The following is a 72,089-nucleotide window of genomic DNA, read 5'->3' as shown; positions in this document are numbered from 1 at the left end:
CAGATGATGGGGAGGATGACTCTGAGGAGTCTGATGGAAAGGGTGATGATCACCCTGATCAAGGAGGTGAGAAAGTTGACACAAGCTCCAATGCTGAGACCCCTCAAGCTGAAATGACTTATATTCAAAGGGGCATAATTGAAATAAATGCAGGGGAAGTCCTAAAGAAGGTTGAGAAAAGAAAGAAAAACACTGAGCACTATAAAATCTTTTTGAAGGTTAGAGGGTATCCTGAAGCTGCTTTAGAAAGATACACTGTTGATCAAATTGAAGATCTGTACAAAAGTGAGAAAGAGATAGTGTCAGATGTTAAAAAGGATAACAGGGTTGAGCTGGAAGAATTAAAGAAAAAGTATGATGGAATGTGTGGTTATCTGATTGAGAAAGGGATAAAGCCTGAAGTTGTGAGAAACTTAAGGAAAGAGGCAGTATTTGACCAATATTCCAAATTGAAACAGAAAGAGATGAAAAGGGTCTATACTGAGAGCTCAATTATGAAAGAAACTGATGATGAGCCACCTGTGAAAAGAAGAAGAATCAGGACTGTGAGTGAGAAAGAGAAGGAACTAGAGAAAATTGCTGAAACTCCTATCCCTCAGACAGAACAGCCTGAGCCTGAGTCTGATGAAGAGAAGTTCTTGCCATGGGAAAATGAGGAAATGATAAACATCCTCAGGAACATAATGATACATCAAAGAGGCATGACTGAAGCTGATTTCAATGCCCTGGAAAAAGTTGATCTGAAAGACTTATTTTATATCCAGAAGGCAGAATGGGAAAAGGCCTTAAAGGAGGGTGAAAACCCTAGGTATTATGCATATGGCAGGTTTGTACCAGCAAGATCAACAAATACAGTGGGGATGGCAAAGATGTTAAATGAGCTTCACAAGCATGGGGTGAATGTGAGAGAGCTTGAAAATTTACCAACTGAAATGGTGGAGGCCACATACAGAAAATTCTTTAATTTGGGTCCTGAAAAGCCAAGAAAGTCAATTCCTATTAGACCTCCATTTCATCATAGATTCCCTAGAGGAAGAGGTCATGGTGGAAGAGGTGAGTCAAGTAGCTCTGCACAACAAAGATCATATGGACCACAGTCTGATGTGGATCTACCAAGAGAGCTTTACTATGACTCAGTTACTGATTCTTTGAAAGTCATAATGGAAAGTAGGCAGTTAAGGGAGATTGTTGTAAGAAGTGATTTCAGAGAATACAAAGAAGAACAACTAAGAAGAATGGAGTCACTTCACTTATATGATTTCAGGGACAGAGACAGATCAGCAGGAAGACAAATGAATGACTTATCTAAGTATCTGCAAGAACAGGCGGCTGATGGCTTCAAATTTTTAAAAGAAAAGAGAAGTTGGAGACTAATCCAACTTCACAAGTCAAGGAGGTCAGAAAAACTGAAGAAAATGGACAGGGCTGAGCTAAACTTCCAGATGAGAGTCCGAGATCAAAATCCTCTGTCCAACATGGAGACTTGTATATGCTTGGGAAGAAGGATGAGAAGGCCGAATTACACAGTGCAGAAAAATGGTGTCATTACAGAAGTTGAATACAGAGAAGACACTGGCCACTATGTGCTGAGGAATTCAGATGGGAAGGCCTTGGCAACAATTAAGAAGGATGCAGATCTGACATGCCTACATAATGATGATATTGCTGATATAAGAGACTTGGTGATACAAGAAGGACACATTCATTACCAAGTGCTCAATATATTCAGAGAAAGGGCAGCATCTGTGATCTAGCTGAGAAGACAAGCAGCCTACAATGAGAGGAAAAGACAAATGAGATAGAATAGGCTTTGCTTTGTAATGTCTTCGGACAAACCTTTGATTATGTAATTTTTTACTTATGTAATTCAATTACGAAATTTGATGTGTATTTTGCTAAGTGTAAGTCACCATAGAGTGTTTTGGGTCAGCTGAGGTGTTCCAATCTAGGGGAGATTGTTGGGTCAAAAGTTTGACCCAAATGAGAAGATTTGACCTAATTGAAGAATATTGAAGATTGGAATCTTCTCAACCTCTTCAGAAACTGCTAAGTATTGAATCCGGGTACACCTTGGACCTTCGAGTAAGCTTTTACTTAGTCGAGTACGAGATTTTGCCTTCCGGGCACGGTTTACTTCAAAGAATCTTCTTAAGTGGATATCCGAGCAAGTTATGCTTTTTGATGATTTCCGAGTAAAGTTCATCTATTTGGCATATCCGAGTAAGGTTCACTTTGTCAAGCAGGGTTGTTCTTCAAGACCAAGTATTTTACTCTTCCGAGTAAGGTATGGTCAACCAAGTCCAAGAAGCCAAGTAATTGGAAGACCGGGCAAGGTATTATTTAATAATTATGGTCCGAGTATACTTGATGAGTTGACGGAATATCTCTAAGTTATATCGAGTAAGGTTCTGCTCGAGTAAGGTATGTACTCCCGAGTACGCCTTTCAAATAAGTTATTCAACTAACAAAGAGCCGAACAGGATCATAGAAGAACAAGGTTGCTCGTGAGGATTTGTCGAGCAAAGTTTGATAAGTCCAAGAAGATTGAAGTCTACTCGGTGAATATTTTACTTGGTAAAATATTCTCTAAGTAAAGTCTACCCGTAAACTGATTCCGAGTACACTTCTATGTTTACCAAGTCTGAAGGAAGGCCGAGTACACTGCGTACTCGGAGACTGAAGTTTAATGAAAAGCTTACCCGGAAGACTTGTTTTACACTTAGTATATTTTTGAATATGTAAATTGAGTATGTACTATCGGATAGGGTTTCTAGAAGGAATGACAGCCTGTCTTAGGTTGGCAGGCCTATAAATAGAATAATTAGGGCACGCTGCAAATGAGACGAGACACGAGATAGACAGAATATACGAGTGGATAAGACCGACACATTAATTAAGTGAATATTGTGTGTGTGACGGATGTCCTAGGATTCCTCCTAAACCATAAATCGATTATCCTTTTGTATGATTAACGTTATATAAATGGAAATCTTTTGAGTGAATCCTTCGTGTGTCCTCGTATTTTGAATATTCATTGCAACCGTATGTTTGTTATTGATTCCGCCTTTAACAAACGGTCATTTTCTAAACTTAGTAACCCGTCATTAACTCTCTTGTCAACACGATTAATTTTGTGTGAGTTATGACATAATTGATTAAGATCCGATTCTAAGCGCGACCTGACAGAACCAAAACAACATCAAGGCTTAACCGTGTTCGTAGTTCGACTCGTTTAAGGTACATATATAATTAGCAATCGTTCATTTAGGTCCGGATTCATTTAGATAATCTTAGATCTGTATACATATGGTAAAAACGAACCAAACGTGAGGATCCTTGCTGAAAACCATTAACGATTGATAGGTTAATTGCTAACCTAAAGAACCTGTAACATATATGCCTAAATCTCACCCCATAAACATGAATATTTGGACGAACAAAAGGTTAGTGTTTGTAGGCGCTGTAAATTCGAATCCATTGATACCTAAATCGTGTTATTTAGTTAAGAAACGAAGCTTTAATTGCAGATCTAAGATATGTTAACTATATGGTGTTCTGGACGATTTTGACTTTGACCTCTGAGTCAAAGTCTGGATAAGATTGGTGTAATTCGTTAGGAGAAGGTAACGAATTAATTAACCCAATTCGTTATGGCAAGATAACGAATTAGTTCACCAATTCGTTATGTCCAAATAACGAATCAGTTTCCCCAGTTCGTTTTGATCAGATAACGAATAAAGTGATTCGTTACCCACCCAATTCGTTAGGATAACGAATTAGGCTAGCGAACTAGGATAACAAACCAGATAACGAATCAAGTGATTCGTCACGCACCAATTCGCTATGTTAAGATAACGAACGAGACTAACGAATCAGATCAAGAAAAGTAACGAATTAGTTAACGAATCAGGTTTAATTCGTTATAGCGAATGAGTTAACGAATTAAATAATAATTTAAAATCCTAATGGAAAGTGTGATAAGACAGTTAACGAAAATGTGTAAAGACAACTTAACCCCAGCCAAGGGCTCTGCCCCTTGGACCCCGCTAGGGGCTGCCGCCCCTACAACCCTGCTGCAAGGGGCGGTGCCCCCGGACCCCCGTTCGTTGAGGGTAATAATTTAACTAGAAAGACGACATGGTTAGTGATAGTAATTGATACGTGCAATTGTTATACAGTTAGGTGCTGTTTGTTTTTCAGAGGTAAAATGTCGGCAGTCTGCGGACCACATCTGCAGACATCTGTAGCAGAAGAGGTGGACCAAACCTCTACAATCTGCAACAAGAAGACTGTTTGATTTTTAACATCTGCAGACTGCTAAAATAAGCTGAAAACTACAAAAACCTTTAACAACTAGTTTTATACCTGTCCGGTGGCCGGAGAGTTTAATGTCATAATAAGAAAAGTATTTTGTTTCCCCTTGCATTCTAAATGAAAATAATATTTGTTTGAGATCAACGTACAACCTATTGAACGTTCCTATATTGACACGTATTTGTTGAAAATAAATGTAAATATACAATAATGCAACATATTAATAAGATAACATTATAAAGTAAAATTCTTTAATAAAGAATTGTTGAAAGCTAAATTGTCACATGCCAATACTAAAAAACCACCTGAGCACATCTTTGTAACTTTCCTACTATTATTAAAGAACAAATGCTAACATATATCCAAATCTTTAGTATCCAGTTATCCATGTATCCGGCCTACTTGAAGCTGTTACAACCTTTATTAGAAGCCCACAATTTGTCCGTTCCCTCTTATTCCTCCCATTTGCTCACCATATACATGTTATAAAGTTTAATCAGGCCTGCAAGACAGTTGACCACATTAGTTATTTTGGTTAAAAACAGGGACAAGTTGACCAGAAGTTAAAATTGATTAATATGTGCAAACTTCTTATAAGTAATTCGAATGTGTTATGCCACAACAATCTCTCTACCCATACCACTAGCTCTTAATTTTTTTTAATATGGCATCTTTGACTTTGTTAGTCAAAACTGGATTTAATAAATGCAATGTCACTTCATTGAGTCACATACTCTTCTTATAAAATGGCATTCATACAAGGAATGCACACTTGACCATTCATCTAAGCTACATTAAGCAGCTTCTTATATCCTTTTGCAATTAACAAAATAAAAAAAAATGTTAAAATACTTTCCAAGATTTTGAAGCAATAATGGGAAAGAAACATAGTATACCTCCACGCTCAGAGGACTGGTGGTGAGTAACAGTCAGTAACCTACTCGCATCATTCCTGCGAAAACCGAACTCTGTCTGACCTGAATCTGTTTAATTGTGCATTACATACCTGTGAACCGACCCTGTTGTAAGCATACATTGAGAACTACTTTTGCATACGAGATTTTCAAGTTCCATTCGGGCATGACTGGGCCCAACCCCGAACCGGTTTTTTGTATTCACAGGAACCTGGAACCGACCATATTGTTTTCTAAGCGGGTATGATCGGTTTAGGTCAGGTCTTACCCGGTTCATGCACACTGTTAAGCAAACTCCTGAACTTGTTCAATGAATCCAGATTCTTGGATGCCAATTTGGTTACATGGGAATGCAAGAATCTCAAAACATGTATAATCACAAACATATTTCAGACTTTGTGCCATTTGACAATACCAAAAACAAAGGGTTACAAGAAAGGCAAAACACAAACCTTGGTCCTTATACTTCCGGTACAAGATAATTATATTTATCTGAAACAAAAAAAAATAAATAAGACTTATCTGCCATTCTCAACATAAAATATTAATTAAGTCAATATACCTTCTCACTATATGATCTAAATTCATAAATAATACTCAAAGCTTAAGAAAAGATGCACCAAGCCCACAGTCACAGTCACTAATTCCACTCTCTGATAAGAAAAGCAAGAGTTTTTCGTTTAAAACTGGACGTTGGAGAGGAGAAAAAAATGGTTAGGGTTTGGACTTTGGAAAGTGTCTAATGAAGGAGAAAGGAGATGAAGGAAAAATAAAGAAGAGGGGGAGAAGTGGTGAGAGCAGTATTAACAACACTTCTAGGAGAAGAGGACGCGCAGAGGTTTTTTAATGAAACGTCTTCGGAAAAACAAACACACTGCAGACCACAACGTCTGTGCGTGGTCTGCGCGACGCAGGCAAAAGTGGTCAGGAAGAGGTTTTGAGGAAAAACAAACAGTCCCTTAGTCGTGCACAGCTCAAGAAGGGGATAACCATTAACGGTGAGCGTAACCGAGTTCAGATGAGTTTCTAGCCCCACTTCCTTGTTATGTTTTCGGGGCTGTGTGTATACTCGATGTGATTTGTTAATACACTTACCTTAAGTGGTAATTGTGTGTCTTATATGATTTATGTATGAATGAATGCTTGATGATGCATGAACGATCTTCAGATATTGCATGTATCGTCAAGGGATAGTTTAAGGATATAATATATAAATGATGTATGTACGTATGGGAGTTATAATTATGAATGTAGAGAAAGGTATGGAAGATATGGTTAGAAAGGGGACGGACCCTAATAATATCCGCGAATGAAGGGAACGGACCCTAATAATATCCGCGAATGCAGGGGACGGACCCTAATAATATCCGCAAATGTAGGGAACGTACCCTAATAATATCCGCGAATGTCGGGATATCTGCGAATGTTTTAGGACGAGGTATATGTATATATGTATGTATAAAAGAAAAGAAGGAAGGTATGATAGTATGAACGTACAAAGGAAGGTAAAGAACTATGTATGCCTATGTACCTTCGGGTGCGTATATATGAATGTCTATGGACGTATGGTATGTTACCTGATTAACTAGAACTCACTCAGCGTAGCTGACTTTTAGTATGCACGCAGGTGAGTAGAATGAGGCAGCTCGCTTGATGAGGACACATGGCATGGAATTGAAGATACTGGCATATCAAGGAAATGTTATGATGCTTTTAACGACTATGTTTTTTGTTTAAATAATGATGAATGTTTATTAAGAGGAGATTTGAAGGTTGTGTAATATATATTATGGTTGAAGTTTTATATTCCGCGAATGTTTTAATTAACTCTGATATTTAGACTGTGTTTATGAGTAAATCCAACGTACAATGTAGGGTACCGGTAACGGGGCCTTACGAGTATCTTTAGGCTTGTCCCTTGTTTCTTCGAGCTTATCCCCAACATATGACATAAAAGTGTTGGAAACTAAAAATAATTGACACTTATGTGTCGATCCTAATGAAGTTAACCTAAAAGCTTAGCTTTATTATTTCAAAAGTTGTTACTAAGGATCCCCAGGATCACCCTGTTGCAATAAGTAATCCTCAAAGGATATCATGCTAAAGTATTGATGCGGTGTGTGCGTTGCGGTTAAATATAAGAGATGGGATGTTTTGCTTTTGCACAAGATCGTGTTTTAAATTTATAAAAGTGATTTCTACAAAGACTAAACACACACAAAATAGGCAAGTGTACCTATCTTGTACGTAGAATAGTATTGGTAAGAACCAAGTATCGATCCGTGGACACAAATGTTTCTAATAATAAATCGTTGTTTTACTTTAATCGGAGATTTTAATAATTTTGGGGTTAATTTTTGAACTTTTTTATAAAATATAAATACTTATATATATAATATATAGGTGACCAAGACAAGAGATTCTAAACGAGTAGTTCAATTACGTGAAGGTTACCATCTAAGATCAAGATTCCACTCCATTTTAGCATTGATAATTAATATTCAAACATGTAGTAAACTTTCCGTAACAATATATGATAGATAGCTCCTTAAACCTTAAGTGAGCATCTTTGGCATATAGGAGGTAACATGCGCATTTTTAAGTCCATCATTTCCTAATGTCATGCTACCTCAAGAATGTCAATTTAAGTTGGCAAGTAGTTTCGTAAAGTAGAAAGATTAGGATTGACTTCGATTTCTCAAATACCAATTCTAACAACTTCGGCTGGTTGTAGTTTAGTCACACAACCTCCCCTTGGTTGATTTATGTAGGTTATAATTACACATTCCGTTAACATATGATTTCCTTAACTAGCATGATATCCTAAGCAAAGTCATTTTCGGATTACCAAGACTTAGAGAAATACATCATAACTTATATCTCATCATTTCTAAGTACAATATAAGGATACATGTTTCGATAATGTATCAGAGTATTTCTAACTTTCAAGAACATGAATCGATCATGAACAATTGCCAATGGAATTGACAATCACCAACTTTGAATTAGTAATTTAAGATGGTGAAACATTTCTCATCAAAAGATAATTGTAAAATAACCATGTACTTTACAAGACTACACCACATGTTTTATATAATTATGAAGTAAAACAAAGCTTCTTCATGGATATTAGATGGTAAATGGAGTTTTGCTCATAATGAGCATGGTGATTAACATTTGGATGGATATAATAACAAAAACATGATTAAACTAGAACAATGTAACCAAAAGTGGGTGAATCTTCCTTCTTAATGATGATGATGATGATGATGATGATGATGATGGTTGATGATGATAACCTCCAAGCCTTCAAACTATTCACTAGATCTTCAATGTGAGTGTTAGTGTGTGTTTTTATTAGGGAAAACCTGATAGAACTCTCTTCAAGGCACACCAAATGAGTGCAACATGAGCCATTATTTATAGGCAATCTGGAGTGTGAAGCACAGCCCCATGCTTACGTGGGCACACCCCCGTGCTTTTTTGTGACATGTGCTGAAATTCTTTTTGTCGTTTCTTGGTTGACGACCACGACCCCGTGGTCAAAAGCACGGTCTCGTGCTTTTGTTCCCAGTTTTTGTCTTTTCTTGTTGATTTTAGTCTTTTCTGGTATTCAGAAGCATGAGGGCGTGTTTCTTGAGGCATGGTGGCGTGTTTCTTGAGGTATGGGGGCGTGTTTCTTTTTTTTCTTGTGTTTTCTCTAGTTTTTCTTCGTCTTTTCCTTGTTTCTTCATTTGAGGCTTTTTTTTCCCGAAATTACATTTTATTATTTATAAGTAGCCTTTTGTGCTATGTTATTTGATAGAAATTACAATTTTTAGAGATAATTTGATGCCGAAAAGATGTATAATTTTATGTACATCAAGTATTTTTCAAAAACTATTTTCCTTAAATTTGTTTTCACCAAGATTTGAATGATAATATAACGATCCTATTTTCACAAGTGGTTTTTCATTTAAAACTCCAATTTTGGTTACTCAATATTTTTAATAAACCTGTTTACTCATGTAATTCTCATAAATTAAATTACAACAATTTTCTATGTATAAAATCAATAGATATTGATAAAGCGAAAGATAGTCATTTTATAAATCGATACCCTTGACTTTATCCTGAAAGCCAGGATCCCTCCATCAAGGATATCGAATGTTTTCCTAATGAGATAGGGAAGGCCAGACTTCGTCCTGAGACTCAGGATCCCTCCACCCTAGCCATTCATTATTTTAAAATAATTATTATTCTTTCATTATCGAAGTAGATAAAACAAACTTTTTGCATCCATGAATAAAAGGAGGCTCGGGCCTTTCCCCTTAATATCCATCAATCCCGGATACCATCACAGCTAGCTCCACTTTATCCTCCTCATCAGCATCACCTCCAGCTTTAGCCTCATAATGCCCAGAATTCTTGTTTTTCTTAGCCTCCAGCTCCACAGCCCTAACATGCCAACCTTCAAGATCCCAGGAGCTCTTCTCAAAACCGGCATTAAGGGCTTCATCTGCCATCTTGATTTTAGCTTGGAAAATAGAAGCGCAACATGGACCTTAAAATTATCTTTATAAGCCTTCATCTCCTTAACATGACTTGCTCTGAGACTTTCACACTCTTCTTTTACCCGACCAAGTTCCTTGCACAATTCATCCATAAGTTTGTTCCTGATGGCAACAAGTTATCATGAATCATCAATCCTCTTTTGAAGACCTTCAGCAATATTGCAATGAAGACCAGTAAGATGATCCAAAATGTGCATCAAAAGTATGAAAACAAATTATCATGCTATATTGGTATACAAAAACTTTCAGGATACTCACCTGAAGGAGGAATGGCTTGGCATTATGAAAGTCAGCCTCTCGAAGGAAGTATCAAAAGATCCTGATGTTTCTCTCTTTTGAAAAGAGGAAGATTTGGATTTAGGGACACTGATGGAAAGCTTCTAACTCTTAGCAACTGATTTACCCTTCTTCTCAATAAAACTCTCAAGATCACCTAACCCAAGATCAGCAGCTGTAAAGCAAGCAGTCGGTTAAAAATCAGAAAAAACTAGCAAATGATGCTGGTAACAAAAGGGTCTTTACCAGTCATATTCTTGAAACTTTGGCTAGTAACGGAAGACACAATGGCTCCCAAATGGAAAAGTTTGTTTAGCATTAGGAATCCTTAAAAAAGCCAAGATCCTATTAAGCGCTTCACCAATGGGAGGATCAGGCTTCTACAAGTTTGGAACCACAACAAACCAAGATAAGTATCAGCTAAAACTTTAGTCTAATAATTTATTTAATTTATGCACTTGTTAACCTACAACAAGGGAAGCCTTTCACCATTGGAGAAATCCCTCTTCCCGAACAAAAAATAACAGTTTCCATCATTATTATGTTTCATGTCTGGAGAAATTGACCAGTGATGAAAGAAGAAAAAGGATAAGAAAGACCAATCAAAAAAGTGTGACAACTAATGGAGAAGCAAGGAAATTTTAATTAAACGAACTCGCCCAAGGAATTCTCAATGAAAGAGGAAGCTGATCTTTTCATCTTTCTAAAAAAGCCCTAAGAGTGCAAGAAAAAAGTAGAATACCTTGACTCTTGCGCAAAGAATATTGAGAGCAAACAAGGATAGAGGACGAACAATTATAGGCAACCGTACCCTAGACTGAAGAAATGGCAACCAAAGCGTTTGGTTGCCCCACTATCCATTGGTTACATTGAAAGCATAAGAAATATAACCGTTGTAGCGTGGGCCACACCTGTTATATTTTAGGGACAATTGTTGTACGTAAAATCTCACTTAAGGATCCTGAGTCTCAATATCTTGCCAGTAGTATCCCAAATAGGTTCGGTATCCTGAACCTATTATTTTGTTTACTAACGGCTATAATTTTGCAAGTCGTCATTGAAGACTTAATTGACATTAAAATTTCATTAAATGCTTGGTCAAACCTCTGGAACAAGTCTTGTAACCGCCAACATTAATGATTGCATTGAAAGACATATTAAATGCTCGGGATCCTCATTGTCGGTTACGATTGTGAAGTTATCTCAGCTGAAACAACCCATTAAAGGCTACCAACGGCAAGTGTCTCGTTACTTGGTCAAACATGGCGTGGAGACATAGCATAGTTGGTCCGACGACACTCTTGAAGACGTAGTTAATAGCTTTTATTATTTAGATGATTTTTTTTACTATATAATGAGGCTATAATGAAAAACATAGGACACTTACATCTACTCACACTAGACTACCACTCTCTATACTCTAGACTTGTTCCTCACTAGTTCTTGAGTTGTATCTCCTTTTCTTATTAATAAATTGAGGCAGACGGATAGTTTTCCCCTCCCGAGGTTTTTGTCTGGAGATCCTACTAAGGTTCAAGGGTTTTTCCTCGCTAAATCGTTGAATCTGTTACCACTTTATACACACACTTGCAATATTATGAAGAAAACACTACCTCACTTACAAAGTTCGATAACTAAATTGCTAAGGTAATTTTTGACCAAAACACCCACCTTGGAAAGCTATACTCAAAAATGGCATCTTAATCAAAAGCTACATCTTCATCCATGTTGTCCGCAATTTCTGGAGCCGCTCAACCACTTCATCCTCCACCCGTTGTCCAGATGAAGACGACCAATGTCGGGGTTAACAATTCAGAGCCGGAGGATCAAGCAACATGCTTCCTCCTACAACAAGGCCTTTTTCCGGCATGCCAATCAAAAGATCTGGTTCTCCCAATATAAGACATGTCCTTTTGTCTAATGGTGATATTTTTGATGTTTTAATGCAGATGAAGCAGCACAAGCAGACTCAGAAGAAAACAAACAACTCTGTAACGAGGGAGCTCTGGGATATCCGGGTACAAGGAAAGAAGCCGGTGGAGGAACCCTTCACTCCATTGCTACCTAGGAACCAAAACTTTGAAGTGTTAGGATCCGAAGGGAATCGTTACGATGATTTCCTTCCCATGCAGTCCGCAAGCAAACAAGTGATCTTGTACCGGCCATCAGGGTCATTCCTACTCGAGAATTCGGTGTTGTCCAGGGATCCCCAGCTAGGATTCCTGATACTAGTAATATTAATAATGTTGTTATTCATGTGACTAACCCTAATGTTTTGCAGGATTTTGGTATTAGACCAATGGTTCAGAAGGAGTTGCAAAAACTGAAGGAGTTAATCTCCAGCGCACCTGGGATAGGCCAGCCAGTTCCGGAAGTAGCTCACAGCAGTCACATGATCTCGAGATTCACACCCCCATATGTGATGCCGAGATCCCGAGTGATTTCAGAATACAAGCATGATGCTATATGATGGAACCACGGATCCTATAAAACATGTTGCCCAATATCGAGAGAGAATGGAGATCAACCTCATGCCTCAAAATCTCAAGAAAGCTTGTTTGTGCAAAGACTTTGGTTCAACCCTGACCGGAGCTGCACTACAATGGCTCCTAAGTGTCCTTCCTTTCTCTATTAAATCTTTTGTTCATTTGATTAATCTCTTTGATAACCAATTTTCTTGCAGTAGAAGTTTTGAAAGCTTAACTAGTGACTTTTATCGAGTAACACAAGGTAAAGATGAATCCCTTAGGCATTATTTCAGCAAATTCAGCAAGGAAGCCCTAGAGATATCAAAACCTCGATGTTTCAACGGATATGCAAGCTTTCAAGATGGGTCTAAATAAATATACCTCTTTTTATGAGGATCTCGTAATGAATCCTTGCAGAAATCTGGAAGAAGTGAGGAACAGTGCCTTAAGGTCTGGAAGAAGATAGGATGATTCAGCGAAGGCTGAATGGTTCCAACAACTACAACCATCCGAACAGGAAGTTGGATTCCCCATCATCTAAACTGTATCGATCCAAACCATATTTAAGAAACTATATGGTCAATGTGGTGGACGATGATGAGGATAATGAATCTTATCCTAATTTACATGACTATTGTTCTTCAGTTGATATTCCTGGACTAACGTGTGCCATGCATAATCTAGGTGAAAAGGAAAGATGGCCGTGAAAAAACGAGAAAAATGTTGCGTGGATGGTCAAATCCAAGTGGTGTTCTTTCCATGAAGATTTCGGTCATGTGACGGAAGATTGCATTTCCTTAAGGAGGGAGATCAGTTACCTAGTTAGCAAGGGCCACTTACAGGAGTTGCTAGGAAAGAAAAGTAGGAACCGGGTTCACGAGCATGATCCCTAATGGGCGGATGTCTCTGCCTCCAGGCGCTCGAATTGTGAATGTTATCTCCAGAGGTTCAGATATATGCGGCACATCCTACTCAGCAGCTAAGAGGAATGCCATGGTATCTAAAGCAAAAAAGCCCGAGGGACCAACGAAGATGATGGCCTTGCCTAAAGAATACGGAGTCACATTCGATGATAAGGACAAGAACAACATTCATGATTCTAATCACGACATTTTGGTTATAACGTTGTATGTTGCTAATTGTTTTGTCTGTAGAATCCTAGTGGATAATGGTACTCGCTGAATATCATACAACTAGAGACACTAAAGAGGATGAACATTCTTGAATCCAAGATTGTATCAAAATCTTCAGTCTTGGTGGGATTCAGCGGAAAACCCACGAGTACAGTGGGAGATATCAAGCTTCCAGTTTATGTTGAGGGAGAAAACTCTATCCATAAATTTTGTGTTATTGATGCATTAACCACTTTCAATGTTATCTTAGGAAGACCATGGATCCACGATTTGAAAGCGGTCCCCTTGACCTGTCACCAATGCATCAAGATATCACCGCCTTGGGGGATCGTGAAGATTCAAGGTGATCAACAAGAAGCTAAAGACTGGTATGCCTCATAAATGAAACCAACTCATGCATAGCAATCAAAGAACAAAACACTTGATGTCTTGGAAGTAGCTGAACAAGAGGTCAAAGAAGCACAATTAGATGATCTGGATTCTAACATCAAAGTGCTGATAGAAACTGGGATGCCTGAAGAAATTGAAGATTAGTTGGTCAAGTTCCTCAAAAGCATAATTTTCACCTTTGCATGGAAACATGAGGACATGACAGTTATTTCTAAAAATATTATTACTCATAAATTGAGTTTGGACAAAAAGTTTCAGGCTAATCCAACAAAAGAGAAGGAAGTTCACCCATAAAGAAATGCCATTATACAAGAGGATGTTGATAGGTTGTTGAAAGATGGAATGATCAGGGAAGTCAAGTTCCCCAGATGGTTGGCCAACATGGTAGTAGTACAAAAGAAGAATGGCAAGTTGAGAGTTTGTGTAGACTACGTGGACTTCAACAAATCTTGTTCCAAAGATCCTCTCCCCTTACACATATAGACTTGATGGTGGCTGCAACTGTTGGGCATAAAATGTTAACCTTTATGGATGCCTCTTCTGGATTCCAATAGATCCAAATGGAACCCTAAGATCAAGAAGACACGACATTCATAACTTCGACATGTATATATATTGTTACATTGCAATGCCTTTTGGTTTGAAAAATGCAGGTGCCACCTATCAAAGATTGGTCAACATAATGTTCAAAAAGAAACTGGGGGACACCATGGAGGTCTATATCGATGACATGGTGGTGAAGTCAAAGAAATATCGGGATCAACTCCGGGATCTTAATGAATCCTTCGATATTCTTGACAAGTATAATATGAGGTTGATCCAAGTGCCACTTCGGAGTGGGGGCAGGTAAGTTTTAGGATACATGGTTACCAAAAAAAGGATAAAAGCAAGTCCAGAATAGATCAAAGCCATCGTAAACTTGAAAGTACCTGTCAACGTGAAGGATATTCATAAATTAACCGGCAGGGTCGTAAACCTGAATAGGTTTATCTCAAGATCCTCAGAAAGGTGAAAAGAGTTCTATGAGATACTGGAAAAGTACAAGAAGTTTGAGTGGGGACAAAAGCATGAGAAGGCGCTTGAATACTTTAAACAATATCTATCATCAACACCTTTACTCATGAATCCTAAAGATGGTGAGCCGTTATTCCTCTATCTTGAGGTTTCCAGAGACATTGTAAGTGCTTTACTTGTAAAGGATCACGAGGGGGAACAACATCCTATCTACTATGTAAGTAAAAGTCTGCTTGATGTTGAGACCAGGTAATCTCATTTAAAGTTGATTTTAGATTTAGTTATGGCATCTACCAAGTTAAGACATTATATTGAGACACATAGTATTTTTGTTAAAACTAATTATAATATTAAAATTGTGTTGAGAAAACCTTAAATGTCTGGTAGAATGGCTAAGTAGTCTGTTAAATTGAATGCTTATGATCTTGTCTAAGAGCCTAGGACATCAATTAAATCCCAAGCTCTAGCTGGCTTTGTGGCAGATTTCAGTAGTGATATCTAGAAAGAAGCTTACTAGGAAGTTCAACAACTAGACCAGGATAAGGGTAAATAGATATTATTTATTGATGGGGCCTCAAATTTCAAGGGGACATGCTTAGGAATCATCCTGTAATCACCACATGGGGGAAATAATACCCTAGGTAATCAGATGTGATTTCCAAGCCACCAATAATGAAGCCGAGTGTGAAGCTTTAGTTGTTGGCCTTCTGTTATCTAAGGATTTAGAAGTTCAAAATATTCATGTATTTATGGATTGCTTATTGCTTGCTAACCAATTTAATGACTCCTATGATGTTAGAAGTGAAAAACTAATAAAATATCATCAGATTGTTAAAAATCTGACAGGGAAATTCGATTATTTTATTATTGAACAGGTACCCAGGGATGAAAACGCTGAAGCAGATACTTTGGCAAATCTTGAATCTGCCTTCAGGATCCCGACGGAAATATAAATTCCAATAATATATATCCAGAATTCAACCACAGATTTGCCTTCACATGATGAAAAGAAAGTAATAAGAGAAGCTGATGAGCGAGATACCCAAGTCAATGAAGTAACGGATTGTGAAGATATTGCTGATCAGGATCCTCAAGCTACTCAAGAATCTTGGGTACAACCTATCAAGAAATATTTGCAGCACAACGAGATCCTTAAGGATGAGGATCCTAAAGTCTTTCGTTTAAAGATATCCCAGTTCATCATCTTAAATGACATTCTCTATAGAAAGTCTCTTGCGGGTCCATACTTGAGATGCCTAGAGGATCTTGAAGAACATGAAGTTCCAAAAGATATCCATGAAGGCGACTGTGGGAATCACAGTGGAGGTCGATCATTGTTTTCCAAAATCCTTAAGACGGGTTATTATTAGCCAAAAGTGTGATGATCTATGCTAAAAAGCGTGATGCCTGTCAAAGACATAGCAACATTCTCCACCAACCACCTGAAGCTATTCATCCAATAGTACCATTGTGGCCTAGGAGGAAAGGTTTTCATGTTGACAATGACATATTACTTGTAGGGCTAATATTCTATATTAGTATTAGGATTGTGTATGTCTTTTTATTTGCTATTAGTCGGTGTGTTACGTACCTCAGTACGTTTATTTTGTATCTATGCTATGTAAACTTTGAGAAAAGGGGGACCATATAAAAGGTCACTTTACCCCATTTCTCCACAACTCTACACACTTCCAAGGAAATAAAGTGAACATTCTCTCAACAAAAAAAAAATTCTAATCGAATGCTTGTAATCGAGTCTGACCGTTCACCGTTGACTTTTGAATATTTGATTCTGACCAAAAAAACTTCTCTAATCGGATGGGAGTTGACTGTTAACTTTGACCAAAAAATTCTTTTATAATCGAATGAAGTAATCGAGTTGACTGCTGACTTTGACCAGTTGACTTTTTGACTTTGACCAAAAAAAATTTATATTATTACTTAGTCCTTTGTTAAAAAAAACAATAAAAAAATGTCTTACAATTCTAAGCTGGAAAGAAGCCTGAATTTTAGGGAAAGCCAAAAGGACACTTTAAAAGGAGAATTCGACATGTTCATACATATTCAAGGAGAATCGGTTGCCTCTCTCATCAATAGATATGAATCACTCGTCACTAAAATGAGAAGTGCCGATATCATCCATGAGTTGTCTGAAATCAACATGAAGTTGTTGAATTCACTACCTTACGCATGGAACATCAGTGTGGTTACCATCAAGAGAACCACAAATTTGAATACAATAAAACTCTTATAGTTGACTTCTACCATCAAGTCTTTTGAATCAATGGATGCCAAGCTCCGAGAAACCACTCAGTCCAAAGAAAATAAAGCTAAGGCAAGTGTTGCGGGTGTAACCAGTCAAGCAAGTCCTATCATCCCTGAGTGTGCTACAGGTGGAAGCAGTCAAGCAAGTCTTATACTTCCCGAGGTACACACACACTTATGCTCTCAAACTTGTATAAATAAAATTAAGAACTATAGAACTCATAATGCTGCCTTGATAGATAAAAATCTTAGCCTTAAAGGTCAGAACAATGATTACAAGAAGGCTGAAAAGATTTTTACTACTAGAATTAAAACTCATAATAATGATATGGCTAAGCTTAATGAAAAAATTTTCCAAGATGAACATCATGAAAGACGTGTTGTTGAATTAAACACTAAATTTGAGAAGCTAGAATTAGATTTAGCTCAAAGAAAAATAGCCATTGAAAGATTTGAGTTAGCATCCGATAAATTGAATGGGATTATTGGGGCATAGATTGGGGTGAAACAAAAGATAGGTATAAGCTATGACCACACAGCTGTTCCACCTCCTTTCAATGAGAATTATACTAGCCTGCCTCATTTTGGTTTCAATACCCCACCAGAGGACAAAATGGTCTATGGAGTTAGTCATGTACCAAAACCAAAGATATTTGTTCCTCCTGTCTCCAAAACTGTTGATCTAATTCCTTCATCAGTTAGTTATAGTAGTGATTTATCTTGTTCAGCAGGTTGTGTAGAAGAACGTGGGTCAGTGGAAACGGAAATGAGTAGTGATTATGAAACTGTCTTTGATGATTTTTTTTGTTAAAAATTGAGTCAATGATAAAAAGCTTGTTGAGGTGAACATATAAAGTTGTTCATCATCAAGGTGTAAGACTGAGGATAATTCAAGTAAAAGCAAAGTGTTTGAAAATGATAATCAAACGAGTACTTTATGTACACATGTGCCACCAAATAAAAGATTATTTTTTCAAACAACTAATCAATCACAAAATCCTCAGTCATACAACTATTTTGATAATAACTACTATCGTCATTATCAACAAAATTATGTTGATCCATATTACACCAATGATTTTGATGATCGAGGTCACATATCAAATGGGTTTTATAATCATGTTCATTTCCGTGGATCACCATTCCCACCGCACCAACCATATTATAGTTATGATGAGTTCGATGGCTCTCCTAGGAGAAAATTTTGTTTTGTTTGTGGCCATTCTTCTCAACTTACAAGACATTGCAAGCACTGGTTCAAGTAACAAATTGATATTCAATGGTGGCTTAGTCAGTCCCCAAAAGGAGCTTTTAGTTGCCCTGATTCAAGGACTGATCAAGCTGATAGTGAAGCAAGTGAAGTGGATGTGAGATCCAAAGTCAATAAGGTAAAACGCAAGAGAAAACCGTTTTGGAAAACCAAAAAGGATAAAATCAAAAAGGATCCTAAGATTGAAAAGTCTAAGGATTAACCAAATATATTTTTAAAATCAAGAAAAAAAGGTTCAAAATTTCGAAAACAAAGGAACAAGTTTGTGTTTGGATTCCTAGGGACTATTCTATAAGCGATGAGTCGCCAAGAAATAAATTGGTTTTAGGAAATAAAATCAAGTTTGGTCTATTTACAGTCGACTTTCCTAAACAACTAAGTCTCGGGATGATCAATTTAATTACATAAATTGATCCGACCTTTGGAAAATGATAAGAAATTATCTCTAATGATCCTAGCATATGAAAAGAGTAGATCAAAAGCAAACAAGTTCATTGCTTGATGTGTAGATAGGCTTGATAAATGAGTAAGTGTCATAGTGATATAAACTTAAATCCTCTCCTATGCTAGTGGTTACAAATTCATGAAGCGGTTGCCAACTCCAACTTAAGCATATCGATGAAGGCAAAAATGTTATTAGTCAGTCATACATGAGCTCATTATTGATTTATCATCATGAATATTATTCTTCCTTTAACTAATAATTATTGAAAATCAAAATGATAAAGCAGAAAAACTGCAAAATGATTAAAAGAATTTAAAATCAACAATAAAATTTTTGATAAATTATCAAACAATAAGGGGTATATTAGAACCACGCAACATGGGGCAAACAAGTAAGTCATAAACACTTTATATGAAGGCATGTAAGTCCGTATGACAAGTAAGTCCATGGTTCAACCTTTATTGTTTGAAAGAAAATTTGCAAAAAGTTTAAATAAGGTCAAAATATTTTGATCAATCGTTAGGGGGTCGGAGTCAATCAGGGTGATACTAACAAACACAAACTATGCCCGAGGGATGATGGAGTTTGTAATTTGTTAGATTAAATGGGGACCACACAAGCAAAGTGCTTAATACATATCTTAACATATCACATTGACATCAAAATACTTGGTAAGTTTAAAGTGGACAAATTATATCTAGAATTGACTTTGGATTCTTGGCATAATAACATCCAAATAGAAGTGTGATCTAAGACGTTATCGATTAATGTGATTCCATGTTGTGATCTTTCTCGCCAAAATATTAAAGTCATTAAAAAATAATGTAAATATTATTGTTATATAATATTAATTTCATATTTACTCCTATCTTTTCATTTTTCTTGTTCTACTTTTTGTTTCAACTTCAAAACATTGTAAATATATTTGTAATATTATAAAATATGGAAATACCAAAAAGCTTTTTTGTTTTTATTGTGTTTGTACATATCTTATTAAACCTTTGTTTTATTCAAAATCATGCATTTTGTTTTCAAGGTCACTCATGCAAAGTCCGTTGAAAACCTGGGACTTAAACAAATCATTTACAAGTTGAGAGGGCATGTTTTTAAAAAGAAAACTCTTCTTTGATCCTCGAGAATGTCTATGAACGAATCTTATTCGTTTTTGAGTTTTGTGCATCTGTACATGGACAGGTAGATCATGATCAAGTCTCATGGGCTGCTGAGACCGAAGTTGCAGATGCTGGAGGGCTTAAAATAAAATGAGAACATGACAATTGGCGGTTGAATCTAAAAAGGAGTTGATCATGTCTGAAGATCAGTCGAAGGACAAAGCAAATAAACAAGTCGGCACAAGAAAGTCAACAAAAGAAAATTAGATGCTGACCCTCCCGCATCTGATGTGTCTAAAATTTGTTGTTTCCGGTCCTTCCCAAAAAATAAGATTGATGTTCAAGTCTTCAAGATTGGAAAATAAAGAGTTGTCCAAGATCCAATATCGTTCAAGCACTTGGATCAAGACAAGTACTAGATTTCAAGAAATAAAGACGAAGTAACGAACTTGATGAAGGTTCCTGGACATACTCAATCCTAGAGGGAGATTGTAGGGCTAATATTTTATATTAGTATTAGGATTGTGTATGTACGTCTTTCTATTTTCTATTAGTCGGTGTGTTATGTACCTCAGTACGTTTATTTTGTATCTATGTTATATAAACTTGGAGAAATGGGGGACCATATAAAAGGTGACTTTACCCCGTTTCTCCACAACTCTACACACTTCCTAGGAAATAAAGGGAACATTCTCTATTACCCACTTCACCTTTTCTATCTTTTGTTTCTTTTGTTCATATGATATAATGCTAAATATTTATATTTCCCATGTATAGTTTATTTAATATTTAATTTGTTTTTGTTCATTTTTAGTCAAGGTTTGTATACTATTAACATTTTTATGTTTTGTAGGTTTCGGGAGTTGATCGTGATAAAAAGGGCAAAAAAACAAGTTAAAACGAGCCAAAACGAAGATCCGGAACGCGCCAGGAAGGAACCAGAAGAAGAATCGGTCAGAACAGGCCGGTCAGACCAACCTACCCCTCCCCATGCGCCACGCCACGCGACCATGGGGGCACACCATGGCCGCTCAACGCCTACACTTATTATTTCCAGAAATTTTTGAGTTTTTATTTAGTGTTGGGCCTGTTTCAATATATAAACACCCCTAATCTTAACCTGAACAATACCCTGCTGCCACCAGACGAATTTGAAGTATACGAGAGTTATTATTCGAGTTTCTTGGTAGTTTTGAAGGCACGAGAGCATCCGGTGAAGATACATAGGTTAGAGAGTGCAGATCACATGTTTTATCACCTTCGATTTTTTGTTTCTCATATTTTCACCATGTTTTCCTATTTATTTACTTTGTTTGAATTTGAAGTGTAGATCACATGTTTTATTACCATGCTAGGCTAAACTTTATAAACTACCTAGGTCGTGATGAACCTTTTTTTGGTTTGATTTTTATTGGGATTTCGTTCGTTATGGATTTTATGCTTTAAGTAAATTGTTGAGTTTGATTTAATTGATGCATATGATTACTTGGTTTTATTTGCGTAGATTTATTGTTTCACATTACCCTTGTTGATTGTTTCATAGGATAGGGTTTTTGTAGGTCATTTACTGTGTGTTCTTGACTATTTTGTAAATGAATTTGAATAAGAACATAGACAAAATAAAACTAGTTAAATAAATAAAAGTGAGCTACTAGCCTAAAAAATTGTAAAGTGATAGGTTATTGATAGATCTTTGTTGGTCAGGATTGCTATATTTAGTTCTTCGTAAGGAGCCTGTCTAGGTTTGATCGTCAACTTAGTATATTAAGTCAATTGAGTCTGCTTAGCTATCTTTGATTTCCGAGTTGTAAGGTAGGATTTCACCATAAAGATACTTAGACATAAATAATTAAACAACCGTAAGGAAGTTTGATATTTAAAACTGGCGAGTCTTAAAACTTGTTAGAAACTCATAGGTGTCTTCTTGAAGGATCAAGGGTCTTTTTCGAGTTTTCTGTCAAGGGTTTATCTTAAGATCCCAGTTCCATAACTTAAGTTTCCTAGTTAATTGATTGCCATAACTTAGGGGATTCTAGCCTACATGGTTACTTTCATCATCTGCATTAATCTAAGCATTTTATTAGTTTGTTAATCATTTAATTAAATTAGGGTTTAAGTTTATTATTATAATAATTAATTAGGTTTAAGTAATTATTATACTTTATTATTATTTAATCAATTAGGGTTTAGATTTTAGTTTAATATTATTTAAAAACCCCTTAAACAATATTAATTAATAGTCGTGTCTTTTAGTCAAGTCTAATATGCTAGTTACGTAATTTAAAGAGTCTCGTAGGTTCGATATCCGGACTTATTTAGGTGTACTAGATTCGACCGGTACACTTTTCGGTTAATAGTTTAAGTTAAGTTTAAGAGTCTAGAGTATTACTTAGTGTCTAGTTTTTGTTGAACACCGAAATGATCCAATCAACACAGATTCATTGTATTGATTAGATATTGGATCTAGTTATTTGATATGCTATATATATAAGATAATTTTATAGTAATAGTAATAATATTAACGAATTAATTGATCGAGAAAGTATTTGGACAGAGGTTCGGTATTAAATTTAAATCGATACGTAAATTATGAGGGCAACATAGCCTTATATAGACGATCGATCCCATTTGTTACACGTCCCGTAACGAATGGGCTCCATTCGTTACCTTTACATAAGTTTAATGAAAGGTATAGCGAATGACGGATTCGCTATACCCCCATTCGTCAACATTCCATGACGAATGGGATACATACATAACGAACTAAGGTCCATTCGTTAAACATTGTTAACGAATGGACTGTACAAGATAACGAATTGGCTCATTTGTTAAACATCCTTAACGAATGAGCCTTACATAACGAACTCAATATATTTACATAAATACCCCTTAACATTATATAATAATAATAAATTACAAACGATAAGTTACAAAGACTCGAGACGACAAAACCGTGCACTAAGAAACACCCTCTCGTCTTGAGCTCTTTGTCTTTAATTACCTGAACCTTGAGGTCTTCCAATCACAGCAACTATGAATCCCAAACGCATGACAAACACGTACAACACGCTAGAATTGCATAGCTCGATCGTAATCTTCTTGACGCTCGATCAAAATCTTGTTTTCAAACAACATGTCATTGTCGGTTTCAGATAAGTTAACGAGCCACATCGGGTCGATAACTCTAATATAGTTGGTCTTCGAACCATTACCCAGACCAATGACGGCCTCGCCGGTACGATTATCGTAATACCATCGATTGAACGATAGGTGAAGACTTTGTGGAAACATATTCAGCGGTACACACTTCATCGTTTTCGGTGCTTTAACTTTAAGTACAAGTTTTCTCCAACCCGTACGAGGATCAATCTCGTCAATGCGCATAGTTTGGAACTTGTGGCTTAAAGAACTTAAATTCACGGTTAACCTCGAAGAGCAAATGTTGGTGAAACCATTCTGCTCGTCGATCTTTACCACGATTTATAAATAGCCGAGAGGCGAGTGTACGAACATCCCACCGGGGGAATGAGAGACTGTCAGTGATATTAACTACACGCTTTTTAGGAGATGCATAACCCAAGAAATAACCTTCAATTACTTTTTCTTCGAATTTTCCCGTATCTTTCTTCAACATAGTACAAGGACACCAAAATGGCTCCAAATACTTTAAATTAGGCTTTCTCTTGTTCAGAAGCTCGTAGCTTTTCTTTAGTAGCTTCTTCACTGTCAGAACACGATTAAGCGTATAGCAAGCAGTATTCACAGCCTCGTTCCAGAATTGAACAGGAAGCTTAGAATCTTCTAGCATTGTTCGTGCAACTTTAATCCGTGTTCGATTCTTTCTTTCTTCAACACCATTCTGTTGAAGTACATATGGAGCACTGTATTCTTGATGAATTCCCTTTTGAATACAAAAGAAATCTAATACATTTTTTTGAACTCCATACCATTATCAATTCGAATGTGTCTCACTTTGATTTTATATAGTGATTCGATCTTAGTTTTTAGATTCTAAACAAGAATAGGTGTTTGATATTTCGAACTCATAAATGTTTTGGTCAAAAATTAATTAAGGATAATGTAACCAAATTTGTAAGGTGAGGTTTAGTGCTTGTATGAGAATAACAGTTATGAAACGAATGTAAATGAGAATACAAAGTTTGTTGCGAGGAAAAGCCCTTAATCTTGGGCGAATCGCCGACACAATAACCCCGGGTGATGACAAATCGCCTATCACCAGTTTTATTAATCAAAAACGGTGTTACAAAGTTGGAGATTATGATAAATGAATACAAGATTTCTAAGGGTGTGATAACTGCTCTAGTTTGCTCTGTGTATGCTAATGAACGTGTAATGATAACCTAATTGATCATAAGCTCAATAAAATAGAAAAAAATAAACAATAACTAAATGTCATATCTTTGCGCCACTCTCCCAGTAGTTGGGTCCAAGTCTTTGACCACGTGCTGAATGAGTCCATTAGCGAATTAATAGTAGACCAGGTCTTCCAGCCGTTATACCTGTCAAACTTAAACCTACACTTAGAAAACAATCGTTAGTAATAACAAATACCGAGGATCTTTGGTCCTGACTTAATTTCAGAACTCTTATCCAGGATAACTGATCAAGACGCGTCTCAGGATAACATATCCTCAGTTTGGCAGTTGGTGATAAGATTACAGCTGTCAAATTGTATTTAAAATTCAAACCATGCAAAATCAGATGAAAGGACGCAAATAGGGGTTAAAATTAAATATAGGAACAAACTAGGGATTAAAGATAAACCCTATTTCCTTCCTATCTTCTTCATTCCAGAACCCATCCACCTACTCTCCATCATAGATCAGTTAATCCTTTCTTCTTTTCATTCTTTATTTCGCATACACAATCACCCGATGTTGAGCGATAGTCGTTTTTCTAATTCAGCCAGTCACCTGGACGAGGATATGAAGAGTCAAGGCTTGTTACAAAACCCTTCGTCAAAAATTTGTAAATATACTAATCCTGAAATAGATTAGCTCGCATCCTCGTTTCCCCCTTGGCACCATATTCAGGCCATAGGATTCTTCATTACCAAGCGACTCATCTTCTAAAATCTGGTTCTGTTTCCAGACTGTCCATTCTTACTTGGCTATTCATATCCATTCTCGGATTTTACCCAACGATTCTTTACCCTTACCGGCATCATCTATATTCAGGCGATGCCAATGATCTGGTGAACCCTAATGACCCACGAAGAGATCATTGATTACCATGACCTAGACTTCGGACTTTCCGAGCTTTCATACCTGTATTCTCTATAAACCCATGGTTCCAGCCATTTTTTGTTTAAATCCAAACCACATCAACCGATTCCGCTCCACAAAGTTACCCAAAACGGCTCTCAATGGAAAAACCATTTTTTCTTTGTTAAACGAGACTCGATTCCAAATGGGAACATACTTCCAACTAGGTGGACTAGGCGGGGTAGGATTATTATATATCCGTTACCTGTTTAATAAAGGTTGAACCCAAACACTGATTTACTTCACTTTTGTGCAGTTAATAACTTTGCACAGTTGGCTGAGCTTCCGGGAACTAAAAAGAGAGTAGCTTATTTCCTTGCACTGAGCCCCACGAGTCGGACTTTTAAAATCAAGATCCTTGATTCTGATTCAAAAACCGATTAGTCAGATCTCTCACTTCACAGTAACATGTCAAGTAAGTAATATTATAAAGATAAAGATATTAATTATGTAATGAAAACTTATCAGTTTTGTTGTTCTTGGAGACATGCCCAAGTCCGCTAACAGGCCTGCAGCCCAGTTTTCGTTTGATGACATTGACCATTTGATCTCTCCAAGGCCAGTCAAGAAAGAACCTTCCAAGGCTACTCTGGCTCCTAGTCCTCATACCATGACTATTAGAGCTAAGGTTCAGTCTGTGAGAAAGAGGAATGTAAGGCCCCGATCCCGGTGCTCTACTTTGGTGTTATATTTACTTATAAACATAGTTCTAAATTTCAGAGTTAATTTAAACTTTCGCGGAATAGATAACATAAAACCATTCATTACATAACTTTTTAAAACTTGTCTTAACATCATTCAAATTTGTCTTTTAAAAAACATAGTCAAACATAACATCATAACATTCTTCTCAAGATGCCAGTATCTTCAGTCCAATGCCATATGTCTTCGTTCAAGCCAGCTGCCTTAGCCTATTCACCTGCATGCATACTAAAAGTTAGCTACGCTGAGTGAGTTCTAGTTATTCAGGTAACATATATTACATTTACATACTTATAAATATGCATCTGAAGAAACATATTGTATACTTAGCTTTCTTAACTTCCTTTTGTACATACATAATTATATACTTTCTTTCTTTCTTTCATTCTTTCCTTTATTACATGCTTTTATATTTAATCTTACATTACATACTTCTATGTTTTAAAGAGCATTACGCCCTACTGCCTCGAGTATTACTAGGGCTCGGTTCCCTTTCTATCTTGAGTATTTGTAGGGCCCGGTTCCCTTTCTGCCACGAGTATTATTAGGGTGCGGTTCCCTTTCTACCTCGAGTATTATTATGGCTTGGTTCCCTTTCTGCCTCGAGTATTACTAGGGTCCAATTCCCTTTCTTCTATACCTTACCATTATTTTTATATTTATTTATAAAATAGATATATCACCCATACTTTATACATAACCGTCATGTCATAACTTTCAAATAAATCATATATGGCATACGCTTACCACTTAAGGTAAGTGTATTAACTAATAACATCTAGTATGCACACAGCCCCGAAAACATGACAAGGAAATGGGGCTAGAAACTCACCTGGATCATGTTTCTTTCTGAATTTATAGTAATGCCCCTCTTTAGCTGTGCACGGCTAAATGTATAATAATGATAGTATCAATTATTAAATTCTACTATATCACACTAATAAGTTATTGTAACCCCTCAACGAACGGGGGTCCGGGGGCAACGCCCTAGCGGGGTCTAAGGGGCAGAGCCTCTTGCTGGGCATACTTTTGTACTCGAATACAATGGTATTTGAATACACTGTATTCGAATACATTGTATTCGAATACTTTGGTATTCGAACACATTTTGTATTCTTCTTCTTTTCCTTTCTCTCTATTCGAATGTTCTCCACTTTTACTTGAACACATTGCATTCGAATAGGTTGATATTCAAATGGACCTGTGTTAGAACATCCTTGTATTCGAATAGAACAACCCTTGTAACATCTTTATGTCTTTCTTTCATATACTCGAATAGAAGGGTTAACTGAATGGTGATCCATTCAAATACACTCCCCTGGGTCACTGTACACTCCTAGCTTCATTATCCTTGTGTATTTTATTATCTATACTCTTATTATGGCACTGTATCTTCCTTTAATCATTTCCATTTCTTCCCTAGCCTAAGATACAGTCCGGGTGTTCATAAAGCTTGACTAAGGGTATAACCTTGTGACGAAGTTTCTTTTCCTTGTGGTCAACTATCTCTACTGGCAGTTCAATGTAGTTCAACAGTTCATCAACTTCAGTATCTACTAATGGCACATGAGACGTGTCATCAGCTAGACATTTCATCAGATTTGAAACATGTAAGGTTGAATGAATTCCTTTGAACTCTTCGGGTAAATCTAGCTTATAAGCCACTTCACCCACACGATCTATAATCTTAAATGGTCCGATGTACCTTGGACTCAACTTCCCTCTCTTCCTAAAATGAATAATTCCTTTCCAAGGCAAGACCTTGAGCATCACATTGTCACCAACGTTGAATTCGATTGGTCGTCGCCACTTATCGGCATACGACTTCTGACGATCATGAGTAGCTTTCATCCTTGCCTTTATTTGATCAAATTTTGAAGACGTTACTTGTACAACCTCTAGGCTTCCTATCTCTTTCTGGCCGATCTCACGCCAACATGCTGGAGTTCTACAGCGTCTTCCGTACAACATTTCAAACAGTGGCATACCAATACTTGAATGGTAGATGTTGTTATAGGAGAACTCTGCCGGATGCAGATGATCATCCCAACTCCCTCCAAAGTTTAGGACACAAGAACGTAGCATATCCTCAAGGGTTTGGATGGTCCTTTCGGACTGCCCATTTGTTTGAGGATGATACGCCGTACTGATGTTCAATCTTGTCCCCATGGCTTCATGGAACTTCTTCCAGAATCTCGAAGTAAAGCGAGTATCTCTATCAGACACAATCGATAGTGGCACTCCATGCTTAGTCACGACTTCCTTTATGAACACATTTTCTAACGTTTCTTACGAGATGGCTTCTCGTATAGGAAGAAAGTGAGCACTCTTTGTCAAACGGTCCACAATCACCCAAATGGTATCATGATGTTTAGCTGTACGAGGTAGCTTACATATGAAATTCATGGTGATGTGTTCCCATTTCCATTCGGGTATCTCCAAAGGTTGCATCTTCCCCTAAGGCTTCTGGTGTTCCGCTTTGGCTTGCAAGCAAGTTAAGCACTTACTAACATAATCCACTACATCATTCTTCATACCCGGCCACCAATAGTCTCTCTTTAAGTCTTGATACATCTTAGTGGATCCTGGATGGATTGAATATCTTGACTTATGAGCTTTAAATAAGATTAGATCCCTAAGACTTCCATGGCGTGGAATCCAAATACGGTCAAACCTAGTCTAAACACCATGAGTGTTTTCCATAAACCCGTCTTGTTGACCGAAAATCCTTTCCTTCTTCACTAGCCCTTCATCTATCAGCACTCCTGACTGCACCTTCATGATTTCTATGAAAAGACTTGAGTTCATGATCAATTGATATGACTTCACTGTTACAATGACTTCTTTATTCTTAAGACTTAGCACATCGACGACCACATTAACCTTACAAGGATAGTACTTTATATCGCAGTTGTAGTCTTTTATCAGTTCTAACCATCTTCTCTGCCTCATGTTCAATTCTTTCTACTCGAAGAAGTACTTTAAACTATTATGATCTGTGTAAATAGTGCACTTAGTACTAGACAGATAATGTCTCCGTATGTTAAGAGCATGCACTACTGCCGCTAGCTCCAAGTCATGCCTTGGGTAGGTACTTTCGTGAACCTTCAACTGTCTAGACGCATAAGCTATAACCTTTCCTCGTTGTATTAACACGCAACCTAACCCACGATGCGAGGCATTGGCACAAACATCCAAATCCTCGTCACCATCGGGTAAAGCAAGGATTGGAGCTTGCGTGAGTCTTTTCTTTAATTCCTCGAAAGCTTCTTCTTGAAACCTACCCCAGCTGAACACTACACACTTTCGGGTCATACCGGTCAACGGTGCGGCTATCTTGGAGAAGCCTTCAACGAATCTCATATAATAGCCAGCCAACCCTAAGAAGCTGCGTATATCGGTCGGGTTCTACGGCGTCTTCCAGTTTGTTATCGCTTCAATCTTAGCTGTGTCCACCGTAATCCCTTCAAGATTGATTACGTGACATAGAAATTGCATTTCACGCAACCAAAATGCGCACTTCGAGAACTTAGCATACAACTTTTTCCTCATTCGGCTTCTCTAATACTTTTCTTAGGTGTTTAGCATGATCAGATTCGCTCTTAGAATAAATCAATATATCGTCAATGAAAATGATAACTGACTTATCAAACATAGGCCGACATACCCTATTCATCATGTCCATAAATGCCGCGGGAGAATTCGTTAGACCGAATGACATTACGAGGAACTCGTAATGGCCATACCGCGTTCGAAACGCCGTTTTAGGGATGTATGGCTCTTTCACTTTCAATTGATGATAACCTGATCTAAGGTCTATTCGCGAGAACCAACTCGAACCTTGTAGTTGATCAAACAAATCATCAATCCGTGGCAACGGATATCTATTCTTCACCATATGTTTATTCAACTCACGATAGTCTATGCATATTCTCATACTTCCATCCTTCTTATTAACAAACAACACCGGTGTGCCCCATGGGGAAACACTTGGTCTTGTGAATCCTTTATCTAAGAGTTCTTGCAGTTGGGACATCAATTTTTTCATCTCGGACGGCGCTAGACGGTAAGGTGCTTTTGCGACGGGCTGTGCTCCTGGTATTAAATCTATCTGAAATTCTATCTCTCACTCCGGTGGCAACCCCGGAAGATCCTCAGGGAACACTTTTTGGTAGTCGCACACAATAACATCTTTCATTTCTTTCGTCTTAGCCGTAGCTTTGACAACATACGCTAGGTAGGCACCGCACCCCGCCTTTAACAAACCCTCGGCTTTTATTATCGAAATGACATTAGGCCAAGAACTTTCCTTATCACCATAAACCGTCACCGTACCACCATCCAAAGACTTCAACCTTATTAACCTTCTCTTACACACTATCTGAGCTTCAATCTCAGATAGCCAATCCATTCCCAAAACCACATCGAATCCTCCTAAGGTCATAACGTACAGGGTAACAGGGAACTCGCGTCTCTCTAACTCTATCATAAAATCCTTAACCATTCTCATTATCCCAACCGAGGTTTCACAAGCGGTTTCTATGGTAAAACTTTCGGGCACATGACAACATTTCATTTTGGCTAATTTACTAAATATTGTAGCTTTGAAACTTCTTCGCACCTGAATCAAACAATACTGAAGCAGAAATACCATTCACTAGAAACGTACCTGTCACAATATCTGGGATCTGTTTGGCCTATTCCTGAGTCAGCATGTAGACTCTAGCCCTTGGCCTAGCTTGTTCACCATCCTTCTTCCCACTTCCTCCAGCTGCACCCTCGGTGCACTCCCTTGCCATATGACCCGACTTACCACACTTATGACACGCGGGCTTGTGTCTTAGTCATTGGCATAATGCCCCACATTTCTACATTTGTAGCAAGCATTTGAACAAAGTTTTCACTCACCAGCATGACTCGTTCCACACTTATAGACAACGTCTGAATCCATACTCCATCGGCAGTCACCACCGTGCATCTTGGCACAAGTCTTACATGACTTTCTCTTCCACGCTCTCAGCTTCTTATCCTTTGGGTTCCATAACTGAGTACCTGGTCGTTTAACAGGAGCGACCCATTTCTTATCGTTCTTCTCTTCCGCCACCACATCGTCCGCTGCCAGGTCATCATAAACCAATTCAGCGAGTCCCACAGCAGAATCAAAGGTAGCAGGTCTATTAGCCTTGACAAAGACGCGAACATTTAGTGGCATCCCCCTGATGTAACACTTAATTCGCTTGGCTTCAATGTTCACCATGTCAGGCACCAATCTAGACATGCGGTTGAATTTAGTGGTGTATTCGCAGTGTGTCATCTTACCCGCCTTCAGATTCAAAAACTTCATTTCAACCCTCCCAACCACAGCATCAACACATAATCGCTTCATCACTAACTCCTTCAGATCGTCCCACCTCATAGCCTTAATCTATTCCCTGGTCTTTCTTTGCACCACAATTTCCCACCAGTACATAGCCTCATCACCAAACTACTGAATGGCATAACCCACTGCTTGGTCGGGACGACAATCGTTAATTCGGATAACCTTGTCCATAGTGGTTATCCATTGGATAGTAGCAACTGCGTCTCTTAAACCATTTAGCTTTGGCGGGTCGCAACCTATGAACGACTTATAGTTACACCCACCTCGGCCCCTCTTTCTGTCAACAACTTTTACAGACCGAACTTCACTCAAGTCACCTTTCTCACCCTCATCATCCTTCTTGCCATTTTCTCATGTTTTTTCAGTGGTTTTAACATGACTTCCAGCAGATCCTTCAGGATTCAAGTTCTTCACGGCAGCAGCTACAGTATGAGCAATGACTGCCTGAATAGAAGGGTCAAGTTGATATCCTTCATTGTTGCTCGGATTCTGTCCAGCTACCCTCCCTTCTTCCCTTGAGTTCAGAGCTGATTCCACAGAAGGTTCTCGGACAACACGTGGCCTTCCACGACGTCCAGTGCGACCTCCTAGTCTGAGAATGTTCCTAGAGCCCGATATTCGAATTCTATTAGAAAGGAAACACAACGTCATCATTCAAGGAACTGTTTAGTACAAGGATAGTAAAGCTAACAGGTAATAACAAAGGGCAACTGTGATTAGCTGATCACGTTACTCTCCGTGTCCTATACACTTCCCTTTGTGAGTTAACTTGTGCTAAGTTCTAATTTCAAACAGTTAATCAGTCAAGCAATCAATAAATCCTATCCCTAACATACACATGTTCTTACTTTAGCAATTAAGCTAACATCCTTACACATTGATTAATCATTTACCTTACCTTTACTTAGCTTGCTTGAGCGACACATGCCTTTTTTGAACCGACGTCTTCTTTTTTTCTTACTTAATTCCCATTTTTAGTTAGAGTCTAAGCATGTAGGATGCTTAGTTCTCTCGAACTTATGCTTTGATACCAACTTCTAAGGCCCCGATCCCAGTGCCCTACTTTGGTGTTGGATTTACTCATAAACACAGTTCTAAATATCAGAGTTAATTTAAACTTTCGCGGAATAGATATCATAAAACCATTCATTACATAACTTTTTAAACTTGCGTTAACATCATTCAAATTTGTCTTTTAAAATAAAAAATAGTCAAACATAACATTTTAAATTTCTTCTCAAGATGCCAGTATATTCAGTTCAATGCCATTGGTCTTCATTCAAGCCAGCTGCCTTAGCCTATTCACCTGCATGCATACAAAAAGTCAGCTACGCTGAGTGAGTTCTGGTTAATCAGGTAACATACAACACATTTACATATTTATACATATGCATCCGAAGATACATAGTATATACTTAGCTTGCTTAACTTCCTTTTGTACATACATAATTACATACTATCTTTCTTTCTTTCATTCTTTCCTTTATTACATGCTTTTATATTTAATCTTACCTTACATACTTCAATGTTTTAAAGAGCATTACGCCTACTTCTTTGAGTATTATTAGGGCTTGGTTCCTTTTTTGCCTCGATATTAGTAGGGCCCGATTCCCTTTCTGCCTCCAGTATTATTAAGGCCTGGTCCGTTTCAGCCTCGAGTATTATTAGGGCTTGGTTCCCTTTCTGCCTCGAGTATTATTGGGGCTCGGTTCTCTTTCTTCTGTACCTTACCATTTTTTTCATATTTATTTATAACATACATATATTACCCATACTTTATACATAACCATCACATCATAACTTTCAGATAAATCAATATATGGCATACGCTTACCACTTAAGGTAAGTGTATTAACTAATAACATCTAGTATGCACACAGCCCCGAAAACATGACAAGGAAATGGGGCTAGAAACTAACCTGGATCCTGTGTCTTTCTGAATTTATAGTAATGCCCCTCTTTAGCTGTGCACGGCTAACTGTATAATAATGCAAGTATCAATTATCTAACTCTACTATATCATACTTCTAACTTATTGTAACCCCTCAACGAATGGGGGTACGGGGGCAGCGCCCCTGGCAGCGGGGTTCTAGGGTTCGCCCCTAGAGGGGTCTAAGGGGCAGAGTCCCTGGCTGGGGTTAAGCTTGGAAAAAAAATTATAACCATTGACTGTTCTTTACTAAAATGTTCATCAAAAAAATTCTAAGTCTGGTCTATTCTAATAGAGTGTTTCCTACCTAGTAGAATACATTTGTATTCAAATACACGTTGTATTCGATTCCCTTGATATTCGAATTCACTGTATTCCAATATAATAGTATTCAAATACTTTGGTAATCGAAAACCTTTTGTATTCTTCTTCTTTTCCTTCTTTCTATTTGAATGTTCTCCACTTTTACTCGAACACATTGTATTCGAACAAGTTGATATTTGAATGGACCTATGTTTGAACATCCTTGTATTCTAATAGAACAACCCTTGTAACATCTTTATGTCTTTCTTTCATATACTCGAATAGAAGGGTTGTATTTGAATGGTGATCCATTCGAATACACTCCCCTGGGTCACTATACACTCCTAGCTTCATTATCCTTGTGTATTTTATCATCTATACTCTAATTATGGCACCATATCTTCCTTTAATGGTTTGCATTTCTTCCCTAGCCTAAGATCTAGTCCGGGTGTTAATAAAGCTTGAACCTTTATTGGTCCCGAAATCGTTTGGCTAGATCTAGTGTTTTGTCATGAACCATATTATACCATCAAGTTCACTAAATCAATTTTTAACCTCAAGTTTGTATTTTTATGGTATTAGAATACCCGATTAGCCTTCGTGACAAGTTTTAGGGCAAACCGTTCATAAAATAATAAATCTTTATATGCCAAGAGCATACCTTTTGACGTTCCTAGGCTACGGGTTAGCTTCACTGTGCTCTCATGAGTCAAATCTAACTTGTATAACCAAGATCTTCAAGAATTTAAGCTCGGTTTGGCCTAGGATCTCCAATTCGGTCGCGACCGATATTAAGAATGTTTGTGTGTGTGTTTTGAGTGTGTAGGAGACTTAGAAAATAAGAAATGAGGGTTTTATGGAGGTTTAAGGAGCATTTATACTCTCTCAAGCCAATGGACCTAAGGCCCATAACTATCGCTTTTTCCATCTTTCATTAACCAAGTCCATATTCTTTCATATTACTTTCTTAATTAAAATTAACACACTATAAAGAAACATAATTCTCTTTTATTTATTATTATCAAAAGTAGGATGTTATAAGGAAGTTACCTGAGCCTCAAGCAGAAGTTCATGAAGTCGAGAAGCAGCTTCACGAGGTAGTTACTCAATCGGCTACCCAGGTAAGGATCCTTTATTCTACTTGTTAATCTTGTTAGACAATTGTTGTTGATCCCAGGCCTGTGGCTTGTAGGGTGTCCAAGATTTCTGTTCTTACTATGGATCAATCATCAAAGATCTTGAGGAAACCTTGTTAGGGATGAGGACTCTTGCTGCTGCCAAGGATAAGTTGATCGCAAGGTTACTAAGGAGAAGAAACAAGCACACTCCCAGCTTCTTTCAATGGACATGAAGATGAAGGATGGGATAAAAGCGGCTACTGATGAAGCAAAGTTGTCTGCTGCCAAGTTGATCCTGCAAGCAAGAATCCAATTCATGGCTGAAGCTAATGATCCCTCTTTTGACAGAGCCAACTAGCATGTGGATGAATGGAAGAAATCTCTAGCAAGGCTAGGCGTGGTGGAGGAAGAAGAAGATACTGCTGACGAGAATAAAGTTGCAGATGAAGGTGAAGTTGGGACTAGGGTATAAAGGATGTAACGGAGGTGGATGTAGGAAAGGATGCAGTGGCGGAAGAGGATGCTGCTAAAGTGGGCAATGAAGGATATAACAGACAAGGCCCGAGCCCATTTTTTTACTTGTTTGTGTTTTGTTGAATATTTGCTAGTTGTGTACTCAAGACAATAGTAATTAGGGTCAATGATCTATAATCCTTAAGAAAATTATGAGGGCCCCTTTCCTTTACTTTTAATGCACTTTATGAATAGTTAGCAACACCTTCTTAACCCGGGTGCATGTTCCATCATTTGTATGGTGAAATCCGGGTTAAGGATTTCGGTAAGTCCAGGTGACTTATTAATAATAACTTAAAACTTTTGGCTATTTGCATGTTGTTTACTATTTTAAAAACATATCTGTTATAATCTTAGTTTTATTAAAAGTTTTGAGAAAAGTTTCAAGGGTAATTTATTCTTGTAAAAACATATATAAGAATCCCGGATCCTTGCATTGATAAGTTTCAAGGGTAATTAAGATAACAATCGAATAAATATAAATTGATAAGTTGAGATCATACCATAAGATCTGATTAGACCAAAATTACCACAAGTGTTGATATCTCTATGATCCTTGTAGTCTGACTTAGGATACCTGATGCATATTAGTTATCGTAATAACTGGGTTAAAACCCAACAAACTGTGGATAAGCCCAAATTAAACTGGGGACAAGCCCAAAAACTGGGGACAAGCCCAAACTAGGGACTGGCCCAATGATACGGATGTTAACTGGGGATTCGCCTAAACCAGGATTTAGCCCAAACGTGAGTGACGTGAAAACGCCAAAACCTTAGGTATGGTACGTCTACCATAATTCGTAGGATCCTCCATATAACCGAAAGCAATGAAATTTTCAGCCACTAAGCGTGTACTAGTCCCAATGCCCCGAACTATACTTAGTATTACGTGTGCTACAAGCGAGAAACTCTAATTCATGAGAAAAGTGAAAAACTTTAAACCTTGGAAGATATGACCATCGGGGATCACACCTTAATAGTGGGCTAGGCCAAGGAAATAGCAATGTACCTTGAGTGTGAGGGAGAGGTGGCCAACCTCTTAGTCATTAAATCTCTTATTGAAATCTGCATTGTTACTTAAAACTTGGAAAAGATAAATGTTAAGAATATATTATCCTATAGTTAATAATAAGAATCTGAAATGAATAAGTGATTAGATAAATATTACCAATTTTAGGATCCTTGATCCTTTAAGGATATTTGATCCTGATTAGAAAAAGAACTTCTTGAGATGGATAGCATTCCATGCTCTTGGTAACCTGTTGCCTTCCATAGTCAGCAGGTGATATGCCCCTTTTCCAGCTTCTGACTCGATCAAGTAGGGGTCTTCCCACTTAGGTGCTAGCTTTCCATCTACAGGATTAGTTGTATTTTGGAAAGCTTTTCTCAAAACTAGATCTCCTTCTTGAAATCTTCGAATCCTGATATTCTTGTTGTATGCCCAGCTACCCTTTGCTGATATGTTGTTATTCTAATCTTATCTAGGTCTCTAAGCTCATCAACAGTATCTAGTTCTTGGAGAAGAATTTCATCGTTGGCCTGAGGATCACGGATGCTTGTTCTGGCAGTGGGAACCACCATTTCCGTCGGGATTACAGCTTCTGAGCCAAACACCAATGAGAAGGGTGTTTGACCTGTTGCATTCTTGGGTGTTGTCATGTCAGCCCAAAGAACGTAGGATAGCTCTTCAGTCCATTTACCATTCTCGGATCCCAACTTTTTCTTCAAACTGTTGATAATGATCTTGTTACTTGATTCTGCCTGGCCATTAGCTTGAGGATGCATTGGAGTAGACGTGATCATCTTTATTCCCCAACTGTCATAAAAGTTAGTGGTTCTTTTCCTGATACACTGGGAACCATTGCCACAAATAATTTCTGAAGGAATACCAAATCAACTGATAATGTTAATGAAGGATATCACCTCTTTCTCGCGGACTTGTACAAAAGCTTCTGCTTCTATTCACTTCGAGAAGTAATCAGTCATGGCAAGCATGAACACTTTTCCTCCTGGTGCTTTAGGTAGGTTACCCACGATATCCATGCCCCACTTCATGAAAGGCCATGATGAGGATATAGGATACATAGGCTCCGCAGGCTGGTGCAGAATGTTGTCGTGTCTTTGACAGGATTCACGCTTCTTTGAGTATTCCATGTCGTCTATCTTCATGGTTGGCAAGAAGTATCATGTTCTTAGAATCCTAGAGAATAGGGCTCTACCTCTAGTTTGATTACCACAATCACCTTCATGAAAGTCTTTGAGAAACTCTTGGATTTCAGGTTCCTCAATACACCTGAAGTATGGACCTCAAAGAGATTTCATATACAGAATATCATGTAATAAAATGTATGGTGATACCGTAAGTTTGAAGGTTCTAGGATTTTTTGAGGCAGGAATCTCTCCATCTTGTAGGAATTTCTTGATCGGGAGGATCCAAGATACTTGATTATTTGAGGATAATAAATCCCAAAACACAATCTCTTTGTTAGTTGTTATCTCCATAACTTCAGGAACCTTCAAAGATGACGCTAGATTCGCTAAGGCATCTGCCCCAACATTATCTTCACTTGGTACCTGTAAAATACTAAAACAATCGAAGAACTTTGATAGTTCTTTCACAATATCTAAATATTTGATTAGTTTTTCTCCTTTAACAGCATATGAGCCATTACAGTGGTTTGCTAATAATAACGAATCTATATACACCAGAAGTTACATGATCCTCATGTGTTTAGCTAGTTGCAAACCTGCAATTAAAGCTTCGTATTCCGCTTCATTATTTGTGGCTTGAAACTCACAGGGTATAGACTGGGGTACTATGCCCCCCTATGGCAATTTCAGTAGAATACCTAAACCTGTTCCTCTAAGGTTGCATGCCCCATTCGTGAATAAGATCCAAGGATCCTTGGTTTCCTCTAACTGTTGTACCTCCAAGTCGGATTCCTTTTGTAAATCACTGCTGAAATCAACCAAAAAGTCAACCAATGCTTGAGATTTGATAGTTGTCCTTGGCTCATATTGAATGTCGTATACACTCAGCTTTACAGCCCACTTAGCCATCCTACCTGACATCTCTGGTTTTCTAAGAATATTCTTAATAGGATAGTTAGTTTTCACAATTATAGTATGAGTTTCAAAGTAATGCCTTCATATAGTAAGAGCGATAATTAGAGCAAGAATTGATTTTTCTAAAAGAGAGTACCTGGCTTCAACATTTAGAAGACTTTTACTTACATAAAAAATAGGATGTTGTTCCCTTCATGATCCTTTACAAGGACAACACTTATTGCATTGCCCGATACGACTAAGTACAAGGATAGGGGTTCCCCATATATTGGCTTCATTAATGTTGGTGCTGAGGATAGGTACTCCTTCAAGGCTTTGAGTGCAGCCTCATGTTTCTCCATCCATTCGAACTTTTTATTCTTTCTAAGGATATCATAGAAATCCTTACATTTCTCCGAATATCGGGAGATGAATCTGTTCAAGGCTGCAATCCTACCAGCCAACCTTTGTACGTCTTTTGCATTCGCGGGTGACTTCAAGTTGATGATGGCCTTTATTTGTTCTTGGCTAGCCTCTATACCCCTCTTTTTGACCATATAACCAAGGAACTTCCAGCTTTAACACCAAAATATTTGGACGGGTTGAGTTTCATATTATACTGGTCGAGGATGTTGAAGGCTACCTCCAAGTCTTTATGATGATCTTCAGACTTTTTGGATTTGACTACCATATCGTCTATTTATACTTCCATGGTCTTCCCAAGATGATATTTGAATATCATGTTGACTAAGAGTTGATATGTCGCACCTGCATTTCTTAGTCATGGCAATATAGCAATATATTCCAGTGGGAGTCATGAATGTTTCGTCTTCTTGATTAGATGGTTCCATCTAAATTTGTTGAAATCCAGAGGAAGCATCCATAAATGTAAGCATCTCATGTCCTGCTGTTGCATCCACCATGGAGTCAATGTGTGGTAATGGGAAAAGATCCTTGGGACATGTCTTGTTTATATCGGTGAAATCTACACATACCCTCCAATTTCCATTCTTCTTTGAAACATGTCGGTCCCTAATGAATATATCGATCACAATACCATTGTCGTAACCCAAACAAGTAAGTGTTGACAAGATAGGTTAACGACTTTCTATTAAGGGTAAGAATACTAATATGTTAAAGGCGGAATCAATAACACTTTAATTGTTGCTTAGCAGATATAAATGTAACAAACACAGACAGTAACTCAAAAGATTTCCATTTATAGAATAATCATTACAAACGAAACCCAATCGAGGTTCCAGAAAGGAATGTTTTGTCCGTACGTATTCAAGAGCATCCGTCACACTCAATGTCAGGAATAATATTAGCCGTCTCTCTCAGAAAAGATGTAGGCTGCGTGCCCTAAATTATTCTATTTATAGACCTTCCCTGAAACCTATCATTCCTTCTAGAAACCCTAATGATTGATACATAATAATAAAACATATTACAAAAAGAAGTCTAAGTGTAAAACAGGTCTTTGGGCAAGCTTTGCAGCTTTTTTCTTCATCGAGCAGACCTGGTAACCAAAGTCTGTTGGGGTACAGTTCTCTGGGTAGACTTTACTCAGAATATTTTCCTTAGAAAATATTCACCTAACAGACTTTAATCTTCTTGACCATAGCAAACTTTGCTCGGTATGATCTTAGGAGCAAACTTGTTCTTTAGAAATTCCTTCAACTCATTGTTAATTAATAACTTATTGAACAAACCAAAGTGTGCTGGTAACACTGTAGAGTGTGCTGGTAACACTGTAGATGTGCTGCTAGCACTGTAGCTTGCTCGGTGTTGAACCTTGCTAGAGAAAGTCCTTCATATAATTCTTGATCAACTTTCTTTAAGCTTGCTGGGACCACTATTTATTAAGAATAAACCTTACTAGATCTTCCAAACTACTTGGTTTCTTTAGCTTGGTTTAGCCAAGAGCTTGCTAGAAAAACAAACCTTGCTTGACTTGAAGAACAACCTTGCTAGACAAATTGAACCCTGCTCGGAGTAACACTTAAGAAGACTTCAAGAAGATAACATTGTCCGAAAGGCAAAATACCTTGCTAGGATAAGTAAAATCTTGCTTGGAGGCCTAAGTGTGCTCGTTATCCATACTTTGCCAATTTCATAGAGGTTGAGAAGATTCCAATCTTCATTTTGTCTTTTTTTGTCAAATCTTTGACCCAACAATCTCCCCCTAGATTGGAACACCTCAGCTATACCAAAACACCTCTATGGTTACATACACTTAGCCAAAATACACATCAAATTTTCAAACTGAAAGTTACATATCTAAATGAAAAATATTACAAATGGAAAATTCTGTCCCATGGAGATTACACAGCAAACCTAAGCTAAAAAATAGTCTCATATTCTTGAGCTTGAGGCTGCTTGTCTTCTTGCCAGCTTCACACTTCCAGCTCTCTCCTTGAACAAAAATAATTCCTGATGATAAGGGTGGTTTTCAGGCAGATTCCACCTCATAATATCGTTCAAGTCATCATCACTCAGGAATGTCAAATCTTCATCTACTCTGATAATTCCCAAGGCAAGTCCATCGGAGTTTCTGAGAATGTAGGAGTCATCTTGTTCTTTATAATAAATGCGAGCAATCCTACCATTTCTCGGTTCTTCAAGGTTCAGCCTTGTCATTTGCCTTCTCATGCTTATACATACCATCATAATCGCCAGAGGGTCTTTGTTCTTTACTTTTGTGATGTAGTCAAATTCAGCATGTTTGATATCCCTCAATCTCTTTGCCCTTCTGGTTTTCTTATAATTAGAGAATTCCCACTTTCTCTTCTTGATTAACATAGGGAATCCTTTCCTGGCCTCATTCTTGAGATGTTTAGATAATTCATTTTGCTGTCTTCCTACAAACCTATGACTGTTATGATGATCATACAGATCCATGGTAGCCATCTCCTCCGCTTGTTCCCTTTTAAAATCAGCAAAATCATCCTTGAAGATGATTTCCTTCAACTCTCCACTTTTCATAATCACTTTTAGAGTTTCAGATAAAGAGTCAAAGAAGAGCTTTTTGGGTAGGTCCACATCAGATGGTCGCCTATGTTGTCTTTGGTGTGCAGATCTTTTGGTGGGTATTTGGACTTTTGAGACTGAAGGCCTATAAGTAGTTGCCTTTATAGGTTTAGAGGCCCTCACATCCCCAAATATCTTCTCATACATAGCAGTAACCATCTCCACTGGCATCATCATCAAGTCATGGAGATTTTCACCTCCTTATCTTGCTAATCTTGTAATCATTTCCATCACTCTCTCCTTTCCAAGTTGACCAGCATGGACAAATCTTCCTTCCCTTGGTCCAACTTGAAAGTTTCTATGATTCCTCTGGTCAGCTTCTAGTCTCTCCCATTCATCCTTTTCTTCATAAAATATTTGTTTCAGTTGAGCCTTTCCCAAGTTATAAAACACATTTTCAGACATCCTTTTGCTCATCATCAGTCCTTTTAGGGTCTTGATTTTGTTCTCATCATCCCATGGATCTAGATGTTCAATTGGTTCAGGTTTTACTTGCACAATAACATGAACTTTGGAAGCTTTTGAAGTTTGATCTTTCTCTTGATCATCCTTTTCTAGCTCAGACAAGTACAATGCTATTTTCTCACTTCTACTCATTCCTTGGATCTCAGTTAATCTCCCCCTTGCATCCATTAATCTTTCAAGCAATTTGAGTTGTTCATCTTCCCACTTTTTCTTCTTTTCAGCCTTTAATTTTTCAGTCAAAGTGACAACTCTTGTCCTTTTAGCAGATTTTTCTGTTTCATCTTTCTTTGATAACCTTCTAAAGTAGGATTCAACTTGTGCTTTTGTTAGACTTTCAACCAACTCAATTGCCATGCCCCTATCAATCAGATACTTGCACTTGCCTCCAAACCTCTTGCTCGGAGGCCTAAGTGTGCTCATTATCCATACTTCAGCAATTTCAGAGAGGTTGAGAATATTCCAATCTTCATTTTGTCTTTTCTTGTCAAATCTTTGAACCAACAAAACAACCACAACATTAGCCAACCATCGAGGATACTTAACCTCTCTGATCATACCAGCCTTAAGAAGTTTTTTAACTTATTCTTGTATGATCGCATTCCTCTCAGGAGCGAATTTTCTTCGCTTCTGGTGAATGGGTTTAATAGAATTGTCAAGGCCTAGTTTGTGAGTAATTACCTCTTTTGATATACCTGTCATGTCGGAGTGTTTGAAGGAAAATGTAGATTTTCGTTTCTTGAGGAAGGATACTAGATCCTTTTCAATGTTAGTAGAGATACTTAATCCTAGGAAAACTTTTATGTCTGGATCCTCGGGGTCCAAGGACACTTCTTTTAGTTCTTGTCCTCGAGCTTCCAGCACCTTCCTAGGATGTTGTGGTAGTTTCTATGCTACCGTTTTCTTGGCCGCCGGTTTCATGGATGAGGAATAGTAGTTCTTAGCTTCTACTTGGTCGCCGTCTATTCTCACTACCCTCCAAGGAGTTGGTAGTTTTATACACTGGTGATAAGTAGATGCAACAAATTTCATTCCATGTAGCCATGGCCAGCCATTAATTACATTGCAACAAGACGGGTTATCTATAACACAAAATTTTTTATAAGAGTTCACTCCCTCAATGTATATAGAAATCTTGATGTCCCCCATTGTTTTATAGTTTCACCACTGAAACCAACAAGCACGGATGATCTGGGGACGATATCTTAATCTGGGATACTCATCTTCATGAGTACATCATATTGAATGATGTTAACTGAACTTCCTCCATCAACTAGGATCATGCGCATATAATGATTAGCAATAAATAGTGTTATAATCAAACCATCGTGATGAGGATCCTGGATGCTCATTCTATCTTCTTCGTCGAAGAAGATTCTATTGTCATTGGTTAGAGTAGTGGATATGACAGGTCGCTCTCCGTGTTCCAACTTGGTTTCTTTAGCATGTCTCTTGGTCGAGAAGGATGTTCCACATATTTCCGAACCACCGGAGATGAAACTGATGATTTGTGCATTGGGTGGTGGTGGAGTTGCTTTCTGTGGAACGTCGTCAGGATCCTAGATCCTTGATTTCTTTCTTCCTAGAAGCTCTTTGAAGTGGTCCTTGCTTAGAAGATACCCAATTTCCCATCTGAGACCAATGCAGTCATCGGTTAAATAGCCAAAATCTTCATGGAATGCACATCATTTGGATTTATCCTTAAAGGATGTTGCCTTTTCGTTTTTCCAAGGACATGTTGCTATCTCTCCAAGATCCTTCAGGGCACATATTAAGCCATGAGTATCAACAGAGAAGCAATATTTGGAAACTCTTGGATAATCTTCATCATCATCGTCCTCTTTTTTGACCGCATGGACATTTTGGTTGTTGAACTTGGAATAAGGTTATGAATTGTTGTTTCTGAATGAGGATCCTTGTTTCTGGTTAGGTGACTCTTGTTTTGTTGGAGCTCCTAACCGTTCTTGGATCCATTTATCATCCTTCAATCTTATAAACCTGAGTGCCCTGTTCCTTACTTCATCTAATGTCCTGCATGGGGTCATAACAAGATCATCATAAGATAGGGAGTCCTTTTGTAACTCCATCTTGAATGCCTCAACAGCCGTAGACATGTCAAGATTCAGGATTTATAAGGCATCCCTTCAAAAATTTGTAACAAAATCCCTTAAGGATTCATCACGAAGTTGGACAACTCTATATAAATCAATAGTTAATTTCTAGAATTTTCTACTATAAGAAAATTGGCTATTGAATAAATTAAATAAGCTAGAAAAGAAGTAACAAAGTAGGGAGGAAGACTTAGCAGCCATTTGAGTGCGGATCTTGTTAAAGTCGATCCAAAGGCTTTGCACAGGCATGCCTCCTTGAGTCTTTCAGGAATGGGGTAGATATCCAAAGGCTTTGCACAGGCATGCCTCCTTGAGTCTTTCTGGATCGGTGGTACCATCGTACACCTTCAAATTGGGGGTCTGAAAGCGTTTTGGGATTTCAGCATCGCATATTGGTGGAGCAAATCTGGACAGCTTGTGGCTCCCTTCTGGTATTTCAGGAATAGGTCGGACCACTCTTGGTACACTAGATATCATATCCTTCAGTTTCTGGAGCACCTTAGCCATGGCCTGGTCGATACCCGTATCCTGCATGGAACCAAGGTTAGTGTCTAAGGATATGGGATTATAAGGATTACCTCTTTGTTGACTAAACGTTGGCATCCCATAAGAGTAGCCAAGATAAGAAGCAGAAAGTTGAAGGATCCTTCATGATACATTCCAGAGGATCCTGGTTGAAGGATGGATGACCTTGCTGGAGGAATGAGGATCCTTGAGCAGACTGACCCATGGACCCTTGTTGAAGGAAAGACGATCCTGGCTGAAGGAAAGAGAATCCTTGATTATGTTGAGCCACGGATCCCAGAGTGGTGATGTCCAGCATCCTAGGAATCAAAGGAGTCTGATCCTCTATTTCACGTAGGATCTTCTTGTTAGTCTTGTTCTGTTGCTCCATGTATGCCTTTACCTACGAAAACATAGCGACAACATCATTGTTAGAGTTTGCCACAGAGGTGGCAGCAGTAGTCTTTGAGCTCTGGAAGACTTGAGTTTGTGTCTTTTTTCCAGAAGTGGTGGTCCTCGGTTCTCCTGCTAGTGGAGAAGGCATTGGCAGTGAAGCTCTTGGTGGGAGAGAAATTGATGAAGGCATGGTGAATGAAGCAGAAGTTTGTTGAGAGGCCACTGATGATGGTATTTCTTGAAAAGGTTGAATATTAACAGGGAATTTTCTAGATTAAAGCACCAATTTCCCCACGGTGGGCGCCAAATTGTTTTGGTCAAAAATCGATTAAGGATAATGTAACCAAATTTGTAAGGTGAGGTTTAGTGCTTGTATGACAATAACAGTTAAGAAACGAATGTAAACGAGAACACAAAGATTGTTTCGAGGGAAAGCCTTTGATCTTGCTCGGATCGCCGGCACAAAAACCCCGGGTGATGACAAATCGTCTATCACCAGTTTTATTAATAAAAAAGTGTGTTACAAGGTTGGAGATTATGATTAATTAATACAAGATTGCTAAGTGTGTGATAACTACTCTAGTTTGCTCTGTGTATGCTAATGAACGTGTAAGGATAACCTAATTGATCATAAGCTCAATTAAGTAGAAAAAATAAACAATAACTAGGTGTCCTATCTTTGTGCCACTCTCCTACTAGTTGAGTCCAAGTCTTTGACCACGTGTTGAATGAGTCCAGTAGTGAATTAATAGATAGACCAGGTCTTCCAGCCGTTATACCTATCTAACTTAAACCTACACATAGGAAACAATCGTTAGTAATAACAAATACCGAGGATTCTTGATCCTGACTTAATTCCGGAACTCTTATCAAGGGTAACTAATCCAGACGCGTCTCAGGATAACATATCCTTAGTATAAATTATTCGTGACATAACAATAAATAACACCCAAGATTATCTTGAATAGTCATCTGTGACAACTAGACAATACCAATCACCAACAATACTCACACGATTCACATGACCAAACAAGTCTATATGAAGTCGTTCTAAAGGAGTATCAATGGTATTAATTAATTTAGAAGGATGTGACTTCTTTTTCTGTTTGCCCTTTTTTCATGCAACACAGTGGTCAGTCAGTTTGAAGTGTTTCAAGGAAAACCCATCAACCAATTCATTAGCCATAAGATAGTTCATCTTTCTACATGAATATGACCCATACGTATGTGCCACAGAATCGAGTCTTTCTCAGTTGCTTTTGAGATAAAACATGTTTCAACAGAAGTAGTTACCTTAGAAGTCATATTCAACACATAAATATCATTTGATCGAGGAGATCGCATAACAATCATATCTTCAGGAATGACATATCCCGGTTTAAGTATTATGCACTCCTTACCATTAAATGTTGTCATGTACTTCTTATCACAAATCTGAGACACACTAAGAAGACTATGATCCAATTTATCACAATGATTAACCTTTTAAAATGTAATCTGACCATTTGAAACATCACCTTCTTTTGTGATCATTCCACCCGAATTACCCGCAAAAGTTACATACCCTCCTTGAATATTCTTGACATTTGTTAAAAGTTTGATATTGCTGGTAATATGACGAGAGCATCCACTATCCATAATCCAGTATTCACCAAAAATATTCTTGGATGAACTCTGCACACAGAGGTAAAATAATTAGTTCAAAAAGGCAGCCCATGCCTCAGTCTTAGGCACCTCTTGAGTTACATTTGAAGCATTAATTTTCACATAATCCAAATGCGGTTTAGCTGCTTGTGAGTATGTCACAGGTCTTTTCGACTTTTGTCTTAAATACGCAGGTTGAATCACATTCGTATTCACATTCTTGCAAATTGGTTCCATTTGAACAAAGTTGGATTTTAAATTACTCTAATTTTCACTAGCATGAATCACTTTGCGAGGATTCACATCTGAAAACATGATGTGTGTTTCATCATCAAAATAAATGGGTCTTTTCAAAATCTCCTTAATCACAGGAACAGGTTTGGCTTGTTCTTTGATAAATGGATGAAGATTTAGTGATTTCTTCAGTCCGCAATTTCTGACTGCATGACCTTGTTCACCATAAAGAAAACATGTTCTCATGTCAACACGATCACATTGTGGTTTGGCATAAACTTGTGCAACAGAAGGTTGATAAAAAAACCAGGAACGGGACCTTTTTCCAAATCATCAAATGTCACAACCTTCTTTTTCATGTAAAAATCAAGATTTGAACAGTTTGAAAAACTCTATAAAGTGTCAGTTACATTTGATTTAACGAACTGAACTTTCTTAACAGATTTTAACAATTGTTTGGCCTTTATCAAAGGATCTGTTGTCTTTGATGTTTTGGAATGAAAAAACTCATGTTCAAGATCTTGTATCTTGAATGTTTCATTGGGAAAGACCCTTTAATTAATTCGGGTTTGATGATACTAAGCGGAATGTCTTTGTCAGTGAACATTGTACTAATACCTTTTAATTTAAACACTCGACTAGTGCTTATTTTAGAAGGAACAGAATTGACGAAACACATCAAATCCTCATCAGAAATCTTTGGCCTTCCTAATTTCTTAGCTTTAACCTTAACAAATGTCTCCATTTTCACTTGAAATTCATTTAAACCATACACAGCCTCCTCAAATTCATGAGGTTCACATAAAATGTGATTTGAACTTGGAATTTTCTGGTTTTTGTGCACAACTTCATGTTCAAATACATCCTCAATGATTACTTGATCAACATTTTCAACAAAGACCTTGTTACTTTGAATATGAGGCTTTTGAGGTGAAGTTTGAACATTAACAATGTCATTTTTAACCAATTTAGGCTTTTCTTCATTAACGATTTCATCTTTATCAACAAACAGATTTGAATTATAATCATTATGAAATGGTGGTGGCACTTCAAATACTCCCACGCCCTTCTTTGAATCCTTTTGCTTACTAGACACCTCAATAATTTGATTTAACAAAAACGAAGAATTTCGAAACTTGCCCAATTTTCTTTTCAATTCAAGAACCTCATTTTTAAGTTCATTTATCTTGGTTCTATGTTTAAGGATTTCTTGAAATTGCTGATCATTGATTGTCATTTTGACAGACAATTCAGCTTTCAAATCTTGGTTACTTATAGACATAGCTTCTATTTCCTCCCTAGATCTCATTTGTGATTCTAGTGATTGTCTATATGTATCCTTGATCGAAGCAATCTCTTTGACCAGTAAGTCATTATGTTCTTTCAATGAATCAAACCCTGGCTTAACAGTTTCACACACAGAAAAGACACATTTTCAGATAATGTAGAAGAAGAACTAACCTCGTCAATCTTAGCCATGCATGTGAAAGAAGTTGGTCACATATTGCAAGAATCATCTGAATCCGATTCTGAGTCATTGTCAGAAGACAGTTCATTCCCACTAGCATCTTGAAAACTTTCAGTCTGCTTGAACATAGCTAGATTAACTTGATTATCATTACACAACATTCTTTGAGCCCAGTCAGTTCCTTCAATCGTGAGAAGAGCTTGTGATCCTGAAGGTTTAGTAGAACTTCCTCAAGAAGGTTTTTCAGAAGAATATTTTCCCTTCTTAACAGAATTTATGTCTTGATTCCAAGGTCCATTATATTCTTTATTTGGTTTGTCACACTCTTTGGCGAAATGGACAAAGTCTTGACAATTGTAACATTTGACTTTCAATTTCTCAAAACCAACTATTTTGTTCAGAGATGGTAAGTCTTTACCGGTTATTTGCATAAACTTCTTCACCTTTCTAACAAACAAGGCCATATTCCCTTTAAGATCCATTAACACCAAATCATCTGGATCAATTTGGTCATAGTCTTCATCAGTCAGCTCACATGTAGCAATCTTTCTACCCATTAAATTTTCATATGAAGTAATGAATGCACATAGAAATGCAAAATTACGGTCAGCTTCTTTCATGTTAACATTTGATGGTGCAGTGAAGTTATTAGTAGTAGAGATCCCCTAGAATTATCAGTAAACCCAGAAGCCATTAAACATACTGTAACGATTCCGACTAAACCAGGTATACCCTAGCCGGTAGACAATAGATACGTTATATGTAAAGTCGGGTACATGAATTACCATAGTAATTATACGAGAATACATGGTTTACTGTATTGATTGTACGTGAATAAACAATTCATCGCATTGAATATGCGGTTAATCGATCGATAGTTATTGAAACCCGAACGAATCGAGGGTTCAATTATAGAAGATATTTATAATATTTAGTGATTTTACGAAGCATTAATGCTTCGGGGTAAGTAAAGTACGGCACAGCAAAAGAATTTTCGATTTAATGGTACGTCGGTACGTTAAACGAAACCTTCAATACCAAACCGAACAAGAGACGATCGATCAAGCCGAAAAAGATGAGCAATTATTAATAATATGATGTTTTAAGTTAATAAATGTCATGGTTTAAGTTTTTAAAGTTTTTAAATCGGTTTTATATAAATTTCATTTTTTTAAGCTGAAAACGATCGTTTTAGCCTCGTTTTAAGCCGAATTAAACATTTAACCGAAAAACGAACTGAACCAGATTATCCACAACATTATCCGGATTTCCATAATCCAAATATGTGGCTAGAAATGGAGAGGTGGGTCCCACCCCACCCCCCTCATATGCCGATCGGAAATAAGGGGTTATACCCCATTCATTTTATTTTTTTTAGCACAACCATTGCAACATTCATCCTTCCTCTCCACAATATCATCTAAAAACCCGAGTTTGTAGCAAGAAAAGTAAGGTAAAAATCGAGTTATTTACGTTTCCATCTTCGTTTCTTGAGTTTATTTGCAAGAAAATGAGGTTTCAAAGATGAAAACCGATTCTTGCATGATCAAGTGATGTATACGGGTTATACAAGGGATCTTGGTCCAAGAAAGGAGTTAAACGAACCAAAAACGAATTTTTACGGTTTAAACTTTAGTTTTGAAACAATAACCGAAACTATAGTGTAAGAGGCTTGATGGTGAGTGTAACTTGCTTGGTATTGTGGTATGTTGGTTGTAGGTTCTGTATTTAGTGGTAGATAAGGCGGAAAGACGAGTTTGTAGCTTGTAGTGGCGGAAAACAAAAGGTATATTCGGTTTATGTTCGGTTTTGAATATTTGGACAGATTGTGAGAGGTTTAGAGTTAGGTCATGAAATTTTACAGAGGTGTTAAATACATGAAAATATGAGTTCTGTAAAATTTTGGTAATTTTTGGACAAAGGATGAATATTTGGTGAATTTAATGCTCGGTTTTGGTTAAAAATGATGAAAAATAGTTAACTATCATGAAAAATTCTGGAAAATTGCGGATAAGCTTTTTATAACATGTAAAAGTGACACACAAAATTTTAGGTCAGTTGGAGAAGCCTAAGTAGACTTTTCGGTTAAACGAGTTCTAGGGTTTTCTAGCTCAGCTTTAGTAAAAATTGCATGTAAAAGGAGATTTTGGTTCTGGAAAAATTACAGGGGACTATTTGGATGGCAGGGGTCTTCCAGGAAAAATTTGGGATTTTTCTAAGGTCGTTTGGTATTTACGACATATTTAGTGTTTAAATGGTGTTTAAAAATAGATAAATAAATTTTAAATATAAAAATTAATTCTGGAAATATTTTTATAAAATTCCCCACTGTCAAAAAGTGATTTGTGCAAAATTTCAAGATCCGAGATTAAACGGATAATTATTTGTGCAAAAACAAACTTTTAAGGTTTAAAACGCATAAACCGGTAAAGTTCGCCTAAACGAGCTGACCGGTGTATAAAAACCCTAAAAATGAACTATTTTCATATAACTGAGTTAAACAAGTAAAAATAAATCATCCGAAAATAATTCGGATGATTTGGGTAATTTTATCCGATAAAACAGTTTCCGGTGCACTAAAGACGGAAACGGGTCCCGCGGCCAATCAGGGCGTCTAAACCGAGCTCTAATTTCACAACTTTAATTAAATTATCAGTCAACCACTATTTTCGGGTCGTGTGTGACCAAACTCATTTTTGAAACATAAAAAAAACGGATAACCGTGCTAGGCACGCAAAACGGGGAAAACAAACTAATAAGTAATTTTGACTATTGAACTCTAAACGGTATCACAATCTGAGACCGGAGAAGTGTTTCTGGGTTAACATTGCCCCCGGAATGGGTACATTACTGGGTTAACAGTGTCCCCAGATGTCCCTAGAAGTGTTTCTGGGTTAACATTGCCCTCGGAATGGGTACAGTACTGAGTTAACAGTGTCCCCAGATGTCCCTAGAAGTGTTTCTGGGTTAACATTGCCCCCGGAACGGGTACAGTACTGGGTTAACAGTGTCCCCAGATGTACCGGTTAACACGATTAAAGCTATATTAATAGTAATTGTATAGTAACGATCGTAGGGATCATATTACAGATTGGACGTGTTAACTGATAATGACTGTTGTTACCTGCTTGCATGTGCTAAGGTGAGTTTCACGAGCCCCTTTTTCTGAATTGTTTTTAAATATTTTCGCGGGGCGGAAGCATGTTACTACTGAAATGTTTAAGTACATACTGAACGCATGGATTTGCGTATATTTATATATATTTTATTGTACGGGAATCGTACGGAAATGTACTAAGATGGTAATTATCTGAGTTGCTAACATTGTAAGGCCCCGCAACACGAGTGATTAACTGAAAGCCGGTAGAGTGTGAATAGTACTATTGGTCTGACAAACCCAACTGGTCCGGCATGGATTTGCTGATGTTTCCCAGCCAGTTGCACATGTCTATTTTGTTGTTATATATATTTTGCTATGTAATGTTAGACATAGCGGTTTGGGGCAGGTTCGTGGGCGGAGTATGCCACGGGGTTGTATGTGGATAGTCAGAGGTTTCACTTGTGGGCTCAGCATAATTACATCGATAATATTATATTTTGTTATTGATTTATCATGGTTTACTCGAATTGTGAAACTCACCAACTATTCGTAGTTGACCCGTTTTCTCACATGCTTTTCAGGTACAATTAAGATGAAGTGATTGGTTACGTGCTAAGTGCTTGATGTGTGTAAGATTTGCGTGTGGGATGTTAGGATACATTATATTACATAGAATTATGTTTCGTATTGTATGATGTGTGTATCACCTAGACGGTAATGAATTATGAGATAATGTAATTTGAAGTATATTAATGTATTCAGTTTTCTTTATAAACAATGTGGTTGATATCAGAGGTGTCTGTTGCATCCCGTTTACGTTTCCGCTGCGGTTACGGGGGATGAAAGAAGTTGGTATCAGAGCCATTGGTTATAAAGAATTAGGATGTCTTTAAAAGATACCTAAAATATAACCAGTAGCTCAAGTATTATAGGATCTGAATATCAACTAATAATATATGGTGACGAGTGTCGGGATGAACTCGGTCGGAAAAGTGAGTTATTATGGTCCGGAACATAATAACAGACTTGTCTGCACGAGGGAATTCAGGGGAAGTCACTGGGTACATTAATAGGTAAAAATGGCAACATATGTGTAAAGTATAAAATATTATTTATACGTACTAATGTGTATATATATATATATGTACATATCTTGTGGGTACATGTATTGAGAAATAGGACCCGGATAAGGAACCGGGGGATGAAATAATAAAAAGTACCGAGGATGCTGAAATTTCTAGAGCATCGGTTGATGATAAGTCTGACTTATCGGGCTATAGTTATGATAGTACCAAGTTAGATCTCCCGTTTGACATTAACCAGAAATATCGAGTAACCGTCACTCCCAACCGAAATTAATAAATCCCTTACCCTACCAATACCGGTACCGTATATCTTGATAACCCCCTATGTTCACCCGAACCGCCGACCCTCACGTACGGACGGATCTGTACCTGAACCCATTACTATTTCATTAAGGTAAATAAATAAATAAATAAATAAATAAATAAATAAAATAATAATAATAATAATAATAATAATAATAATAATAATAATAATAATAATAATAATAATAAATTTGATAATAAATGAGCAGATAAAAATAATATATATAGAAATATATATGTGTATTTCTCACTCTCAAACATATGAGACATACCACCTCTAGATCGAGAGTTACCGATTTTAGCGAACCTAGAACGCCTGAGGTCATTGACTGAGCAAGTGATAGAGTTTCCCATAATAGTAATTGACAATATTTGAAGGCAACATGGGTTGCGCGAGTACCTTGAACCTTGCAACTCCCTATGTTATCCTTACATCCGTTAGATGCCTATACCCATGTATACTCGAATAGAATGATTACCCATACACAAAGAGGTGTTGGAATCATTATAGCATAGTTGGTTGTTCGTTCGTAGGTGGTATACCGTGTATGCCGGATATACAAATAGACACGGATATTATAACTCCGTGGTACGTAATCGTTTGGTGCTCACGGTGAGCATGTATCGGTTATGCTGACATGCAGAAGGATATTGAAATCAAGCATATTAAACATTAATCTTTGTTGAGAAAGATCTATATGTCAGTTGGTGACAAGGGTTATGAAACATATTTAAACGCTAACCGATGTCAGGTTAAATCCATACGTTATTATATTTATGGGATATATATACTAGATACTGGTATGTGTAATATGTATGATAATATTTGGTGTGTATGTGTACCTGCTGTTATGATTGAGCTGGTAACGAGTTATACGGTGAGATTAGTATTGATTACTGCGTACGGGATGGGTACGGCAGAATGACATAAAGAGAGTAACTCCAATGATGGAGATTGATATGATTCAGTTGATTGCTCAAAGATAGCAGATGATGATACCGAATGTCGTATCACAGATCACTGCTAGTGTTGATGCAAATGTGATCGCAGAATTATAGATCGAGCAATCACATGAATATGAATATTTCAATTCTTAGTGGTATTACTAAGAGTGTTAATGTCCCACCGAATACTATTATGACTACAAGTATTAATTATAAACTAAACATGAATAGTAGTCGTAATGAATTAGATCCGGTATGAAGGATATGTTTGTTGGTTGTGTTAAGGAAATTATTAATAGTTTACTGATGGTAAAGGGAGGAATAGATTAGCGAGTGGATAGAAAAGATCGAAATGGTTAAGGATATTGGTAAGAGTCTGGAACATTGTGTAGTGAAATATGCTACAGATATGTTGGTAGATTATGTTGTATCGTGATGGAACACGATCGTACAAAATTATAGTTAGAAAATTATTACTCAGACGATATGGTTAGAATTTAAAATTCTTGTGCTAGAGCACTTTTATTCGAGTAATTAAGTTCAGAGATTGGAAACTGAGCTATGGAAGATAGAAATGTTGTGTACTGATCACTTAGAACATGCTAATCGTTTGAAGGAATTGTCATGTCTGGTAACATGGCTAATTACTCCTGAAACTAAGCGAAGTGAGCGCTATTTTGGGGACTAACTCCATCGATAAGGAGTATAGTCAATCCTGTAAAATATACAACCTTTGGAAGGGTTGTGTCACAAGCCAGCATTGATATATTTGACTCTATGGGAAGCGGACTGGAAGGACGTTAGGTGAGACGTCGAGTGTTAAAGAAGAGAAATGATAAAGGTATAGTGCAAGATAGGCTTTTGAATAAGTAGGTATGTCCTACAACCCAGAATTATACTAAGACTAGTTCTGGTGTGAAAACATGAACCGCATGAAGGGTCCTTCCCTAAATGTGGAAAATATGGTTATCGGCAGGAAGAAGAATGTCGAGTGATAGTAGGCCACAGGTGTGGTAAAGATGGACGTAATGCCCTAATTGTAGAACCAATTGAAGCCATGTGAACCGGAAACCCCAACCCATTCGTGTACAACCACTCCGAACCCAACAACTTCAATAACAATCCATCCAAAGAAACCAAATTATGCCAAACAGTTGTACTTGCTATGAATGTGGCAGTACAGAACGTTTCAATAGAAATTGCCCAAAGTTGAACCAAGGTGTCGTTGGAAGATGAACCTCATGACAAGCGTCAACCTCTGATCAAGCAAGGAGCCGTGCTTTTGTGAGTAGTTCGAATAAAGCACGTCATGATCCAAAGGTGGTATTAAATATGTTGTAGTTTTAAATCAATAGGCTTCAGTGATATTTTTACGGTCGCCGATAGAAGTTAGTTCCTGTTAACCTCCTACCATTTGGAAAGATACCGATTAGTGAAACTATAGAACCCTATACTGTAGAATCGCTAACGGTAAAACCCTAATGGTTAACTAAATTGCTCGGAATTATCCTATTATTCTGAACGATTAACCTTTCCTTATTGATCTACGACCAGTAAAGTTAAGAAGTTTTGACGTAATAGTTAACATGGATTGGCTAACTCAACACGAAGCTGAAATCAATTATGAAAAGAAGATGATTAGAAGCTCTCTTTCGGACAATGAAGCGATTAGATACAGAGAAAAGTATTTAAAAGAAAACATATAGAAGATGTTTCGGTGATACGTAAATATCCAGAAGTTTCCCCGGAAGAACTTCCTGGATTACCGCCAACCCGACAGGTCGAATTCATAATCGGTTTAATACCTCAAGCTGGCCCTGTTGCGAAAGCATCTTACCGACTTGCACCAACTGAAATGCAAGAATTATTGGATAAGGTTTTATACGATCTGGTTAGTCACCATGGGGTGCACCAGTGTTATTTGGGAAATGAAGGACGGAAGTGTTAGGATATGTATTGATTAGGGAGAATTGAAAAAAGTGATGATCAAGAATAGATATTCACTTCTTCGAAGTAAATGATCTGTTTAACCAACTGCAAGGGGCGATTTATTTTTAGAAAATTGATCTTAGATATAGTTATCACCAAATGAAAATCCTAGAGGAGGACGTTGCACCAACAGCGTTTCGGACTCGCTACGGCCATTACGAGTTCTTAGTTATGCCTTTCGGGCTAACCAATGCGCAGGCAGTGTTCATGGAACTCATGATTCGAGTCTGTAAACCATACCTCGACAAATTCATCATTGTGTTTATTGACGATATTCTGATTTACTCGAAAAGTAAAGAAGAGCACGAGCAACACTTAAGAATAATTTTAGAGCTTCTGAATCAGGAGAAGGTGTATGCAAAATTCTCCAAGTGTAACTTCTGGTTACAAGAAGTGCAATTCCTCGGTCACGTTGTAAACCATCAAGGAATACCGTTGATTCGAGTAAGGTTGAAGCAATTAAGAATTGGCAAGCGCCTAAATCGCCAAAGGAAATCCGCCAATTCTTAGGCTTAGTTGGATATTATCGTCGATTTATAGAGAACTTTTCCAGCATCGCCCAACCTTTAACTCTCCTGACTCAAAAGGATCGAAAGTATGAATGGGGAGAAGAGCAAGAAACGGCGTTTCAAACGTTAAAGCAAAAATTGTGCCAAGCGCCGATTTTAAGTCTCCCCGATGGAGACGATGGTTTTGTCGCGTATTGTGACGCATCGCGTAGAGGGCTAGGATGTGTGTTGACGCAGAATAATAAGGTTATAGCCTATGCTTCCCGACAGTTAAAAGTACACGAGAGAAATTACACTACTCACGACTTAGAACTTGGGGCGGTTATCTTCGCACTTAAAATCTGGAGACATTATCTCTACGGTACCAAGTGCACCATCTTCACCGATCATAAAAGTTTGCAGCACATATTCGATCAGAAAGAACTGAATATGAGGCAACGAAGACGGGTCGAGTTGTTAAGCGATTATGACTGTGACATCCGTTATCACCCCGGCAAGGCTAACGTTGTAGCCGATGCCTTGAGTAGGAAAGATCGGGTTAAGCCATTGCGAGTGCGAGCACTGGGGATGATAATCCAGTCGAACCTTTCGGACATGATTCGAGTCGCTCAACGTGAGGCGTTGAAAGAGGAACAATTGGAAAAGGAGGGACTTTACGGCATTGAGAAGAATTTCGAACAGCGCGTGGACGAAATTCTCTATTTAAAAATTCGAGTTTGGATCCCGACCCTCCGTGACCTTCGTGAATTAATCATGAACGAAGCGCATAGATCGAAATACTCCATACATCCGGGATCGGATAAGATGTACAAGGATGTGAAGGAGATCTACTGGTGGCCGGGTATGAAAAAGGATATAGCAACGTATGTCGGTAAGTGTACGACTTGTGCGAGAGTTAAGGCGGAGCACCAGAAACCCTCGGGGATGTTACAACAACCGGAAATTCCCGAATGGAAGTGGGAGCAAATCACGATGTATTTTGTGACACATCTCCCTAAGACGTCCCGAGGACATGATGCAATTTGGGTAAACGCGGATCGATTAACCAATCCTCGCATTTCATCCTAATCCATGACAATTACCACAATGAATTCTCGCCCAAATTCATGATGGTGAAATGGTATCTCGTCGTGGAGTACCATTTTCAATTATCTCAGATCGAAATAGTCATCCTACTTCCATTATTGGAAGGCGGGGAAGGAAGCATCGAGAGCTTGAAGCTTTCTATGGGTGAAGCAATTATCACCAATTTGTTAAATTGAAAATGAGCGTCACTCAAGCCATAATATTTGAATTGATTCGAGAATCAACCAATCGGATTTATAATATTTAAGATAAGTTGAAAGCAGCGCGAGATTGGCAAAGGATTTATGCCAACATTCAAAGGAAACCATTGTCACTGGAAAAAGGTGACAAGGCGTTTTTAAGGCATCACCTTAGAGAGGTGATATGAGGTTTGGCAAAACCGAAAATAGCTCCTTAATATATTGGACCTCATGAGACTATCTCCATGATTGGTCATTTAGTTTATCGATTAAAGTACTTCAAGGGCTAAGTACTATACATGATGTTTTGCCATGTTTACGGATTGAAAAGTACCTAAGCGATGAGGCAACGAAAGTACTAGTAATGGAGGTACTCATAGAAAACATGCTTGATATCATAAATAATTCCGTAGAGATAGTAGACGGAAAAACTAAACAGTTTGGACACCAAGCTTTATTGATTAAGATTAAGTGGAATTCACAGCGAGGACCAGATTATACCTGGTAACGCGAGGGTGAATTCTGAAGGAAAAACCCCGACCTTTCTCACGAAAGGGGATAGTGGGCGTGTAAAAATTTCGGGGACGAAATTTCTTAACGGGGGGAGAATGTAACGATTCCGACTAAACCAGGTATACCCTAGCCGGTAGACAATAGTTACGTTATATGTAATGTCGGGTACATGAATTACCATAGTAATTATACGAGAATACATGGTTTACTGTATTGATTGTACGTGAATAAACAATTCATCGTATTGAATATGCGATTAATCGATCGATAGTTATTGAAACCCGAACGAATCGAGGGTTCAATTATAGACGATATTTATAATATTTAGTGATTTTACGAAGCATTAATGCTTCGGGGTAAGTAAAGTACGGCACAGAAAAAAAATTTCGATTTAATGGTACGTCGGTACGTTAAACGAAACCTTCAATACCAAACCGAGCAAGAGACGATCGATCAAACCGAAAAAGATGAGCAATTATTAATAATATGATGTTTTAAGTTAATAAATGTCATGGTTTAAGTTTTTAAAGTTTTTAAATCGGTTTTATATAAATTTCATTTTTTTAAGCCGAAAACGACCGTTTTAGCCTCGTTTTAATCCGAATTAAACATTTAACCGAAAAACGAACTGAACCAGATTATCCACAACATTATCCGGATTTCCATAATCCAAATATGTGGCTAGAAATGGAGGGGTGGGTCCCACCCCACCCCCCTCATATGCCGATCGAAAATAAGGGGTTATACCCCATTCATTTTATTTTTTTTAGCACAACCATTGCAAAATTCATCCTTCCTCTCCACAATATCATCTAAAAACTCGAGTTTGTAGCAAGAAAAGTAAGGTAAAAATCGAGTTATTTACGTTTCCATCTTCGTTTCTTGAGTTTATTTGCAAGAAAATGAGGTTTCAAAGATGAAAACTGATTCTTGCATGATAAAGTGATGTATACGGGTTATACAAGGGATCTTGGTCCAAGAAAGGAGTTAAACGAACCAAAAACGAATTTTTACGGTTTAAACTTTAGTTTTGAAACAATAACCGAAACTATAGTGTAAGAGGCTTGATGGTGAGTGAAACTTGCTTGGTGTTGTGGTATGTTGGTTGTAGGTTCTGTATTTAGTGGTAGATAAGGAGGAAAGACGAGTTTGTAGCTTGTAGTGGCGGAAAACAAAAGGTATATTCGGTTTATGTTCGGTTTTGGATATTTGGACTGATTGTGAGAGGTTTAGAGTTAGGTAATGAAATTTTACAGAGGTGTTAAATACATGAAAATATGAGTTCTGTAAAAGTTTGGTAATTTTTGGACAAAGGATGAATATTTGGTGAATTTAATGCTCGGTTATGGTTAAAAATGGTGAAAAATAGTTAAATATCATGAAAAATTCTGGAAAATTTCAGATAAGCTTTTTATTACATGTAAAAGTGACACCCAAAATTTTAGGTCAGTTGGAGAAGCCTAAGTAGGCTTTTCGGTTAAACGAGTTCTAGGGTTTTCTAGCTCGGCTTTAGTGAAAATGGCATGTAAAAAGAGATTTTGGTTCTGGAAAAATTACAGGGGACTATATTGATGGCAGGGGTCATCCAGGAAAAATTTGGGATTTTTCTAAGGTCGTTTGGTATTTACGACATATTTAGTGTTTAAATGGTGTTTAAAAATAGATAAATAAATTTTAAATATAAAAATTAATTCTGGAAATATTTTTATAAAATTCTCCACTGTCAAAAAGTGATTTGTGCAAAATTTCAAGATCCGAGATTAAACGGATAATTATTTGTGCAAAAACAAACTTTTAAAGTTTAAAACGCGTAAACCGGTAAAGTTCGCCTAAACGAGCTGACCGGTGTATAAAAACCCTAAAAATGAACTATTTTCATATAACTGAGTTAAACAAGTAAAAATAAATCATCCGAAAATAATTCGGATGATTTGGGTAATTTTATCCGATAAAACAGTTTCCGGTGCACTAAAGACGGAAACGGGTCCCGCGGCCAATCGGGGCGTCTAAACCGAGCTCTAATTTCACAACTTTAATTAAATTATCAGTCAACCACTATTTTCGGGTCGTGTGTGACCAAACTCATTTTTGAAACATAAAAAAAACGGATAACCGTGCTAGGCACGCAAAACGGGGAAAACAAACTAATAAGTAATTTTGACTATTGAACTCTAAACGATATCAAAATCTGAGTCCGGAGAAGTGTTTCTGGGTTAACATTGCCCTCGGAATGGGTACAGTACTGGGTTAACAGTGTCCCCAGATGTCCCTAGAAGTGTTTCTGGGTTAACATTGCCCCCGGAATGGGTATATTACTGGGTTAACAGTGTCCCCAGATGTCCCAAGAAGTGTTTATGGGTTAACATTGCCCCCGGAACGGGTACAGTACTGGGTTAACAGTGTCCCCAGATGTACCGGTTAACACGGTTAAAGCTATATTAATAGTAATTGTATAGTAACGATCGTAGGGATCATATTACAGATTGGACGTGTTAACTGATAATGACTGTTGTTACCTGCTTGCATGTGCTAAGGTGAGTTTCACGAGCCCCTTTTTCTGAATTGTTTTTAAATATTTTCGCGGGGCGGAAGCATGGTACTACTGAAATGTTTAAGTACATACTGAACGCATGGATTTGCGTATATTTATATATATTTTGTTGTACGGGAATCGTACGGAAATGTGCTAAGATGGTAATTGTCTGAGTTGCTAACATTGTAAGGCCCCGCAACACGAGTGATTAACTGAAAGCCGGTAGTGTGTGAATAGTACTATTGGTCTGACAAACCCAACTGGTCCGGCATGGATTTGCTGATGTTTCCCAGCCAGTTGCACATGTCTATTTTGTTGTTATATATATTTTGCTATGTAATGTTAGACATAGCGGTTTGGGGCAGGTTCGTGGGCGGAGTATGCCACGGGGTTGTATGTGGATAGTCAGAGGTTTCACTTGTGGGCTCAGCATAATTACATCGATAATATTATATTTTGTTATTGATTTATCATGGTTTACTCGAATTGTGAAACTCACCAACTATTCGTAGTTGACCCGTTTTTTCACATGCTTTTCAGGTACAATTAAGATGAAGTGATTGGTTACGTGCTAAGTGCTTGATGTGTGTAAGATTTGCGTGTGGGATGTTAGGATACATTATATTACATAGAATTATGTATCGTATTGTATGATGTGTGTATCACCTAGAAGGTAATGAATTATAAGATAATGTAATTTGAAGTATATTAATGTATTCAGTTTTCTTTATAAACAATGTGGTTGGTATTAGAGGTGTCTGTTGCATCCCGTTTACGTTTCCGCTGCGGTTACGGGGTGTTACACATACATTAGGATCACTATAAGTAGATGATCCCTCTTGTGTATTTTAAGATAGGAATGCAGTAATTGGAGTTGCAGTGTTGCTTAGTGGCAAACAACCTCCATATAGAGTTGGATCTTGAGTTTCTTTAGAAGATTTCTGAAATTTCAGATCATATTCTCGAGCTTCCACTTTTTGCATGAATTCCGAAGCCGTTAGGTCTTCATTTTTTAAATAATTGTTTACTTTCAGCATCATAAGAAACGTTGAATATGAACCAGGTAAAGCGTTCTTTACTATATCAAGTTTGTCATATTCACTTGGTTCCATCTTCAATTTGTTCATTTCTGCTATCAAGTGATTAAATTGAGTGAGCATCTCTTCAACAGTCTCACCTTTAAATACGTTAAAGTTTCGAAATTGTAACTTCAACATCACTTTCTTGCTTTCTTCTATGTTTCCCATACTTCTCATCTTAATGTGTTGAAATAATGATGCACATATCTTAATACTCCAAACTTGATGAAATATGTTATCGGGCAATGGCATAGTCAAATTCGAGTATGCTTTAGTCTCAATCTTTAAAGTTTTCTTTTCCTCTTGCCAGTATTGAGAAAAAGCTTTTAGAGTAAAACCCGTAGTTTCACTACCAATCATTGGAATTGTGTAGATATCATCAAGACATCGAGAACAGTCAGGATGCATAGATTCAAGATGTGCTCGAAAATGAGGTTCTCATTTAGCAAAATCACTAAATTTCATCAAACGAGGACAATTCGAATGAGATACTATTTCCGCATCAAGATGTAACATTTGTTACATTAAAACATTCTGAGAGGCCAGTGCATAATAACAAGCCATTTTGAATAAACAAAGTTCAAACTTAAACAAAATTCAAACTTTAGGGTTAAAAGTGAAACTAATAACGAATGAGTGAGTATAAGTGATAGAAAAATAGTTACAGTAACTTAACGAACAAGATGGTGTGTGGATGACGAATGAAAGGACGAATGAACAATGAATGATGTAACGAATCACTTAGACGAATGAGTGACGTATCGATAAAAAATTAATGATGGATCAGTTGTCGAATCAATGACGAATAAAATGACAAATCAATGACGAATAAGTTGACCAATCAATGATGAATCAAAAGACGAATCAATGACTAATAAGGTAACGGATAAGTGACCATGAATGACTGGTTTTCAGTAACAAATTTGCTACAGTGAATAACGAATTATTTTGTTATTCAGTTGTAACAAACTTTACACGTGGCACAAATCAGTTAGAAACTGATAAAGAATGACAACCACACGTGTAACGAATGAGGAATAGTAATTATAAAGAATTATGAAGATCTTCAAATCTTTAAAGCTTCAAACAAGATTTCCAGATTTCTAGAAAATTTCCAGATCCAAAACTTTCAAAAACCAATCTAAACTTATGGATTACAACCTCAATTTTGCACTAAATCAGCCAAATCAAGGCACATATTACTCGTAAATACATCGCGCACACACATAACGTATTCGGTAATTCTCAAATCAACCCAATAAATACCAAAATCCAATTAGTCAACACCCAAAATCCCCTGTTCCGTACAATCTCAAATCCGAATCAAAATCATCACTACTCACGTTAATAATCCTATTTAAACCTCACACAACTTCCACAAACCAAACCGAACATAATTCAACCCAATTCAGTCCTCAATTAACATCTCAGACTGTTAATTCACTCAAGTTCAATAAAAAAAATATATTAAACCAATAATTAACCAATTAATCAAGTGCAATCTAACCCTGGATTTTCTCTAATACGACTTGTTGAACATCGAAATGATCCAGTCAACACTGATTCATTGCATTGATTAGATATTGGATCTAATTAATATGATATGCTATATACGTATTGTTTTGGACATATAATGTATCCAAATCTGTAATTGAGAGGTATAGTGCTATGATATCAACAATGATTTTATGAACGAAATAAAGTTGTACACCGTGATTTGATCACGAGGGAAAATACCCTTGATTATGATAATCTTACTTCGGTCAAAAACTAGCAAGGTATCTTTGGTCGAATCGCTTCGGTCATGGATTAACAAGATAATCTTTGGTCAGATGGTACGTGATTATAATAATCTCCGGCACAAAAAACCCTCGGACGGTGAAAACTATCACCTTCAAGTTTATTAATATGAAAAATGAGGATACATGGTTGGAGATTATGATCAGTGATACAATAATTTCTAAGTGTGTGTGTGTATTGTCGTGTTCGTAGACAGAAGAGTGTATTGTGTTGTGGGTGTGTTTTCCTAGCTGATCATAACCTCTATTTATACATAAAAGGTAATAACTCTATGGAGTTAGGAATAATAAAGACTATTACTAATAATCCCTAAAAATCCGCCATTTCCTTCAATATAATCGTAACTGCCATTTTGACCACGTTCTCCATCACTCATGCTACGAAATAGGGGGTAGACCTGGTCTTGGAGCCGTTACACTTGATAAATATCAGCCTTCATATAAGAAACAACCGTTAATGGAACCAAATACCGAGGATCCATGATCCTGACATAGATCTGGAACTCTTCAGAAGGATAATTGATCCAAACACGTCAATATCTTTATGACGGCAAGCTAGTGGATAGACTGAGTCTTCTAACCGTTATATCGGCAAAATATAAGACTACACATGAGAACAACCGTTAATAAATAATAAGTACTGTGGATCCATGATCCTGACGTGATCTGGAACACACGCTAAGGATAACTGATCCAAAACATATGCCAGGATAACATATCCACAGTGTCAAATTTCTGTGCACTAACAATTTCCCCCAAAATGGCGGTTGTGATAAGATCACAGCTGTTATTTTGCCTTTGAATTCAAACTTCCTGCAAAAACATATGAGATTTGACAAGCCGGATATAATTTTCATATATTAATGGAGTTTCCTTGGGAACTTAGTTCCTTCCGGTTGTATATCCTTCTCCCTGCAATTCATGAACAACTAGTAACACCTGTTTAACTTGGGTGGATGGTCCATCTTTCATATGGTGAAATCCGGGTTAAGGATTTTGGATAAGTCCAGGTGACTTATGTTTAATAATAATCTAAAACTTTTGACTATTCGCTTGTTACTTGTTATTTTGAAAGTTTGTTTGATATAGCTTTAGTCTTGTTGAAAGTTTTGAGAAATATTCTTTAGTAAAAAGTTTTTAGGATAGAATATCTTTGCAAAATTAGACCAGATCTTAAATCCTTAAAAAAATAGATTGAAAATAACGAATCCTTATATCTATGAAGATATAAACTGAAATCAAATAAGTGTAAATTGATAAATAGAAATCATACCGTAAGGTCTGGTTAGACCTAAGTTACCATAAGTATTGATCATTTTGCAATCCTTATAAAACTAAATTTAAGGATTTTGAATCCATAAGTATTGATCCTTCGGTGATCCTCAGAATCTAATTGATGATACCTGATGCAGATAACTTATGATATTATATGGGATTAAACCAAATATACTGGGGACAAGCACAAATAATATACTGGGGACAGGCCCGTGTAACTGGGGACAGGCCCGTGTAATCTGGGGACAAGCCCGTGCAACTGGGGACAATCCCGTGTAATCTGGGGACAAGCCCGTGAATTGGTGTTAAACTGGGGACAAGCCCAAATACTGGGGACAAGCCCAAACAGGGAACTGGCCCAAGGATACGGATGTTAACTGGGGACTCGCCCAAACCGGGATTCAGCCCAAACATGAGATAACGTGAAAACGTTATAAACCTTAGCTAACATGAAAACGTTAGAAACCTTTGTTTTGAGATAACATGAAAATGTTATAAACCGTTGGTATGGTACGTCTACCATAAATCGTATGATCCTCCATATAGCCGAAGGCAACGAAATTTTCAGCCACTAGGCGTGTACTGGTCCCGCTGCCCCGGACTATACATTGGATAGCGTACGCTCCAGAAGAGAGTGTAGAAACTCTAATTTATAAGAAATGTGAAAACCTTTAAACCTTGGGGGATATGACCATCATGGGTCATATCCAATCGTGGGCTAGGCCAAGGAAAATAGCGATGTACCTTAAGCGTGAGGGAGAGGTGGCCAACCTCTTAGACATTGAACCTCTTATTGAAGCCTGCATTGTTACTTAAAAACTTGGAAAATACAAACGTTAAAAATATATTATCCTTACATTAATAAGAATCTGAAAAGGATAAGTGATCAAATAGATATTACCAATTTTAGGATCCTTGATCCTAGATGGATGCTTGATTTTCGAAGGATACTAGATCCTGATTAAAAAAATACTTCTTGATATGGATAGCATTCCATGCTCTTGGTAACCTGTTGCCTTCCATGATGAGAAAATGATTTGCCCCTTCCCTGCTTCCGACTCGATCAGATAAGGACCTTCCCACTTGGGTGCTAGTTTTCCATCTACCGTGTTGGTTGTATTTTGGAAGGATTTTCTCAATACCAAATCTCCTTCTTGAAATCTTCTGATCCTTATATTTTTGTTGTATGCCCCAGCTACCCTTTGTTGATATGCTGCCATTCTGATCTTAGCTAGGTCTCTGAGCTCATCAAAAGTATCTAGATCTTGGAGAAGGATTTCATTATTGGCCTCAGGATCACGGATGCTTGTTCTAGCAGTAGGAACCACCATTTCTTTAGGGATTGCAGCTTCTGATCCAAACACCAATGAGAAGGGTGTTTGACCTGTTGCATTCTTAGGAGTTTTTCTATCAACCCAAAGAACATAAGGAAGTTCCTCAGCCCACTTGCGTTTCTTGGATCCTAGCTTCTTCTTCAAGTTGTTGATGATAATCTTGTTGCTTGACTCTGCTTGACCATTGGCTTGAGGATGAACTGGTGTAGAATTGATCATCTTTATGCCCCAACTGTCACAAAAGTTAGTGGTTTTTTTCCCAATAAACTGGGAACCATTGTCACAAACAGTTTCAGAAGGGATACCAAATCTAGTTATAATATTTCTTTTAATAAAGGATATAACTTCCCTTTCTCGGACTTGCACGAATTCTTCTGCTTCAATCCATTTAGAGAAGTAGTCTGTCATAGCAAGCATAAAGACCTTTCTGCCTGGTGCCTTTGGTAGCTTGCCTACAATATCCATTCCCCATTTCATGAAAGGCCTTGAAGAGGATATAGGATACATAGGTTCTGCTGGCTGGTGAAGAATGTTTCCATGCCTTTTTGGCAAGCATCACACTTCTTTGAGTATTCCATAGCATCCTTCTTCATTGTTGGCCAGAAGTATCCAGTCCTAAGTATCCTAGAGAATAATGCTCTCCCCCCTGTGTGGTTGCCGCAATTGCCTTCGTGGAAGTCTTGAAGTACCTCTTGTATTTCAGGATCCTCAATGCATCTCAGATAGGGACCTCCAAGAGATTTTCTATTCACAATATCTTCTAAAATAATGAATTGTGATACCTTTAATCTGAAAGCTTAAGGATTTTCCCCTGTAGGGATCTCTCCATCTTGTAGGAATTTTTTGATTGGAAGGATCCAAGATCCTACTTTTAAAAAGGATGGAGGATCCGTATGTTCTCCTGTGCAATCTACTATTATCTTCACGGATTCTTGTTCTCCAATTTCTGGAGACAATATATGAATGATGGGTATCTTTACATCATCTGGGATCTTCAACGATGATGCTAATTTTGCTAAGGCATCTGCCCCAGCATTCTCTTCCCTTGGTACCTATATTATACTAAACAATTCGAAGGATTTTGTCAATTCCATCACAATTTCTAAATATTTGACCATATTTTCACCTTTCACAGTATAAGAACCGTTAAAGTGGTTAGCTATTAACAAAGAATCTATATATATTTGAAGATACCTGATCCTCATGCTTTTGGCTAATTGCAAACCTGCGATCAGAGCTTCATATTCTGCCTCATTATTGGTGGCTTGGAATGCACATGCAATGGACTGGGGTATTATGTCCCCATGTGGCGATTTTAGTAGTATGCCCAAACCTGTTCCTCTTACATTGGACGCTCCATCTGTGAAGAGGATCCCAGGATCCTTGGTTTCTTCAAGTTGTTGGACCTCTAGATTAGCTTCATTTTGCATGTCACTACTGAAATCAGCCACAAAGTCTGCAAGCGCTTGTGATTTAATGGATGTTCTAGGCTCATACTGAATATCATATGCACTTAGCTTCACAGCCCACTTGGCCATCCTACCTGACATTTCTGGTTTTCTAAGCACATTCTTAACAGGATTGTTAGGTCTCAAAATAATAGTATGAGTTTCAAAGTAATGTCTCAATTTAGTAGAAACCATAATAAGTGCAAGAATTAACTTTTCTAAATGAGAATACTTGGCTTCTGCATCTAGAAGACTTTTACTTACATAATAAACAGGATGTTGTTCACCTTCATGATCCTTTACAAGGACAGCACTTACGGCATTTCCTGAAACAGCTAGGTACAGATATAAGGATTCTCCATCCACAGGCTTCATTAGAGCTGGAGCTGAGGATAAGTAATCCTTCAAAGCTTTGAGCGCAGCCTCATGTTTTGTCCGTCCACTCAAACTTCTTATTCTTTCTAAGAATGTCATAGAAATCTTTGCACATCTCGGAGGATCTTGAGATGAACCTGTTGAGAGCGGCTATCCTTCCCGTGAGCCTTTGGACATCCTTAGAATTTGCAGGAGACTTCAAGTTGATGATGGCTTCAATATGCTCGGGGCTTGCTTCAATCCCTCTTTTGGTGACCATGTACCCTAGAAACTTTCAAGTCTTAACACCAAAATGGCATTTTGACGGATTCAGTTTCATGTTATATTGGTCAAGGATATTGAATGCTTCTTCAAGGTCTCTAAGATAATCCTCAGCTTTCTTCGATTTCACCACCATGTCATCAATGTAGACTTCCATGGTTTTGCCTAACTGATCCTTGAACATCATATTCACCAGTCTTTGATATGTTGCCCCTGCATTTCATAGTCCGAACGGCAAAGCAATATAACACTATATGCCGGTAGGAGTCATGAATGTTGTATCCTCTTGATCAGATGGTTCCATCTGAATTTGTTGAAATCCAGAGGAAGCATCCATAAAGGTAAGCATCTCATGTCCTGCTGTTGCATCCACCATGGAATCTATATGTGGTAATGGGAATGGATCCTTGGGGCATGCCTTGTTTAAATCAGTAAAATCGACACACGCACCCTTCACTTTCCATTCTTTTTTGAAACAACGACCACATTAGCTAGCCATCGAGGATACTTAACCTCTCTGATCATACCGGCCTTAAGAAGTTTTTCAACTTCCTGTTGTATGATCTTGTTCCTTTCAGGAGCGAATTTCCTTCGCTTCTGATGGACGGGTTTAACAGATAAATCAAGGCCTAATTTATGAGTAATTACCTCCTTTGAAATACCTGTCATGTCTGAATGTTTGAAGGAAAAGGTGGATTTTCTTCGCCTTAGGAAGGATATTATATCCTCCTCGATTCCGCTGGGGATACTGGATCCTAAGAACACCTTTTCATCTGATCCTCGGGATCTAAGGATACTTCTTTAATGTCTTTCTCCCGAGCTTCCAGTACATTCCTAGGATTTTGCTGTAATTTCTATGCTATCGTCTGTTTAGCTGTCGGCTTCATGGATGAAGAATAATAATTCTTGGCTTCCACTTGGTCACCATCTATCCTTACTACTCCCCAAGGAGTTGGTAGTTTAATGCACTGATGGTAAGTAGAAGCTACAGCCTTCATCCCATGTAGCCAAGGCCTGCCAAGTATAACATTGCAACAAGACAGATTGTCAATAACACAAATTTTTGGTAAGAGTTTAACCCTTCGATGTATATTGGGAAGTTAATGTCCCCCAATGTTTTCTTGGTTTCTCCACTAAAACCAACTAACACCGACGTCCTCGGAATGATATCCGATTCTCGTATGTTCATCTTCTGAATCACGTCGTGTTGGATGATGTTGACCGAGCTCCCACCATCGACTAGGATCATGCGTACATAATGGTTAGCAATAAAAAAAGTAACAATCAAACCGTCATGGTGAGGATCCTGGATGCTGGTTTTATCTTCTTCATCAAAGAAGATTCTTTTATCAGTTGTTAAAGTAGTGGAGATGACTGGTCGTTCCTCATTCTCTAACTTTGTTTCTTTAGCGTGCCTCTTGGCTGCGGAGAAGGAAGTGCCGCATATGTCTGATCCTCCGGAGATGAAGTTGATTACTTGTGCGCCTGGTGGGGGCGGAGGTTTCTTTTTGCGGGATATCCTCAGGATCCTAGATCCTCGACTTTTTTCTTCCCAATAGTTCTTTGAAATGGCCTTTGCTTAGGAGGTATCCAATTTTCGTCCTTAAACCAATACAATCATCGGTCTGATGGCCAAAGTCTTCATGGAATGCACACCACTTGGACTTGTCTTTGAAGGATGTTGTTTTCTAAATTTTCGGAGGCCAACTTGCTTTCTCTCCAAGATCCTTCATGGCACAAATCAAACCATGAGTATCAAACAGAGAAGCAATATTCAGAAATACTTGGGTAGTCCCTCATCATTATCTACTTTTTCAACTGCCCGGCCGTTTTGGTTGTTGAACTTGAGTAAGGCTTCGAGTTATTGTTTCTGAATGAGGATCCTTTTTTCTGGTTAGGAGATTCTTGCTTCGTTTGGCCCCTAATCGTTCTTGGATCCTCTTGTCATCCTCCGAGTCGTATGAATCTTAGTGTCATGTTCCTTACTTCATCTAAAGTCTTGCAAGGAGTCATCACAAGATCGTCATAAAATGGGGAGCCCCTTTGAAGTCCCATCTTGAATGCTTCAACAGCCGTAGTCATATCAAGAGTAGGTATTCTAGGCTTCCCTGCCAAACCTTGTAACAAAATCCCTTTAAGGATTCATCATAAGGTTGGACAACTCTATATAAATCACTAGTTAACTTCTCAAATTTCCTACTACAAGAAAATTGGCTGTTGAAACAAGTAACTAAATGTGAATAAGAGTGTAACAGAATAAGGAGGAAGACTTAGCAGCCATTTAAGTGCAGATCCTGTTAGTGTGGATCCGAAACCCTTGCATAGACAAGCTTCCTTGAGTCTTTCAGAATTGGATTGATCTCCATCCTTTCTTATACTGAGCCACGTGTACTTCCGGATTAGGGGTCCCATCATACACCTTCATTTTGGGGGTTTGAAAGCGTTTCGAAATCTCTGCATCGCATATCGGTGGAGAAAATCTGGACAGCTTGTGGCCTCCCTTCTGGTATTTCAGGAATTGGACGAACCACTCCTGGCACGCTGGATATCATAACTTAAGCTTCTGAAGTTCCCTAGCCATAGCCTGATTGATACCTATATCCTGCATAGAGCCAAGGTTAGTGTCTGAGGATATGTGATTATAGGCGTTACCTCTTGGTTGGTTGAACGTTGGCATCCCAAAAGTGTAGTTAAGATAAGAGGCATCTGCTACAGTAGCAGGTCCACCAGAGCAATGGTCTGCATGGGGATGATGTCCCTTCATGGACCTCTGAATACCTTTAAAGGTGAATTCCTGAAGATCCTTGATTCTGCTAGAAGGATCCTTGAGGTTGAGAGCTGAAGGATCCTTGAGGATACAATCCATAGGATCCTGGTTGAAGGATGGATGATCCTTGTTAGAAGAAACAAGGATCCTTGAGTTTGCTGACCCATGGACCCTTGTGAAGGATAGATGATCCTGGCTGAACGAACGAGGATCCTTGAGTTTGTTGACCCATGGACCCTTGTTGAAGGATAGATGATCCTGGCTGAAAGAACGAGGATCCTTGAGTATGTTGAGCCACAGATCATAGAGTAGTGAAATCCAGCACCCTAGGCATCAAGGGCGTCTAATCCTCCGCTGGCCTCTTTCTTTTCTTGAGATCTTCAATTTCATGTAGGATCCCTTCTGGTTGGTTTTATTCTGCTGCTCCATGTATGCCTTAACAATGTGAAAACATTGCAGAAACATCGTTGTTAGATTTGACCATCGAAGTGGGCAGCAGTGGTTTTTGAGCTCTGGAAGACTGGAATTTGTGTTTTGTTTCCAGCCGCGGTGGTCCTTGGTGTTCCCGTAATTGGAGGAGGCATCGGCGGAAAAGTTCTTGACGAGAGAGAAACTGATGACGGGATGGTTGATGAAGCAGAGGTTGATTGAGAGGCCATTGATAGTGATATGGGTATGAAAAAATCGAAAATTGATAGAAGTAATATGGATTATAGCACCAATTGCCCCACGGTGGAGCCAAATTGTTTTGGACAAAATCACTCAAGGATAATGTAATCCAAATCTATAATTGTAAGGTATAGTGCTATGATATCAACAGTGATTTTATGAATGAAATAAAGTTGTACACCGTGATTTGATCACGAGGGAAAAAAACCCTTGATTATGGTAATCTTACTTCGGTCAAAAACTAGCAAGATTAATCTTTGGTCGAATCGCTGTCGGTCAAGGATTAACAAGATAATCTTTGGTCGGATGGTACGTGATTATAATAATCTCCGGCACAAAAAACCCTTCGGACGGTGAAAACTATCACGTCAAGTTTATTAATATGAAAAATGAGGATACAAGGTTGGAGATTATGATCAATGATACAATAATTTCTAAGTGTGTGTGTGTATTGCCGTGTTTCATAGAGAGCAGAGTGTATTGGGTTGTGGGTGTGTTTTCCTAGCTGATCATAACCTATATTTATACATAAAAGGTAATAACTCTATGAAGTTATGAATA

Source organism: Bidens hawaiensis, unplaced genomic scaffold (genome assembly GCF_021521415.1).
Source record: "Bidens hawaiensis isolate Kalapana, Puna unplaced genomic scaffold, B.hawaiensis_p1.1 tig00026183_1, whole genome shotgun sequence".
NCBI lineage: Eukaryota > Viridiplantae > Streptophyta > Magnoliopsida > Asterales > Asteraceae > Bidens > Bidens hawaiensis.
Note: the sequence above shows the minus strand (reverse complement) of the source record.